The following is a 63,091-nucleotide window of genomic DNA, read 5'->3' on the forward strand; positions in this document are numbered from 1 at the left end:
CTCGTCCATTCACTCCTCTGGTGCTGAGCTTGGCCCCTGGGCTATCACAGGCTACCTTCTCAGCTTATATTACACTAAACCTATGACATTAACTTCGTCCAGAAAAGGGGACTTGCTTGCCTGATGTAGTGTGGTTTATGTGAGTCTTTACCTCCACCTAGACACTTTGATCATCCACGTGCCCACCCATTTGCTACACAGAGCTGTTTGGACGCTGGGAGCGTTTCCTCAAACTGAGTGCAATTTTCAAAAGCACTCCAGGCAGACTAACGATCCATTCTGCTTCTGCTAGTTCTCCACTCTCTGGTTACTCTAACCCGGATCGGGTACATTTGAAAAGAAGAAATACAAACCAGCTTGAGGCAGCACCGCTCAATTTGATCAAAACTAAATGCAACCATCGTGGGTTCGAGTTTGGTGGTCCAAAACCCTGGAATGTTTCACAGACATCTAACATGCAACGCCAATGCTGTTTTATTTGGTTTGGGGTTGACTACCCTTTATGTTAAACAGGAGTTTGGGAAATCTGCACAAAAGACTCACTGTCTATGTCCGCAGTTGCCTCCGTGCTAAGCAGCCGGGGTTGCTGATGAACGAAAGCCCCACACAGGCACGAACACACTGTCGCGTTCCCTACCTCACGAACTCAGAGGAAGCCGAGGGTGAATCACATCTGATCTTTATTTAGCATCCTAGAGAACAAATTCTCCAAGGACTTGGATTTGGAATCTAAGTTGTACAGGAAACAGATCCTCGCCCACAGTGTCCCATGGAGTACCTGTGTCCAGATCTTTTTGCATCAAGATATTTCTCTTTGAAGCTAGTCTAGCAGTTAAATTTGACACCCTTCAGATCTTCTCAAGAAAGAGAGAAGAATTATTTGCTTTCTTGACCTCTGGAGAAATATGAGTAGCATCCAGGAGGAGAGGACATTTAGTTCCAAGTCCAGAAGTGCAAGTTGTACCTTAGCAATTCACTGAGGCATATTCTTCTAATAAACTATTTTTAAATATTTTGTTTGTTTAGCCCATACAGCAAAATACAGTCTCGTCAGTCAAGACAGACTTCAAACTGCCTGAGCCGGTTAGAAACATTTCATTAATAACATGTGTTTACCATTGAGAGGAATGGGCTTCGTGTGCTAAGATTTCGTTCGTCAGTCATTCACTGGAACCCTGCTGTTAATAGCATACAATGGTTTGTGGTTATGCCACAATTTAACCCAGGTTTAAAAATACAAACTAGAGCCCTGGTGGTCTAGAAGGAACAGGGAATAAGTGAAGGTATTGGCTCAACCTGCTTTGTGGGTTGGTGGCTTGGAAAGCTTCACAAACTAATCAAATTTATTGACTATGATCCTGAGAGGGGAAACCCATGCTGAGGCGCGCATCTTGGTTGGACGACAGCTTGGTGAGGTTCTGGGTATCTGAGGGGAAAACAAGGCAACTATTTGGCATTTCTTTTCCTTAAGACAAATTAGAAACAGATATCACAGAAGGAAGGTTTTTTTTTTCTTTCATGCAGCAGTCTAATAAGAAAAAGAGATTTTCTCTTTAGCTCTAATTCCACTGTAGGTTAAGGCTAAACAAGTAACATTGATAATGGCACCAAGCAGAAGAGGCAATGATAATTCTATTAGCACAACAGTCTGAACAGTTCCGGAGGCAGCAGGCAGAGTTGTCTCTGCATAGAATATCAGTTTACCTTCAAATACCTGTATAAAGGGCAGCTGGAGTCAAATGGTTATCCATGAACTAATAGCAACCTAAATAGATATAGTTATGACCAGAGGAAATTTTTTTGAGAAGATTTATACATGAAAATGTTCTTGCAATACAATAAAGCATAGTATCTACAATGATGGGTAGAAAATGGGTTTGTGTTTAATGAGTGCCTCAGTTTTACAGAAACATACCAAACCACAAAGAGTTACTGTAGGATGTGTTTATGAAATCTCAGTCATGGAAATAACACCATGATTCTAAACATTTTTGAAATCATATACTGCATGTACTTAAGACCAATTTTCCAGTTGCTTACAACTTATGCTTTTAAAAATATTTATATCTTAAAATAAAACAGATCAAGTTTAAAGAAAATTTAAGCCATAAAAAAATTACACTGGGCCATCATGAGGTTATCTCCTTATACATTCCTTGAGGGAGATTTCTAGTTTACAACTGCGCCATGAGTCGAGTGTGGTGGCATATGCTTGTGATCCTAACACTTAGAAGGTAAGGGTGGGAGAAAGAGGAGTTCAAGACCAACCTCTGCTACAGAGCATGTTTGAGGCCAGACTACTCTATATGAGACCTTGTCTCAAAGCAAAAAGGCAAACAGCAAAGTTTGTAGTGAATTGATCACATTTTCCACGGGGGAAGAAAGCTGTGCCTGGTTAGAAGAATTTGCTACTAAATTATTCATGTTCTAAGTTCTGAATACTTGGAAATGTACTGTGACAATAAGCTATAGCTCTTAACTTCATATCTTAAAATTTCAAGAAGAGCTGATGTTCACTTATACCCAGAAGTCCTTTTGCATTATCCTACATGAGTCAACTAAGGACAAGGAAGGGAAGAGGGGGAGACAGAGCCACCCCATCTCTAAGATGATTCCAAAGTCCACAGACACAGCAGTAAGGGCTTCAGGGAAACATCAGTATCCAACAGCACAACACAGTGGTGTTTTCATTTTATTCCTGCATGAGGTATTTCTCTTGGTATTTGTGTTTGTTACTGATAGGACTTTGTGCTAATTGGTAATCCCTTGTGATGGGAACACAAACGGGTTCAGGTAGTCTTTAAGGAATTGCACCTTTCTCCAGGAAACAGAGAGACAGCAAATCTTCAGGGAGAAAGGGTGCATCAAGCAACTGACTGATCCTTGATATCCAGGCAGAAGATTTAACTTCCAGAAACCATGTCCTCTGCTTCAACTCTCGCCAGACCACAGCACAGTCAGCTCAAAGCCCAACTCATAGTTGGTCTACTGTAAAGCAACATTTTGAGGTTATAAAACATTTAATTATATGACAAGAATATATTTTGTCTTACGAGGAAAATAATCATTTCAACAAATCAGTCCAGAGCCAAGATTTTAAAAATATCTCTTATTTATGAGACTTCACATGGTAAATTCCAATTCTCTAGAGACTGCGTTCATTCATTTATGTTACTATACAGAGAGTTATAACTTACTGTCTTTTTTGTTTTGTCTAACATAGAATTTGTGCTGGATTGAGTTCTGACATCAAATTTTAGTTGTTTCAATAATATCTCATATCCTTGTCTTTAATGAAAATGTCACTAATTAGACTAGAAGGCCTAAGAAGATCTGGGGACAAGTTTAAATCTGAGAGCATTGCTTTTACTTCTCGGCTGCAGCAAACTGGACGTTGACTTTCTAGTTTGCTCTTCTCAGAAGGCTGACGGTTTGCTGGAGAAGCCTGCGGCTAGCTTGAGTGAGCACTGACAGCTCAGAGGGACCTTTCCTGCTGCAAACATCTTTCCTGAGGAATTAGCATGATTTAAATATTCCCATGGGGATGTCTTGGTGGCGATATTTTTTTAATTAATACTATTCTGGCTAATGAAATAGCTCAGCTGGCAAAGATTCTTGCTGCCAAACATGACAACTCGCCTTCAGTCCCTGGTACCCACGTGGTGAGAGGGGAGCAGCAGCTCTTCCCAGTTGTCCTCCGATGTCCACATGTACACCCGCCCCACACACTCACAGTAAAATGTAAGAGGATTTTTAAATTACTACTGCTATTTCATGACACCAGGAAAACTGTTGATTCTCAAATATTATTATTAGAAAGACAAAGCTGAAAAAAAAAACAAATATAGTCACTGGGTTCTAGAAGTTACATATGCAGTTTAATAGGCTCGGGAATCCCAATATTTATTCCACTCTTTAGACTAGATTGCTTTTATCAGTTATCAGTTATCTTGCCTTGTAGCTTTGCCTAAGTAAAAGAAGCATTTGTTCATGAAAATATTAAGTGAATTATAGAACACCCCCACAAAGTGGGAAGATATTACATGTGTTTATAAACATACATCTCAAAAGATCATTAGCTAAAGAATATAAAGAACTTTAAATCAGCTAGAAAAAATACAGACTGCTCACTAGAAAAATGGATGAAGGGAGCTAAAGGAGACGCCACAAAGATATTTGAGTCATCTTTTGTTTCTGTGACAAAGCACTTTGACCAGAAGCGATCTGTGGAAGACTTTATTTTCATCCATGGTTCCACAGACAGAGTTCACAGTGACCCGACATGGCAGAGGGGAACTAGAGCTGAGAGACCACATCTTAACCACTTAAAGGAAGCAGAGAGCATAAACTATATCTGAGGCAAGGCTGTAAACTCCTGACACCCACCGCAGTTCATCAGTCAAAGCTCCACCTCCTAAAGGTTTCAAAACCTCCCCAAGCAATCCCACCAACAGGGGACCAAGTGTCCAAACACCTGAGCCCATGAGGACATTTCTCATTCAAATCACCACAATATCCAAATGAGCAGCAATATATTTCCATGCTATCAAATTTGTAAGTCATGAAGGAAATGCAAATTTAATTACTATCCCCTAGAGTGGTTAAAACAATAAAGACAAAAAACCCCTAAATGCTGACACAGCAACACCAACTGACTCAACCACCCTGAAAAACATTTTGGTGGTATCTAATATTTTTCTATCTAGGTATTGGCATATGTAGTTATAAGAATACAATTTGACTTTACTAAAAGACTACTAGAGCATGCTTAGCTAAAAGAACCATTTGCAATATCTTCAAAGCACACTGACTACAATCCAAATGTCTATGGGGTAGGGCGTCTGAACAGAGTGTGGTATATTTATTTAATGGAAGCAGTAATAATGAATGGTGTGTCTGTGTGAAGAGGGCAGGGTGGATCCTGTCCACTGAATATTCAGTGTAAGAAATTAGATGCAAATGAATATCCACTATGTGATCCCATTCATACTCATTTTAAGAAGAGAGGAACTAGGGCTAACAAGCTAGAAATCCTAGGAGATTAATCTCATTAGAAAGGGGTGAGGAAATGTAGACAGAGACTACTGTCATTTCCTGGCTGCCCAGACCCAAATAATCACACAGAAACTATATTAATTACAACACTTTTAGGTAGATGGCTCAGGTTTATTCCTAGCTGGCTCTTACATCTTAAATTAACCCATTTCTATTAGTCTATGTGACCACATGGCTGTGGCATTACCTCATTTTCTACATGTCTTGTTTCCTTGGCAGCTGACTGGCATCTGACCTTACGTGGCCTTCTTTTCCTCTGTATCTCTGCTCAGATTTCTCACCTGACTTTACTCTGCTAAGCTATCAGCTGAAACAGGTTTATTCATTAGGTTGTAAAAGCAACACATAAACAGAATGACATCCCATATCATTGAATTTCAGGGGTGTGTGATAGGGTTGCTATCTTGTATGGATATTATAGGTATGTTTTGTTTGCGAAAAAAATCCATCAAGGTTTGAACAGGATAAGTACATCACTATGTATTCCACATCAACAATTTTTAAAATACCTCTATTTCTCCATCTTGCATTGTTTAGGAAAACAGCTATAATATATCTTTTATACTCCAAAGCAATAATTATGAAAGATGAGTTTAATCACTGACTGCTATAGTTTGAAGTTAAAGTGCTCCCTGACAGGCTTGTAAATTTTAACATTTGGTCTCCAGATGGTGGCACTCTTCTGGGAAACCTGGGACCCTTAATGTGGCCTACCTATCAGAACTGGGTCTCTGGTGGCAGGCCTGAAGGTTCTGCCATGAGCATTCTGCTTCCTGGTCAGCCAGGATATGAAAAGCAGTGTTCACGTATTGCCTCTGCCATGAAGCAGCCCCTCTTTATTTCAAGACACTCCTGAAGCCACACCTTTCCCTCTGGATAGGCTGCCTCTCCCTTGAAACCATGAGTCAAATTAAAGGCTGTTCTTTTTTTTTTTTTTTAAAAAAAAAAAAAAGCCTTTAGGACCTTAACACAAGAAGTCTTCCAGCTTAATATGGTCTTTCTTGAAGGTCCTGTTCCATCTGAACAATGGTAAGTGACAAACCACTGTGGGCTAAGTGACATGGCTCTAGTGACGGCGAACCCAGTTATTACTTTACTTAACCTTACTGGAAGGCCCATGGGGGGTCTGGACAGCTCAGTTATATTTCAGAGAAATCCAGCCACAAGTCCTTCGTTGCTGGTCGTATACCACGTACTGACTTGTCCTAGTCAGAAATTTCCTGCTATCTTTCAAAAGTCTACAGCCACAAAATCCTCTCAGTTGGCTCTTTTAAGTCAGGGAGCAGACACCATGCCTGTACTCCCCCACCAATGAAAAGCTAAATTGTAATGATATATTTTTAAAGAATATTTTAAACCTAAAAACTAAAAATTAGAAAAAAAATATAAAGTATCTTTGACAGGTCTTCTGGTTCCAAAAGACTGTAAAACTGAACCGAGATTTCCACCAAATCTTCCAGAATTTCTCACCTATTTTACAAATGTAGATAAAACGAACGTTAAAGCAAATAAATTGTGAAGGTTCATGGCTTATGTTTTACTCATTTAAAATGCTGGTGTTGCACCTAAAAAGAGCAAGTGATTTCCATCCACAGAATGACTCAGAGATCTCAGCGATGTCTTTGGATTGTCTACCCTGAGGCTTCATACCCTGATCTGTAGTTAACTGGAGAAAACCACGGGAAGCTCATCTTATACTTAAACAGTAATCCCTGAAATGATGCACCTGGATCATCATTGCCAAGACCTGATCCTCCATGCAGAAAGACAACCTTGGAAGACATGAGTGAAGGGCCATCACTCTCAGCACCACAGAGCAGGAATGGTGGGTTTAGGTAAACGTATGGCCATCCATGGCAAAACTGTCTTCTTTTAACATTGTAGTGAGTTTGAACATTGGACAGGGGATGAACCAACTAAAGCTTGGCATTTCATAGATACAGTAACAGAGTACAGTGGGCAAAGGCAGAAACTAGAAACCAAGATGAGGCTGATTATATTTTTCTCCTTATTTCAAACCAAGTAGAATATTTATAACAATATATTTATGCATATGGAATAATTAACTGTTTATAGATTACCTCTTGTCTGTTAGGCCCTGATCTAAATTCTACAAAGAAGGAAGAAGAGGAGGAGGAAGAGGAAGGAGAAGAGGTGGATCAATCTCATAGTATCATGTAGCATGAATACTAAACTGAGGGCTAAAAGAAGCTAATACTAAATAGCTCAAAATATTATATAGAAATGGGCACAGTAAGGAAAGTCAGAGATATCAAGGGAAGTTACATGACATGTTTTAATGGGAAGTAAGCCAGGTAAGGCCTGTGGAGGAGGCGGTGAGGTGGTTGTTAGGACAGCTAGGGTGGGAGGTGAGGAGGCCTTCAAAGCATGTTAGATCTTTTGAAGAAATAGCACAGAGTGGCTGACCCCTTGAGCAATGCTATGTGGGCCACTTTATGCAAGACTTAAGGAAGCAAACATTGACTAGTTAAAAAAAAAAATGGTCTCTAAATATAAGGACATGTTTCAGAAAGAGACTTCCACTTACCAATTTTGGTAAATCATGGGTGTATTTGGTCTCTCACTTTTTGTTAACAAAATTGTAGTGCCAACCTCACTGGGTTACTATGAGGTGTACACGAGCTAATGCATACAAGTTCCTAATAGCTACCTGTGTTGTAATTATTCATTAAATGGTATCACCACTCTTGTCGCGCATAGTCCTAGGGTTGTAAATGGAAGAAACTTACCTTGCCTCTTCCCATTCTTCTTCAAGATGGACAACTGCCCCATCCTGTTCATCAGGAGCTTCCTTTTGTCTTTCTCAGAGAACCAGTGATGAAGATGATGGGTGGACGATGAAGATGATGGATGGAAACAACAGTCGGGCTTTCCAAAAGAAGGCTGCACCAAGTCAGGGACGTTGGCATAGCTATGGCTCCTCTGACCGAGCCTGCCTGTGTGTTGTGAGTACGCATTTAGGATTTGATTGGCCAGGAGTTCTTGATCGTGAACAGTTTAAAAGTTGAATTTATAACGTATCACCTCGCTACCTTATTCTGCCTGTGCCCACTAGTCATCCGTTTTATTTAAGCTGTGACATAGTCTTCAACATCTGTGGAACTGTGGGAAAAGATGAAGACAGGGAAGTTCTTGCTGCTCTCAGACTCATCTTTATGGAATCTCTGCCTGCTTTGTGACCAGGATGTTTCTGCATTCTATGGTGCATTTATCCGATCTGCTTTGGTGCAAATACATGTCTAAAAGTCCGACTATACTTCTAAGACTTGGCTTAGCCCACACCCAAGTGTCTGATTTCCTCCTGTGTGTTTCTTTATATATGACTGAGAGACCTGCCCCTACCCTGGGGAATATCTTCACAATCATAGTGTATGAATGAGCTACATATATCTTTTCAGCTTAACCTCTTAACAGCAACATCTTTACTCATCTGTATGTCTCTGGTCCCTGGAACAGACACTGGTGCTTCCATCTGCCAGGAAACCCAACTACTCTAGCACTAATATGCCATAGATTATTAAACATTTTATTGGCATCTATAGTGTGAGCAGCATTGAAAACGCTTCACAGGGGGGCAGTGGTCTTATTATTTGAGTGACATTGTGACAGGCATGTATAGAGCTCTTTGGACTTCATAATAGCTCATCCATACTTACTTGTGGTCACATGACACTTCCTTGTTCTTTGGACCCACTTTTCCCACATCCAGGTATCTGCATCATAGACTACATGAAACATATTAGTGACACTACATCATGGAAACAGATGATCCAAGAGTGTCTTGTCATGGTGGCATTTGGAACTTGAAACTTTAAAAGAGCAAGAGAACATTTTGCCCTTTGATTCAACAGAAACAGAAGTGAAGTCTGCTTCCCGGAGAACAGCTCATGTTTTAGTAGCCAGGCTGTGTTCCCCTGGCTGGCCCTGACAGCTCCCCTCCAGCTCCACCCCTTCTCTCTCAGCATCAATCCATGCAAAGATGCTTTTGGGAACATCTGCATTCTCTCATGCGGGAAGACAAGCAGAGCGGACATCCTGCAGAAGGAAATACCAGGACTGACCTCTGTTGGGTACCAACAGACACTGCGCAGGGTTAACCGTGCAGAATCACAGGCATGTCCCCTCCATGGAGCAAGCAATTGAAGTTGTAAATGCTGCAGAAAACTTCTGTAATGCTTTTCATGTCTCCCAAGGCCAACCTCTGGTGTGCTGGGGCAGGGTCTGGACTTCATGGTGCAAGTAAAAAATAAACATTCGCAGCAACATTTCTTTCCAAAAACACCTTGAAATTCCTCATGAATCTTCGACTGTGTTGCAGTTGGCTGAGAAAGCATTCTGCTTTAAATACTTATGAAGAATTTGGTAAATATCTGATGAAAATCAATGGAGTCTGAAGTTAGAAACTTACCTGAGAGATCACCAAGCCTAGGCACAAAGTATCTTTTGAGAAGGTTAAAATGAAAATTAGCCTCCCAGCCACCAACTGAGAGCCGAGTTATTGTCTTTGAATGCCTATGAAATCCCTGGGCTCAGAGGCATGTGGACCCTTTCAGTCTCTGAATTTAACTCATCTTATTGTGTGATTGCCATACTTCACTGTTTCTGGTCAGGAGTTTGGTTTGAATTGTGTGTGCTCATACTAAATGTAAGATTAATATTGGCTGATCAATGCTTGTACTGGGTTCCTTCAGCATTTATAAAGAATATAATGAACAAATTTGTGGTAATTATAAAATTATTTTTAAATATTTTTATTACTTTTATTTATGTGTATGTGTCTTTGTGGGTATACGTCATGTAAGGGCATGAGCAGACATCAGAAGAGGACTATAGCTCCTCCCTCCAGAACTAGAGGTACAGACCACTGTGAGCCTCCATGCTGGTGCTGGGGACTACTGACCCATCTCTCTGGCACCCTATGCAATTCTTATAAAATTCTTATAAAATCTAAATGGAAGAAAATGAAACCATTGCTTATAATGTAGACAAGCAATGTCTGTTATCTTTATGTTGTCCTTTTTTTATAATAATTAAAGTCTTTTTATATTCTTTATTTTGCTCAGTTAACCTTTCCTTTTTTAGTTATGAGGTAAAGGTACATGTATGTTAGTCGAGGTACCCGGAGGCTAGAAAAGAGCCTCCCGAAGTTGGAGTTACAGGTGGTTGCGTGTCACCTGACATGTGCTGCGAACAGAACTCTGGTCCACCACAAAAGCATTATATACTCTGGATGGCTGAGCCACCTCTCCACTCAGTCAGTGTGTTGTCTTTATCCTTGTCATGCGTGACATGGCTGGAACTCAATTCCAAGTCGTCCTTAAATGATCTCTGCCTCCTCGAATTCTATTCTGATGTGTCCTCCTGTTCATTATCAAGACTGGTGACTCGCAACGCCTATGACAGAAATGACAGGGAGCTGTAACTCCTGAGAGTAACAAAGAAACAACTGCGGCTTCCCTACTGCGTTCTGCCTCTCATCCCTCACTCTGGAGGTACCAAGCTGTTGTGCTGGGAGCACCCTCCTGTGATGGGCCCCATATTTCTGCCATACAGGCTTCTAGCCAGCATCCAGTCTGGGAAGTCTCTCCAGGCCCAGGAGCCCTGAGAGACTGTGACTAGATATGCTCTCAAGGGCTCAGCTAAGGTCCATGTTCCCACAGAGCCCGAGGCCAGAAGCCATCCCGGAGCCCAGAGCTGAGGAACCAGGGAGAGGGTGTGTGCTTGTTATTGCTCCAATGATTTGTTTGCCAAAAAAAAAACCTGAAGAACTCATCAGGAAAACGGATTTAAAGGCTGATTGATTGACTGTGTCTGTGGGCGATGATTTCCAGCCTTCTTGTTGGATGTCCAGTAGGACTTCATCTTTTGGTCCTTTTGCTGCCCTCCTGTGTATCTTATGTACATTGTATACAACAGTGGTTAGTTTCCTGGCCTCTTAATAGTGAAAATATTAAATAAAAATACTAACCTCACAAATCCTTTTGATGTTTACTATTTTATTTCCTCAAATTTATTATAATGAGTAGTCTTTTGTTTTGGTTTTTGGGTTTTCGAGACAGGGTTTCTCTGTGGAACAGTCCTAGTTGTCCTGGAACTAGCTCTTGTAGACCAGGCTGGCCTTGAACTCACAGAGATCCAAGTGCTGGGATTAAAGATGTGCACCACCACCACCTGACTTATAGCGAGTAGTCTTATTTAGTTAAAATTTAATCATGAAAGGCAGGACCATGTCATGGCTAAAATATTTCTGTCTTGATACCTCTGATTTTGATCCCTGTTATTTTAAGCCTCCTTCTAGAAAACACATGTTTCTCCATACCCCGTTGCTTTTTTGTAATATCTAATGTTATGAACCTACATGGTGTTGGTTTGCTTTCTGTCCTCTGTGTGCTGCCTTCCTGATTTCCCCATCTCAGGGAATAATCCTACTACATTCCCGAGCTGCCGGTCTATAAGCCTGGGAGTGAACTGGTCACCTCTGCTGATATCCATCCCTTTCTCTACCCACCCATGCTTTTCAGGCCCACTGTTAGTGCTTACCATGCATGACCAGCAAGCCCTATACTGCCCTCTTCATCTTCTTTCCATGTCTTACCCATGGTTATATTTTGCCATAATGGATCTGTTTTTGGAAGGCCTTGCAATAATTTAATCTTGTCCTATTATAACCATTTACTAATACCTTATACGTCTGTGATTGCTTTACTGAACACTTCATTGAATACTTTGTACAAAAGGCCATAATTGTCTCATGATAAATGACTATAGAACAAATGATGCCTGGTGACAGTGCAGCCCGGCCTTCAGTGAACCTTCAGTGGATGATGTCAGCGAGACATCCGAATTGAAAGTCGAGGTAGTGTCAGAACAAACTACCCAGGGGGACACCCGGTCCACATCTTGTTTGACTTTTCTTTCACATCTTGTCTAGCTGGGTTTGGAAATCTACCCCTTTCTCTGAGGGCGTTCACAGCAGATATGGACAGATGTCAGGACTGGTGATAACTGCACAGGGTGAACCAACAAGGAAAAGCAGCCCGTTAGAGATGGGGAGTCAGGTTCTCACTTCTTTCAGTCATTGCCACGTGTCTAGAAGAAAGATGGCCATCACTGAACAAACAGCAATGTTAGTTGTTTTTTAACTACTATATGTATTTTTCCTGAAGAGAAAATAGATACTGGCTTAAATTAGCTTTTCAGCATCTGATAGAATTATAATATCGTTTCTGGGTCATCAATTTTTTTAACTAGATTTCCCCCAGAAAGAACTAAATGCAAGCAAGTACAGGCATGTATATTTTACAGATACTTACTGGAATTTAACATACTTAACGTAGCAGCCTTAACCAACTAGTTGATAATCAAATTAAGTATATTTTAAAAGGACGCCTCCATCTCGGTGTGGTGGAGCACTCCTCCAATTCCATCACAGCACGTGAGAGATGGGGGAAAGAGGAGCAGAAGTTCAGGGCTGCCCATTCTTGGCAACATAGTGAGTTTGGGGCCAACCCGGACCTTGTAAGACCCTGTCTCGAAAATCAAAATAAATAAATAAAAATACTCTCTCCAAAACTCAAAAAACAGATAGTGTGCTTAAAGTCTCTGGGCACAAAGACAATTTCCAGAGTTCAAACTGAATTGCTAAATCCAGAGGCTGTTTCTTTTTAGTCCAAAATGACTTTCACTTGAAAAACATATCAGAGTCTGATTCTTATTTTGTTTGGCTCTTGTTATCTACGCCCTCAGTTTTCACCCTCCAAGTTAGCATAGAACACTCTTCGAGACAGCTCCGACATTCCTAACATATTTCCACAGAGGCCTTTGATTGAAGCCCCTAACCACACGACAGAACATTTTGTGAGTATTTTATTAAAACTATGATTCATTATCCTAGCTGCCTATTATGTCACAGAACTCATATTTACATACATTTTACATGTCACCCAAAGCTGCCTAATTCCATATGAAGATAATTGAGTTCAGAGAATATATATATATGTGTGTGTGTGTGTGTGTGTGTGTGTGTGTGTATATATGTATGTATATATATATATATATATAACATTTATATACCTTGGTATTTACGTGTGTGTATACACACACACACACAATTTGACCAAGCTCACAAAGCACAATGCAGAAACAGGCTGGCTTTCTAGCAAGTTCTCAAGTTTCAATGCTGTTTCTCCCTGTGGATCATTGTCCACTCACTTGATATCAGGTTGACATATGAGCTTGATTCTTCTATGGTGTCTCCTGAGACTTTGAACAAGTCGTTGTCCATGAGAAGCCTAGTTTATAAAGAAACAGCCTCTCAGAGCTAAGGCAGTTTAGTGAGCCCTGAGTACACCTGCTCTGTGTGTCCTGGACTGCTGAACTTAGCGTCTACAGTTAGTGCCCCACAAGGGTGCACAGGGCTGTTTCTCCCACAGCATTTAAGTCTTTTGGTTGCATCCTATGGTGCCCGCTTTTCCTAGGATGGACCTGTGATCTGTCTGCATGGTTTGAATGTTTTCAGCACAGACAAGGAACTTAAAAAGATATTCTACCATTCCTTAAAAGTGAATCTTCAGCCCAAGACATCAAGTCTTTCTAGGTCTACTTAGTATCTAATTATAGATGTTTGCCCTTCAAAGGAAACTATATGCTAAGACCATTTTCCGTTTTTTTTCTTTTGTTAAAAATAGATTCTTCTGTTATACAGTACATCCCAACCACAGTTTCCCCTTCCTCTATTCCTTCCCCTACTCTCTCCCCTGTTCTCCAGATCCACTCCCTCTCCATTTCCTTTTCAGAAGATAGCAAATCTCCAAGAGATGGCAGCCAAACAGAACAAAAGAAGATACAACAAGACAAAGTGTAAGCTCTCACATTAAGGCTGGCCAAGGCCACCCAATAGGAGGAAAAGGGTCTCAAGAGCAGGCAAAATCGTCAGTGATAAGATTTCCATTCTTTTTTTTTTTTTTTTTTATTTTCGAGACAGGGTTTCTCAGTAGCTTTTGGTTCCTGTCCTGGAACTAGCTCTTTTAGACCAGGCTGGCCTCGAACTCACAGAGATCCACCTGCCTCTGCCTCCCAAGTGCTGGGATTAAAGGCGTGCACCACCACCGCCCGGCTAAGATTTCCATTCTTAAAAGTAATTAAGATCACAGTATCACAGCCTATGCTCAGTCATTATTTCCACTTTTTCTCTCCCACCTCAACCCCAACGCTGTGTCTCTTCTTACCTTCGTGTCCAAAAGAAGAAAAGTAGAAACTTTCCAATGTCAAGTTCAGTTCTTTGCTAATTACTAGTTTTTTTCCCTCGGGGGTAAAGGGCTACTCTCATAAATCTGGCTTTGCATTAACAAGTAGACTTCCTATATCAATTCTAGGCCATCTATTTTGCTCACTAAAGTCTTTTTAATAGAAGAAATACGTGCACCCAGGATATAGATTCAGAATAGCATTAATAACGACTCAATGCTTAACTGTCCTGTGCGGTTTACAGCCAACTTCCATAGAAGGAGACCCGTGAGTGCTTAGCATTAAGATCCCTTCCTGGCTCTGAGCACAGCTCTTCCACATGGGTCCTGTCTCCACTTTAGAAACGAGGAAACTGAGATTCGAAGAGGTTCAGTGGCTTCCCTAGTAGCACAGTTTCAGGATTTCAACTAAAAATCCTGAGACTCGAAGATCAAAGGACCACTTCTGATAAGCTAGCCTGCTAATAGGCTCTCAGTGTTATCTACAGCACACAGTTGTTAAAACCATGCATCTCGCCACCCGGGCGCTGCTACATTTCACTGGGTACAATGTTCACAGAGGAGCGTGAGTGTGCAAACACATGGGTTTTTATCCTGTCACCTCTTTATCTCTGGAGCCTCAGTGTTAGAGATCCCCCAACACTACATTTTCCAGTATAGATAATAAACGTAGCTCCTTCTGGATTTTTTTTTCCCAAATGTCCAAAGGAATCAAAACCGAGTACAGGAATGAGTGTGCCTTAGGACCCAGGGAGATGCTGGTAGCACACATCCTACTCCAGCGCCACAGTTACGAAGCACGCCAATGTCTATACCGCATTACTAGTGAGTCTGTGGTTGACGGGCGCTGACATACCCAAAGAGAACACAGTCCTTCTGGATGGTCTGAAAGACAGCATATGCTTCTACTTCCTTCTGAATAAAGTGGAAATGGCTACATTAACAAACCCCAGGGCAGTCTGCAGGTGATTCCTTCAACAAAAATCTGTACCTACCTTTGCCAGTCTCCTCACTCTTTGGAGAGGAGAATGAAGTCAGTGAAGTGTTGTGAACAGATAAATGAAGCCTGAATGGGCCAGGTTTTTAAATTACTCTTCGCAGATGCAAGTTTCATGCATACATACATACATACATACATGCCGTGTACATGTGTGTATATTTGTATAGGGACACCATCATTCAACCTTCTTAAGGGCAGGAAGAAAATCTTCCCTTGTACCTGGAGCATAATAAGCCAGAATCAATCAATGCTTGAGATGTGAGCATCAACGTGGAAGAGGAGGCATTGGCAGCGACAGCTGGGCATGGTAGCTCAGGTCTATAATCCTGGCATCTAGAAGACTTGGGGAAAGAGAGCTACCATGAGCTCAGGACCAGCCTGGACAACAAAGTGACACCTTGCATCAAAGAAGGAAGGGAGAGAGGGAGGGAGGGCTGGTGAGTTCAAATCGGGCTTGCATGTAGTTAATAGTATCTTATCAATGTTAACTTCAATATGTTGATCACTAAAAGTAAAGACTACACCAGGGCTCTGGTTGGCTTTCTTGTAAGTCTCAAAAAAAAAAAAAAGAGAGAGATGTGAGCATCAATGATTTTATAAATACAAATGCAAATGTTGGATTCTATGAACTTGCATAAGACATCCAGCTTTTACATGTATATTCTCAAATATCAGAATTCTCACACAAATACTTTTATTGTCCACGCTACTTTGTAGTAATAGTTTTTAGTACACTATTAACTACAATCGGTAGTCATCCAATTGAATAAAGTTTTCAGATGAATCATGCAACAGCTTCTCAACAATGTGTCTTCTCCCATGATGCAATGGAAAATGCAACCATCACTTACAATTTAATAAGTAACTTGCTGACATGAAATGCTTTAACTACAGCAATGCACTGAATTAAACAAAATTGTGAAAATGCATAACTGACTGTGTCTAGCTGTTCCCACTTCTTTCAAGGTTTAGATTTTGCTTTGCCTGCCTGTCTAATTTAACTTAAAGGAGAAGTGGAGAGAACTTATGGAAAGTAGGGACCTTGGCCACTTCAAAGTTAACCAAGATCAAAGTCAAATCAAATCCGTTACATAAGGAGGACTAAACTCAAATGCAAAGTATGTCACATTGATGTTGGCTTGAAGGCTCTTGGTTTATGGCTTGTCAGAAAGCTCAACCTTGGACCTGTCTGAGCGTTGGGGGTTCCTACAGAGAGGGGACTTTAGGAAACCGTGCAAACAAAGGCGCACACTCAAGGCCAGGTAAGCAGCTTAGCTGTTGGGAATGCACCACAGGAGAGGCTCACCGCAGCACGTCCTTATCATTTTAACTCCTAACGAATGCACACAATCTACATGGTGTGTCCTGGCTAAACATGACAGCTGCACCTGGGACTTGAATTCTCCTTCTCTGGGATGCCAGTATATTAAGAACATTGACAAACCAACTATGTTTTTTCTAGCTCTATTTGAGCAACCCTGTGAAGGAAGACAGTTCTTTGAATATTTCCAGGACCTAATCTAGTTTTGTGATCATTCGTGCCTCTCCATAATTTTGGGTTAATGTGGAGTTTAAGAGACAAGAAGAGGAAGAAGCATTAATGCATGAAAAGGGAGTGCGGTCTGTTATTCAAAAGATGCACTGGGTGTTCTCAAAAGTTCTGCTTCACTGAAGCCCTCCTACCCCACACACATTACCAGGAAAGGCAGGACGTTTTTTCCTTGAAATGGTCCATACTGTTTCACTTGAAACAGTTTGTGCTGCTGCTGGGCGAGCTGTGGTTCTGTCTCAACAACATTACTCAGAGCTCACATTGAGCTGGTATCAGCCAACAAGCCCTTTGGTATCAGAGGAAAGGATAAATCACTTCTCCAGAAACACCCATCTGTTTTTGAATAGTCCCACGGATAGATGACTGTCTGTTTCAGGGAATATTAATATTACAGGGGGAAAACTAATCCAAACAGTTTACTTTTCTTTATGTTTAAGCAGAAAGAGATATTCCAGTAAATGCTTGAAACTGAAGCAGGAGGCCAGAGACAGCCCTTGACTCAAAACACAGGAAGAAACGAGAAGGGCGATAATCTCCGTGACTTTAGCGACCTCTAGTGAGCAAAGCTGAGGACAAACGCGCTGCATGCATTTTCTTCAGAGAGCTCTCTCCAATCAGATTTCATGCTTGTTTTGTAACTCTACCATTCCCCCCCCCCTCTCTCTCTCTCTCTCTCTCTCTCTCTGTGTGTGTGTGTGTGTGTGTGTGTGTGTGTGTGTGTGTGTGTGTGTGTGTGTGTGTTCTGTATACTCATATATGCAATGACACATTCTATATGGGCACATGCAAAGACCGGAGGAGGGTTTTGGAGGGCCTGTTCCATCACGCTTCACCATGTTCACGGGAGATAGGATCTCTCCCTGAAGCTGGAATTAGGGTGGCTGCTAGGCAGTCCCCGTGATCCTCCTGTGTCTGTTTCTCCACCTTCTCCCCCAAGCGCTGGGGTTACACATGCACTCTGCCATGCCTGCCCCGTTTTTTTTTTTTTTTTTTTTTTTTTTTTTTTTTTTTTTTTTGGTTTTTCGAGACAGGGTTTCTCTGTGGTTTTGGAGCCTGTCCTGGAACTAGCTCTTGTAGACCAGGCTGGTCTCGAACTCACAGAGATCCGCCTGCCTCTGCCTCCCAAGTGCTGGGATTAAAGGCGTGCGCCACCACCGCCCGGCACCTGCCCCGTTTTTTTCACCGGTGAGGGAGATTGGAACTATAGTATTGTTGAATTTTCTCTGTAGTGATAAAATCATAAACAGAAGGAGAACACAGCCTTCACCACTGAGTCTTCATCCCTTTCAGCCTAGTTTCCGTGGATTTCCACTCAGGCTTGCAACAGCACACTGGCACTAGAGAACATGCTAATTTTCAAACTACACTGCTTTAGCGGTGGACATGTTTTTAGCTTCCTATGTCATTGTCTAGGCTTCTAACACATTACCCATGCTGGTTGTTTAATATTTCATCATAATTTGTTCAACCATCTCTACCAGGTATTTAGGGTTTTATTTTTTCCATTGTTTGGAAGGTAAATCTTTGTGCTCTTTCAGCACTGTGACTCTGAGGTTCAGACTTAGAACTGCAATTTATACATAGTGTGTGCATATATTAAAATATCACATGTGCAATTTCTACACAGTGTGTACATATATTAAAATATCACATGTGCAATTTCTACACAGTGTGTGCATATATTAAAATATCACATGTGCAATTTCTACAGTGTGTGCATATATTAAAATATCACATGTGCATTTCTTGTATTTTATATATTCATTTAAAATTTAATTTAATAAGCAAAAAAGACCAAAATCTAGGAATACATACCTGCTATATTAATCTGCTTCAGATAATAAAAATGGAAGTCATTTCTGCAACTGAAAAAAAACTTAAGAAATTATAACTCCTTGTTAAAAATATGAAAAGCATGAGACAAGTGGAATAGTACATACCTGTAATTCCAACACTCATGAAGCTGAGGCAGGAGGATCACAAGTTGAAGACCAATCTCTATCACACAGAGAGACCCTGTCTTGAAAAAAAATTAAAAGTACATCCATGAAGAATGCATTACCAAATTGACAAATAACTGAAAGAGAAATGTTTACCTAGATGTGATCATGATGCCCTTGCCAAGGGAACACGTAACACTCTGCAAATCTACAGAAGCCCCTAAGTAGAGCAGGTACAACCCAGGTGTTCATTACCAGTAGCTGAAGGAAGCAAATATGGTCAGAATTCGGGCTGGGACGATAAGTCTAATCACAGGGTGCTTACTTGACGTATGTGAGGATCTGACTTCAACTCCAGCACTTCAAATAATAATTAATTGATGGTGGTCAGGATTCTGAAATAGAGGCTGGTGGGAATGCGCACCTGTTGCCAAGCCTGAACCTCCAAGTTTGACCCCCAAGATCCACATGGAAGACAAGAACTCAGCTCTTCAAGTTCTCCTCTGATCTACAAACAAGCTTTGTGGTGTACACACACACACACACAAATAAATGCAAATAAATAAATAAATAAGAAAGTAAATAAAAATGGCTGGAGAGACGGCTCAGCAATTAAGCGCTCTCCTTGCTCTTGCAGAGGACTGGAGTTTAGTTCTCAACACCCATGTTCAGCTGGGGATGGGGAAAACTCAGAATCACTTGTAACTTCAGCTTCCAGGGATCGGCTGAAGGTTGCATAGCAATGGTGTTTGCTGAAGACTTTGTTCTTTATTGTTTGGGAATTCATAGGACAAATACAGTTGTCCTTTTCTTGCATGCAAGACAAATAATACCCAGGTAAAGTTTCCAAAGCAGGGCTGATGGGTAAAAGGGTAGCAGGGTGGAGTCTTTGCGTTTATCAGAGGGTGGTCTACTCTCAAGTGTTGTGTATGCATAAAACAGAACCTGGATAAATTGGGTTTCTTTGTACTCAACAATCCTCTGCACCCTGTCTTTCCAGGAGCATATACCCATGAATCATGGGAAATGGGTGGTTTTTAAAAACATATTTACATATGCTTTTTTTTTCTTTAATGCCAATTGCAGAAAGTTAAAAATCAGTCAGATTTCTAGGGTGATTTAAACTGTGTACAGGGGGTAAGTGGGAAGAGCTAAAAAGCTTGGGGTCCATACCTTAGAGCAGTTCGCACGTGGCATGTCTTCAGTAGGGCCCTTTGGTGAGGGGATGGTGTGGGTCAGGCCAACCTGCCCTCCCATCAGACTTCACACACAAGGCACTCCCAGCCTCCCAGTGGCTACAGATAGTCACCTCCTGGATGTTTTCCCAAGACAAAATAGCAACAGCAGGAACCCAGACCACCAAAGGGTGGGGGAAGGGAAAAGGCTACTTAATCTGTCTCCTTGCTCTCCTCCCCACAGCCTGAAAATGATCCGGATACATACCTCTTCCTGGCCAAGATTTTGGCTATCTGATCATCACGACCTCACCTCTGAGATGCTCATCAGAGATGCCGAGTTCCGGTTGTTTCGTTAGTACTGGGTGACAACGTGTGAAATAAATCAGTGTTGCCTAAGAGAGACCAAACACGAGGAAGTAAATAAGAGTACCTTGAAGGATTCAAGAAGTCAGTAAAGGTCACCTGACCAAGGCCTGGTAAGGAAGAAGCAGTTCAAACCACGTTCTATGTTTGAATTCCCCCACTCCACAAACCTCTGGGGCCACCTACAGATTGCCCTTTCAACCCTGATCACTCAAGGGAGAGTCTACCCCCAGCCGAGGTGGATTTTATTTACTGGATGGTGCACAATGCCAGTGGGGGACCTTAATTTTGTTCTCCCCAGGGTGGTATATCAACTACTTGTGCCTAAAGATCATAATTTTTGTGTTTTTTTTTTCTGGGTTCCAGTGTGTTACATTTCTTCATGAGACAGGACATTTTGCAGTATCATTAAACAAATAAACAAAATATAAGCAGATAAATCAGACCGTAAGGTATCATATGACTGCGAATTTCTTTTGTATGGTGTAGTGTTTTCCTATTTATTCTTTAAAACTTTACACAGGTCGTGATACATATATACAGATATATACACACAGAGTTCCTGGCTCAAAAATTTAACTATGTAAGCAAAGAAAGTTTCTAATTTTATATATATATGGACAGCTTCAAGCTTGAAGCACTCCTCATGGTTATTGTACAACTCCTTTTATTAAATTACATTATCTATGAGAGTCTCAATACTATGAGACTAGTAACAAAAGTTTGTCATTCAGAAATGGCTTCTTTGAGTATTTCTCATTCTGAGATCTTTATCTTCCAAAGAAAGACGGAAAGTTATCCCAACAGCCTCTTCCCTTTCCTCTTTCCTATACCCAGGGCAGCAGCTCTCTGTGCTCTCACATTCTATGAAGGGAAAAATATCCAACAGCTCTGGTGCTCTGGCCAAGCCGCCCCTTTCTGCAATGAGACTGCAACAAAGCACAGAAGAGCAAGCTATCCCTTGGCATATTTTTAAGACCAATAAGTAATCGAATCCCTCTACACCCAACAATAACAAAAAAACAAAAGCAAATAGATTAGAAGCAGAGTGAATGAGACAGAGGTGGTACAGCCTCGGTGCTCACTCAGGGCACTGTGTGCAAGCCCAGGGCGAGCATTTAGGAGTTTTCTCAACATCTCTACATGATAGCCACACACAAAGGGCCCCTCTTGTCATTTGAAGCCAAATTATCTTCTGTGGCTTCAGCCAGTGGCATCTCTAAGGTCTTCATTTGTATCCTGGAGTCTGATGATGCCAGTTTTCTTGGTTCCAGGTCAGGTGAGCCCAACCTCCTTGTGTTAATGGTTCTCTAATTAGACACATAAAGCTTGTCCTAATGAAGATACTTTTGGTCTCAAGCATTCCAAACCCACTTCACATCAACTTCTTAGAAAATAGATAGATAGATAGATAGATAGATAGATAGATAGATAGATATGACCAGAAGGATAGCAAGCTACTCATGGGTCACAGGAACAGGAAGGGCAGAAAACTGCAGGCTCCCTTCAAGAGGTTATTGTCGCCATGCATCTGAGAACACACTCATCATCACTGTGGGACTTCTTACTCCCACACACCTCTGTGCTGCCCCGCAGAGAACAAGCAGGCACAGGTTGCATGGGATGCCTGTGTATGTGCTGAGTAGCCAAACTCAGAAGTATTGGTCACCTAATAAACAATGTAACTCCTGGGCATCCCTCACTAAAGAAGAAAGTACTCCCGAGTAAGAAACAAGTGCTTAGCATGGGGCATCTTCTATAAGGCTCCTGCAGAAACCAAGGATTTCTTTGTTGCTGTTACAAAGGCAGTCCCATGCCTTCAGTTCTCATGGTAAGGCTTACAGACCTGCTAAGCCTTGTTTATCAGCGAGGAAACAACTCTTGTTCATGAGAGTAGCAAGCACCCTTGTTCATAACACATGTGGTGACAGGCAATGGCCACATGTCTAACCCAGTCTAGTTTAGTCTCCTAAATACCAAATGCAATAATCCATCTTCCTCTTTTACCCTTCACTAATGTGCTTCAGAGAAACCTCAAATTCTACATGTCAGAAGTAAACTCATGGTCTTTCTCTACAAGTGTGCTTTGCTTCCTGAATTCCTATCTCTATAGTCAGTACCATTCATGCAACCTGGAAAAATTGAACCCAACCTTATCCAGTTAAACACCAGGGCATTCAATATCACATACAGTTGTCTGGTCAGTCCAGCCACCTCTACAAATGCTCCTTTAACTGACACCCCAACCTTCACTCTCCTTTCAGCTCCCCCTAAAGTCATCTTACGCTTTCCTTACCAACAATGTCACCTCTCATAACATGTCCCCTTCATCTTGTGTGGGTCTAGCCTGTCCCACATTACCAGTAGCTTTCCGTTGCTGTGAGATGGACCCTCAATCCTGAATAGTGTAAAGCAGCACTGATCTCATACCACGACACTCATTGTCCATCTGTCTCCAGCCACACTTCTCAGAATGGCCCATCGCTGCCTTTGGCTCCCAGAGAGAAGCTGTTTGTCCTTTTCCTGCATCTCTGGGGAGTGCTAAGTGACTTTTCATTCATGTGGTGTAATGGGCCCCGCTGAACCCCGCCTGGGTTCAAAGCTTCACTCTACCGCATGCCGTGGGAACAGTACATGAAATCATGATGACAGATGACTATCAGCCACAAGATTAAGTAAACGTGGTTAAGAATCAATGTCTTTTCACCAATGTAATGTCCTTGTCAGAAGCAAGAGTGATAGAGTCAACAGAAAACAGCAAATTAAGTACCCGCATTGTAATTAGAAAGTCTTTGGCTCAGCTGCATCTCAGGGCCTGAGCGTGAGCACTTACATTTGCTGCTATAGTAAGCCAAGTTTCTATCCCCTCCCCAAGACTATACTCAATAAAGGTACATCAGAAAGCATTGAAACTATAGTTTGATTATTTAATGAAATGTGTCCAACCCCTTTGGATTGATTTTTAAGAAAACATTTGTCATTCAAAATGACTATCAGCTATTCGCCATCAATCATTTTGACACGTAATAAAACTGCTCCTCTGAAATCGGCACACTGAGGGTACCAATATCTTCTGGAATATTCTTTCATTGGTACCATAGTCATGCCATCCATGTTTGTGTGTGTGTGTGTGTGTGTGTGTGTGTGTGTGTAGCACACACATACTCATAAACACAGAGACAGATAGCTACATGGAGATCTCTTTCTCTAGGGGAACCTAGGTTTGATAATCCTTTTTATGGTACATAAAAAGACTGCACAGGGGATTAATACACACATGAGGTCACAGGATGGGAGGGAAACACTGCCATTTGGAGGGTAACCAGGCTTAGCACGTAAGATTGGGAGCGAGAGGCCCAGCCTCAGACCTATGCTCCCCACAGGCCACACACTGAATTTGAAGGCGGCAGATGAGGCTGAGTGACCAAAGAAAAGCAAATGAAAATCCTACTAATGAGAAGGAGACAGGGTAAGGCAATGAGTCACTTCCTCAATGCATCCTGATGTCTGCATGCAAGGGAAATGCACTGGTTATGCATAAGAGTGGAAAAATATACCAAGTGACCAAGATCGCCAAAGCATCCAACATTGTCAATGTGCTCACTACATTCAAAGACAGACTTCAGAAGGCAAATCGTATTCTATGCACACTCCTCCATAATGAAAGTGAATAAGTAAAACACAAGGTAAACTTCAAATATATAGATAACAAAGTCAATAAAGACTTCAAATAATTTTATGTGGTAAACTCAGGCGACAAGAATAGAAGATACATAAAAAAAAAAAAGTGGAAATAAAGATTCTCAACTTTCACCTAGAGACTGTAGGACCAAATTGCGTCTGGGTTAAAAAAAAAAAAAGTATTAGAATTTAAGAACTCATTACCTGGTGTCTAGCAGTTTTGACACAGTAAATATACTTACTGTGGTTATTAGTAGTCAATGGAACATAATAAAGAAGAAAAGCATGGGGAAATCATCTCAGCACACTTACAAGTCTACTGCTCATGAAATACTGGGGGAGAGGAAGGCAATACATAAAATATTTGAAATGTCACTTTTTAAAAAAAATGGTTAAAATATTAGCATACATATTTATGAAGCTAACAAACCTTGTAGAAAATTACCTGCAGATACATTGCTATCAAACGTCTTAAACTTGAAAGCAAAAATAAATCTTGAAAAGTGACACTAAGCCCACACAGTACAGAAGCTGGGGGCATTGCTCAGTGGTTAAGAACACTTTTTGCTTACAGAAGAGCCAGGTTTGGTTTGCAGCATCCACATCAGGTGGTGCACAACCCCCTGTACCTTTAGTCCCAGAGGCTCCTATGCCTTGTGGCCTCCAAAAACACCTATATGCCTTCTCAGGTTCTGACATAATCTGCTTCCTGTTGCTGTCATAAACACGATGACCAAAGGCCAGTTGGGGGAAAAGTGTTTATTTGGCTTACACATCCCAACTACAGTCCTTCATTGAGGGCAATTGGGGCATGAACTCAAGCAGCAGCAAAGACAGGAACTATGGAGAAAATCTCCTGTTGCCTTGCTCTCCATGGCTCACTCAGCTTGCTTTCATACAGTCTAGGACCAACTTCCCAGGGGTGGCAGCACCGAAAGTGGACTAGGCCCTTGCATATCAATCAAGGGAGTGCCCCAAAGACTTGCCTACAGGTCAATCTGACATAGACATTTTTCTCAGTTGGGATTCCCTCTTCCTAGATGACCACAACTTGTGTCAAGCTGACAAAATCCAAACAAGCACATAAAATAAAAAATAAAGTGAAATAGAAGCATGCAATATCTGTGGTGGAGGAACAGTGAGGCTAAAGACCAACTTTTTAGCAGCAATTATGGAAACCACAATATGAGATATGAACTGAAGTTTCCAAGAAAAAAGTGAATGTATTAAACATTCTACAAGGCCAGATGATCTTGGAGAGCTGGAATGTTACGGGCTGGGAGCCGAAATTATCCCAAACTGTCTTTACCTCTCTATATAGCCATATATTACCTACCTCTGTGTGTGACCTAACATCCTTGTGACTACTGGGTAAACCGTCTGGGAATGCACAAGCAAACACCCAGTTTCCATTGACCCAAAGGTTTAGAATCAAATATAACCGAGGACTATGGTAGATATTCCCCACATGACTGTAACCTACTTATTTCATGTTTCTACCAATGCACTTTACAAAAGTCAATATTTAAGACTTTTTTTAGTTACTACAAAAATGTCACAAAATTGACCAATTTAAACAGGCTTATAACCTCTAGTAAAATAGAAGCAATCATTAAAATCTCCCAACCAAAAACAGTGCAAGGCCACATGGTTTTAGCTCAGAATTCTATCATACTTTCAAGGAAGAGTTAATCGATACTCCTCAAATTAGTCTATAAAATAGAAACAAAAGGAACATTGTTCAATTCATTTTATGAGACCTCAGTTACTCTGATGATTGAACCATGTAAAAACCCAACAAAGTAAGTGAATTATAAACTAATTTCCCTTATGAACATAGATGCAAAAATTATCAATAAGATACTTGTAAAACAAACCCAAGAGCACATCTAAAAGATCATCCACTATGATCAAGTAGGCTTCATCTCAAAGATGCAGGGATGGTTCTACATAGGTAAATCAATATACATAATCTGTCTTATTAACAGACTGGAAGACACAAATCCACATGATCATCACATTAGATACAAAAAAAGGCCTTGAGACAATGGGGATGTTCTATCAGGAACTCACCAAGGCCAGCTGGCCTGGGTCTGAAAAAGCATGGGATAAAACCGGACTCGCTGAACATAGAGGACAATGAGGACTACTGAGAACTCAAGAACAATGGCAATGGGTTTTGATCCTACTGCACGTACTGGCTTTGTGGGAGCCTAGGCAGTTTGGATGCTCACCTTACTAGACCTGGATGGAGGTGGGTGGTCCTTGGACTGCCACAGGGCAGGGAACCCTGATTGCTCTTTGGGCTGACGAGGGAGGGGGACTTGATTGGGGGAAGGGGAGGGAAATGGGAGGCAGTGTCAGGGAGGAAGCAGAAATCTTAAATAAATAAATAAATAAATAATGATAAAAACAAAAAAGGCCTTTGACAAAGTCTAACATCGTTTCATTATAAAAGGAGAGATTAGGGATACAAGGGACATATGTCAACATAATAAAGGCAGCTTACATCAAGCCCGCAGACAACATCAACTTAAGTGGAGAGAAACTTAAAATAATCCCAATAAATTCAAGAACAAGACAAGGCTGTCCAGTCTGTTCATATCTATTCAATATAGTTCTTGAGGTTCTAGCTAGAGTAATAAGACAACTGAAAGAGATCAAGGGGGTATAATTTGAAGAAGTCAAAGTATCTTTATTTGCAGATGATACATAAGTGACCCTAAAAGGTTCTTCTGGGAGCTTCCTACAACTGATAGCCACATTCAACAAAGTAGATGAATACAAAAATAACTCATAAAAATAGAAGACCTCTCTCTCTCTCTCTCTCTCTCTCTCTCTCTCTCTCTCTCACACACACACACACACACACACACACACACACACACACACACACAGCTAAAACAGTCCTGGATAATAAAAGAACTGCAAGAGGTATCACCATCCCCATTTTCAAGTTGTAGTACGCTATTGTAGAAAACAAACAAACAAACAAAAAACAGCATGATATTGGCACAGAAGCAGACATGCTGATCAATGGAATTGACTTGAAGACCCAGATACAAATTCTTATACCTGTGGATGCCTGATTTTTTTAATAAAGAAGCCAGAAATATAACTGTAAAAAATACATCATCTTCAATAAATGGAGCTGTTCAAACTGGATGGCTGAATAGTCTAGAATCCATACTGCATGTCCAATAGGTCCATATTTATCAACCTACACAAAATTCAACTCCAAATAGATCAAAGACTTCAACATAAAACAAAATACACTCCTAGAAGAGAAAGTGGGGAATAGCCTTGAACTCATTGGCCCAGGAAAAGGCTGTCTGATCTGATGATGTAGACACTAAGAACAACATTAGCAAGTGGGACCTCATGAAACTAAGAAGCTTCTATATGTCAAAGGACATCATCATTCTGACCAAGCAAAGTCTACAGAATGAGAAAAACTTATTTTATCAATTACACATACAATAGAGGGCTAATAGCCAAACTAAAAAAACAAACAAAAATCAAAAAAAACTGAATATCAAAAAAAAAACAAATTAAAAATGAGGTACAGATATAAACAAAGAATTCCCAAAGAGGAGACTCAAGCGACTGAGAAACACTTAAAGAAACGTTCAACATCTATAGTCATTAGAAAAAAAAAATCAAAACTACTTTGAGATTTCATCTTACACCTGTCAGAATGGCTAAGATCAATAAGACAAGTGATAGTTCATTCAGATAAAGGTATAGAATTAGGGGACTCCTCTTCCATTGCTGGTGGGAGTGCTGTAACATGAGGGCCTGCTTGTTAGTGTTTCTGTCCTGCCCAGTTCCCACAGTCAGCAAGTCCCAAAGAAAATCACATAGAGGTCTCCATAAGATTATAAACTGATTGGCCCATTAGCTCAGGCTTCTTGCTAACTCTGATAACTTATATCAACCCACTATTCTTATCTATGTTAGCCACATGACTCGGTACCTTTCTCAGTGGGGCAGGTCACATCTTGCTTCTTGGGTGGTCTGTGCAGAACTGTGGGAAGAGCTTCGTTCTTCCCTGAATTCTTCTGTTCTCATCACCTGTCTCTACTTCCTGTCTGGTTGACCCACCTATACTTCCTGCCTGGCCAATCAGCGTTTATTTAAAACATGATTGACAGAATATAGACAATTCTCCTGCACCAGAGTGCAAATGTGTACACTATAGAAATTACTATAGCTGTGCCTCAGAAAGATGAGAATCAATCTACCTAAAGATACAGTTATACCATTCTTGGTCACATCTTACCGTAGAGATTCTTGTCCAACCATGTTCGTTGCTGCTCTATTAGTAATAGTCAGAAATTGGAAATAACCTAGATCTTCCTCAACAAAAGAATGTATAAAGAAAATGTAGTATATTTATACAATGGAGTATTACTTGAAGGTATCTCAGACCCAGAAAGAAAAATATGATGTGTATTCACTTCTATGTAGATATTAGCTGTCAAACCAATGATAACCAAGCTATAATCCAGTGAACCACAGAGGGTGGGTATAGAGCAAGGGACCAAGGTTGGGGAGGCAAATACAACTTGTTAGGAAAGGGAACTAGAATGGATAGTTATGGGTGGATGTGGGGGCCTGAAACTTGAGGACAAAGAGGGGAGGAAGAGAGTAGAGGGGCATGAGGAAAGGAAATCAGGGAGAGACAACTAAAACTAATGACCATTGAGGGGACATAGGGAACCCTAATATAAAACAACTAAGCCTAAGGATACAAAGAAACCTGCCTTTGTAGTCCAGAATTTTCAACTGGTCCATTATACCATGTATGGAAATACAAAAGACAATTTTGTATATTTCTTACTAATTCAGATCATTACAATGAAAACAATTTTTAAAAATAAATAAACAAATAAAGCTAAAAGATGCCTCTTGGTCAGACTCTGTCTTGGGGAGATTGAAGGAACAGGGAAACAAAGGTAGAATGTGAAAACATTTCCTTGCCTTGTAAGAGAAGAATTTAGCAATCTGAGAAATGGGTTGGACTTAAAGTATTCAAAGACTCGCTGAGACAAGCCATCTATGCTGAAAATGATTGACTTTTGCTAGCCAAGGAAGATTGGGTATATGTTTAGAATACATTGTTACAAGGAGCCCACCGGAGATGATCACTCAGATACAGCTTATAGCTAACTCAGAGTCTTGATTCCAGCAGGTCAAGACTACACTCAAGTAATTGGAACCTAAGTGTAGCTCTAAGCATTTAAAGCAAGGAGCTTTTAAAAGCAAAAATCACATCCTGGTATCTTGCTCTGCAGCTGCAGGGGGTATTTTGCACAAGCAAGAAGTCTAACAGAGCTAAGTTAGCCAGAACATCCTGGATTTGGGTTTCTAAAATAGATTTGAATAATTTTCCATGGGATTCTCCATGAAGAAGATCAAATTCTAGTTAAATCTGAAATGGCCTCTAGAATAATAAGGGTGCCACGGGGCTGTGTCCCCAACACCCCAGCCGCCTGCCCGGCTAGCTTATGCCCCGAAATAATTACAGGGACACTGTATTCTTTTAAACACTGCTTGGCCCATTCTCTTCTAGGCTAATTCTCACATATTAATTTAGCCCATTTCTAATCATCTGTGTGTAGCACCCCAAGGTGCGCTTACCGGGAAGATTCTAGCCTAGTCCATCCTGGGTCAGAGCTTCATCCCGGGAGCAGGGCATGGCGTCTCTCTCAGGCGTCTGCTCCCGAGAGGAGAGCTGTCGAGACTGACCTCACTTCCTCTTCCTCCCAGCGTTCTGTTCTGTTTACTCCTCCCACCTATCCTCTAACCAATAAATGGGCCAAGGCAGTTCCTTTATTAGCCAATGACCTTCCTCCATCAGGCCTCAGCAAGAATCCAAGATGGAGAAACCTCTGCATTGCCTTGTCCTGCCATAGTATGAACTTATAAAATCCAAAAGAAAAATACTAAAAGCACCAGTAGCTAATTAACCAAATGAGTCAGTATAAAGCTTTATAAGCAACAAATTAAAAAACGCAATCCTATTCAACTGCACATGGGCCATCTACCAACTGAAACCATATCCTGAAGCATGAGTTACACAGCAAACAACTACAGTGTGATCTAACTCTTTAAAACACAGAGCACATTCATAGGCAACCATGAATATGATTAGAAATGTGTGGGGACCCACGCGTGACTCAGCTTCCATCTGGAGTCATCTCTGACTTAAAGAAGGCATTCGAGTTCAATCTTGCCTACTCTACTTTTTCTTATAACCTTGAGGGCTGTGAGAGACTTCTGATTTAGCCCGTGAACAAAGAACACTCTATCTAGTAGAGTGTATACTGCTGACGACAAACCTCAGTAACATCAAGATAGAAGTGAGGCTGCTTCCGAGCAGCAAGCACGTGTTGGAGAGGAGGCTGCTCACTCAAGGACGGAAGTGGTCTTGAGGTCAGATGCTGACTGGCCGTCTGTGCTGTGCTTTGTTCTGTCTTTGGATATAAGCAAGTTCTGAAATAAACTCTGGGCTGCTTGACTGCTTCGGCATAACCAGACATACCTCCCGATTCTATATTGCCTTCTGTTTCTTCTTACTTTTCTTTGGCCTGGAGGATCCCCTATCCAGGAACCCTAGCTGACCTTGTAGGAGTGGGCTTCTACAGAAATGGTAAAAGCAAGATTGAACAGAAAAATCCCAAATGTTTAACAGTCAACATACTTCTAAATAATTCATGTGTGACTATATAAATAAAATTTATTAATATTTTGAATTGAGATGTAATGAAAGCACAATATGAAATGTGTTGGCATAGATAAAATGTTACTTAATGAAAATTTAAGCTTAAATTAATATTTGAAAAGAAAAAAGTATGCAAATTGATGATTAAACTTCTTTCTTCACAAGCTAGGTAAAAAAACATTAAATTATAGATAGAGCCTGTGGAGGAAATGATAAAGATGAAGTGACTGCAGACGGAGAGTGTGGTGGTCAGAAGGCAACACAGTGAGGCCCAGCGCTGCTTCTCCATAGCTCCTGGGAGAAAACAGCAATGACCAGCATCAGGAATGGAGAACACAGTACAGGAGCAACTTCCAGACAAGAAATGAATCTGGCAACTTAGATATAATGGAAAATGCCTCAAAACTCACACAACAGAAACCCAAAAATTAAAATATATTTTGTTAAAGGAAATTTAATCTGTGGAATACAGGAACATTCATATTTAAGGAAATCAAAACTTTTCTTACAAACAAAACTCAAGGCTTAGATATTTTTAAACAAAATAAAATATATTTGTTTTTATTGGCTAAGGATGTTGAGAAACAAAAGAGCTCAAGAGAAGGCATGGGAATCTGTGACCGACTCATTTGCACACTAAGGAATCCCATAAGAACTCCAAACTGAAAATCCTCTATATTTGCAAAGGACCTGGTACAGACTTGGGCAGGCCCTGGGCTGAGTTCACAAGAGCTTTGCTCAGTTATTTTAGAGGGCCTTGTCCTAGTGACCTCTCCCCTACTGCCCCTACTCCTTCTGCCTCCTCTTCTGCAGGACTCCCTGAGCCTTGAAGGGAGGATTTGAAGGAGACATCTCATTTAGAGCTGTGTGTCCCATGGTCACTCTGCCTGCATAGTGTCTGGCTGTGGGTCTCTGCATTTGTTCCCATCTGATACAGGAGGAAGCAAGTCTCTTTGATGAAGGCTGAATAAGGCACCAATCTAGGAGTAAAGCAAAATATCATTAAGAGTCATTTCATTGTTACAATTTTTTTTTTTGGATTTTCAAGTCATTTTATTAGTCCAACCATATAAAAAAGATTTGTAACCACATCTGCCAACCCCCTTTCTTCCAAAAAGTAGCAGAGGAGCAGGGGGATGGACCCTCCCTCCCCAGGAGCTCTTTACAAACCATGGTCAACACAACATGGAGACAACACAAAAGTAGCAACAGGTAATGGGGCAAAGAGAACCACAACACAACCCTGTTGAGCAGAGGCTGCCACATGTGAAGTTAGGAGTTGGGGGCCACAGAGTAAAAAGCAGGTCCCCCTTCTTCCTCTTCAAAGGCTGTCAACTCCAACAGTGTCTTCTCTTTCTCTCCATGTGCAGGCAACATGAGAAGTGGGGCAGGACATTAGAACTGAGCGCTGGGCACTGAGCTGTCTCCCAAAAGGGCCACAGCCTAGCTTGTTGGCCTCACCCATATGAGGAATGGGCACATGGGCTAACTGGAAAATGGTAAGAGAAGCTAAGGGGGCTCCTGATCAGGCCCCAGGTCCATCACTGGCGGGGAATCCTACAAAAATAAAAAGAAACCAAGCCTAGCTGCTGGATCACCAGGCCCAGATGATATCGCAGGATAAAAAAGAGCAAAGCAGAAAAGTTCAGGTCCTTTTAGCTTTCAGTATCACTGCTGAGGATCCTACCGCCCGCTCCAACCCCCAAAGCCATGGCAGGGCCTCAGTTGGATCGTTTCATCAGGGAAGGAATGAGGTATAAGGGCTTCATGCCCTTCCAAATTTTCCCCTGAGACAAAGGAAACGAGGGCACCAGGAGTTGAAGAACAACACTATCATACTGTGCAGCAGATAGGCAGGGAGGAAGGGGGTACGTCTCCAGTCCAGACTTCCAACACTCTGGGGCCACTCAGACCACATATCCCAACTTCTACAACACAGTCACTGAGAGACAAGCAGAGAAGCTGAGAAAGGAGCTTTCTGGTGAGGAAGAGACCGTCTCAGCATCTTTTATCTACAGTCTTGACCACCCCCCAGACAAGCAATGCCCGAGTCAGAACTCTGCTTCTTCAAGGTATCTGACACTCTGTGGAAAGGAGTTAGGATGGGCCCAGGGAAAGCAAAGGGAAAGACAGAAAGAGAGAGAAATCCTCAGTTGTTTCCAGAACCCATACAAGGGACCAGAAATGAAACCTTGAACACGTGACTCCAAAGGCTGAGCTGGGGCTACATAGGTATCATAGGCACGGGTGTTAGAGTCATCGGTCATCTGCACGCAGGACATCCTTGTCATCCGGAACTTCCTCCAGCCCCTTTCCTCTCTTGCAGCCTCCAGCTGGACTCTAGGAAGGGCTCTGCTTGGCAGGGCTTTAGCTCCCTGGATCTGTGAAGGTCTCAATGCAGCAGTTCCCAGAAAAGCAAGCACTCTGGGCTCCTCTGCCTGCCCGCTCCAGTTCTTCCTCTGCTTCAGGAACTGTATGTTTCTGCTTCATGGGGATGGGAAGCCACGTTATTCCTCTGCAAGAGCATGGTGAGCAATGTGCATTTCCCCAGGCCACTGCACTGGGGTCACCCATCGTTAGCAGCCACCAACTGCCCCATGCCCTCTCGGATGTAGACAGACTGGATTTCCTTGGTCTTGAGGCAGAGATCACAGGCCCAGACAGCAGAGGCCTCGGTGGTTAGCAGCCCGTAGACGCTCTCCGTCATGCCGGTACACTCGCGGTGAAACCACTTCTGGCAGGAGGCCTCGCACAAAATGGCATCCTGGTCGTCGTTCACCTCACTGCGACAGGCACCACATGGGTAGGGTACACCAGGCCCGGGGGAGGCTGGGGCCCTGAGCCTCCACCTGCCTTGCCAGGGGGTGCTAGGCTGTTGGCATCTGGAGTGCCACCACCTAGACCGCTACTGCTGGGCGGGAAGCTAGGCTGGTTCCCGTTAACAGCTGCAGCCGGGAGCCTGAATGGTAGAGCTCCTGGGGAAAAGCAGTGGGGTCAGGTGGATTCAAGGGCTCTCCCCCCCCCCCCCCCCCCCCCCCCCCCCGTCCTCACCACTCGGGCCAGGAAAACCAAGGTCTGGACCAGGGAAGGGACTTGTGTTGGGAGGCAGGCTGGGGAGTCCCTGACCAGGTCTCTGAAGAGAAGGACCAAAAGGTGCTCCTGGCTGGGCGAAGCCTTGGGGGAGAGGAGGAGGACCCAGATCCCCTCTAGGAGGCTGTCCCATGGTGGGCGAGATCATGGGACCGAATCCCCCCACTGGGCCTGGCATCATCTGCCCACCAGGTGGGCTGAAGTTTTGGCCCAGAGACTGGTTGAAGGGTTGACTGGGAAAGTTCATGTTGCCTGGTGGTGGATAGCCAGGGCCCTGAGGAGGCATATTAAAAGACGGGCCCATAGGGTTAGGAGGGAAAGGAGGGGGCTGTTGACGAAAGGAAGTGGCTGGGGACCTTCTCCTCCTCCAGTGCCATAGCCTGGGGGTACCTGGCCTGTCATGCCCCCCTGTACACGAAAGCCTCCAAAGGGCACAGGACTGCCAAGGAATGGAGAGCCTATGCCCCCACCTTAGGGGCTCCGAAGTCATCTGCAAAAGGATTAGAAGCAACCAGGATCCACCGTGGGAGTTGGGGGTGGTGCGAACTCCGTCAGATGTGAGTATGCAGGACCCTGAGTGTTGGACTTTCTTCGTTTCTTTTCGGGGCTCTTCATTTGCAGACCGTGCTGGGCGGCGCGGGGGGCGGTGCGGGGCCACTGCCTCCCTCCAGCTTGTCCGGTGGGGGCGGCGCCGAGGCGGCCATGGATTGGGGGACCCGAGTCAGCGTCGGCGGGAGAAGCAAGCGTCCTCAGGCCGCACCATCGCCCGGAGGAGGGTCAGGGGCAGCGCAGCACCCCCGAGCTGCAGCAAGCCCTAGACGTGCAGCGGGGGAGGCGAAGAGCCAGAGCACAAACTGCACGCCTGCTCCAGACTCACCGCCCGCCTCATTGTTACAATTTTTAGAGCAATATTATTTTGTTTTGTTCTAGGTCCCTCGGCTACCTAGACCCTAGGGGTTTTTGTTTGTTTGTTTTTTTGTTTTTTGTTTTTGTTTTTGTTTTGTTTTGGGTTTTTTTTTTTTTGGTTTTATCATCCAAGCAGTATAATATATGGGTCTATGCTATCGAGTTGGCCTCAAGTCAAATCAGACATTGGTTGGTTACTTCCACAAGCTTTGAGCCACCATTGACTTAGCATATTTTGCAGGTAGGACATACTGTAGGTCAAAGGCTTTGTAGTTGGCTTGGTTCCTTTTCTCTTTTGGTGGCCTTTCTATGTAATAGACACAGCAGCTCTCAACCTGTGGGTTGCAACCCCCACAATGGTCCCATATCAGATATCAAATATTACATTACAATTAGTAACAGTAGCAAAATCAGTTATGAAGTAGTAACAGAAATAATTTTATGTTTGAGGTCACCAAAGCATGAGGAACTGTATTAAAGGGTTGGAGCGTTAGAAAGACTGAGAAACACTGCAGTAGAATATGGGAGTAAAGGTTCTGTGTAGACAGCAGCTGGACCTCTCTATGTTCAATGAGTTGTGTGTGTTGCCTTCAGCAGTGGGGCTTTGCTGTCAGTTGTGGAGAGCAACCTATCCTCTTGTCAACAGCTGGGTTGTTTGGGGATTTTCACGGGACCCCTTTGGCTAACAACTCAGATGGATGAAGCTCTGTCCTGGCGCTGGAAGCTTCATTTGGTGACAATAGATGGGCCTAGATATTTTCATTGCCAAATATTGTACATATTAAGAAGTAATTAGTATTAAGTTTTAGATTTTCTAGGCTTTATTTTATGTGTGGGTGTTTTGCCTGCATGTTTGTCTGAATGTTGTGGATGTACAATGTTCCTGGAGGCCAAAAGAGAGCATTAGATCACCTGTGCAGGGTTCAAGAAGGTTCTGACCAAACCAGGGCCTCTGGAAGAGCAACCAGTACTCTTCACCCTTGAGACATCTCCCCCACCCACAAATATTAATCTTTTTACAAAGTCAGACCATTAAAAAGAATATTTTCTGTTTCACTTTAGGAGCCCACAGTAAACGTTAACAAAACTTGGCAAGACATTATTTGAAAGGAAAACACAGGGTGATGTTTCTCACATAGCTGGATGCAGAGACCCTCACTATATCCTCAAATCTAACCTTATATACAAAACATTAACTCACTTCATATAGGCTGACTTGTTTTACAATTCAAAAAAATGAAAATCTTTAAATTGACAGAGCAATGAAGAAAATGGTATCAATACCAGAACGACAGTAAAAGTGTTTGGTGAAGTGCAAAATAAAACCTCTCAGAAATCAGAGACAGAGTTTCCTTACTGATTGGCACTGTCTACCAGCGGCCTTCATCAAGCATTTAACTGGGGCCCTCCCAAGTTCAGATGGTAAATAAATGCCCGTGGTCATGTGGCTGGATACTCATAGAAGCAAATTGGCAATTTAACAGAATTACGTTAAGTGAATATAAAAAAAGATATTATATTCACCTTAAGTGAATATAAAAAAGATATATATTTAAGCTCTTGGAATTAAAAAGTAAATTCCATCAATATATTTAAGTAGAAAAAAACAAATAAAGGAGGTTTGTGCTTCTTTAGCTGGAATTGTAAAATTAATAAAACTCCCTTATGCTGCATAAATCTGACACTCAATCAGCACTGCACCTGTATGTGGTACTTTTCTCATTGTAACAAAGAACTTAAGGGAAGGGCTTATCAGGGCTCACGGTCTGAAGGTAAAGTCGGTCGACGGAGGAAAAGCCCAGCAGGCCATGCCATGGTCACAGTCAGGAAGTGAAGAGATAAACGCTGGTGCTCAGCTTGCTCTCACCTTTCTATTCAGTAAGGAACTGTCGGAATCCAGGGATGTGGATCTGTCCCACCCTGACCAAAGGTCAGAGAGTTCAGGCCTATTCTTGCTCCTCCATGGTTATGACAGGAGTTTTGACCTATGGGATGCTTGGCCTAAGGTGTGGCCACTGCATGTCCTGCCTAAACAGCAGAATACTCAGCTCAGGATATAGTTACTTGATGTTTCAGGTATTGAAGAGCTAATTGCTCTGTCTATTCTTTGTATCATAGTAAATAAGTCTTTTGCTTTCTTCCCCCCCTTTTGGATTTGGGTATATAAGCATACAGAAAATAAACGTGGGTGAATTCAGTGTTCACTGGGTTGCCCTCCTGATTCTATTCTGTGTCTCTAATTCTTTTGTATCTCTGTTTTTTTCTGCCTAATATTTCTAATCCACATGTCCCTACCCTGGAACATATGAATCCATTGAAGTTGGACCCTGTCATGGGACCCCAGTCCAGGGGATGGTGTTGCCCACATTCAAGGTAGGCATTCCCTACTCTCTGAAATGCTTCTGGAACTCATCTATCTATCATCTATCTACCTACTATCTATCATCTAGCTATCTATCATCTATCTATTATCTATCTATCATCTATTGATCATCTATCTGCCTGTCTGTCTGTCTGTCTAGTGTTGTCATTTCTTATGCTCTTTTCTCTGCCTCCCATGTTCCTTCTTCTCCCTTGCTCTGATCACTCATTCATTACGTATTGTTATTTTCTCTGAGAAAACTGTCCCAAACTGAGCCCCAAGTCTTGGTTTAGCACTCCTGTCCACAACCACAGTGCCCTCTGACCATTGTCAGCATCCAATATTGCAAGTGCCTCTGTGTGTGTCTAATTCACCCTGCAAGTTCCAGAAGGGGACCTAGAGGCAATGAAGGCTGGGTCTCCAACCAGTGAAAATGGCCAGCGAGGAGATGGAGACAGCACAAAGTGCACAAAAAGGTTATTCCACAACATAGTGCAAATGTTAAGTGAGTATGTACAGACATTCCTAATAAAACCATGGCTTAGCCCCAGCCAATGGGGCTTACAGACACCTGCTTAGAAAAACCATAGTTCCTTGTCCCGTTGATGCCAGCTTGCCCATGGTTTGCTTTGGTCAACAGAATACAGGAAGGTGTAATATAATGTTTTTTCCGGTTGTATTTTTCACATTTCTTTTCTATTTTGCAGATCAGCCGCTAGATGTCGCCATATGGCTCCATTTCTGCACTGACGTCCACCTTCCACCCTGAGAAGTCACCGAGTTTAGCATTTCTCTAGTCCGGGTAAGACAGGGCAACAAGAACACCCGAAGGAACGCGACTCTGTTTTAGCTCAAGGTCACTTCCGGCTCCTGAGAGCTGAGGAAAGCTGCCGAGTGCTCCGAAGACTTTCAAAGCATCTTTGCTCTCCTGCGTCCTGATCCCAAGTGGGATTTGTATGGGTCGTGCCCCCCTTCCTGTTAGCAGGGATCTCCTTAGCGGCGCTCACCTTTCCTCCTAACCTGCTTTACAGCAGGCCTTGGGGTTTGCCGGCTTTTGCTTTCTACTGTTTACTTTTGTTATTTGGGTGCATTTAAAAGGAAACTGCTCCTACAGCCGCGTGGACACTGGAGTTGAGTTCGCATTCCAGTTTCCTGAAAGATTTCCCCTGTCTCCTGTTTCTTTCATTGCTGTTTGAACTGTCACAAGTTTGAAAGCTTTTCAGTTCCCAAGGGCATTCAATTCATACACAAGAAGCCTCGTTCTTAATGAGCCAGAAGGTCCTCCCTGTTCCTAGTCTACAACAGTCTAGCGCTGTCCTGGACCTTATCTCTTTGTCCAGCTGAGTGGCTCCCCTGCCTTGCCCACTTCATTTACATAAAGTAAACTTAACTCAGCGGGCAATTCTTTGAAACGAAGATTTTTTTAATTACACACGTCCTGCCTTAGTTAGGCAGCCCTCTGGTTATCTTTATTAACAGACACTAAATAATTTTGCATCATTTAAATGCCCTCCAGTGTGTACCAACTGATAGGGCCCCCGGGGAAGGTGGACCTGAGAGATACTGGCAAGTGGGCAGGGCCAGGGAATAACGTTTAGCCTTTCTGACAGGGAGCTAAGTGACACTCCCAGTATGCAAGAGAACGTGTCCAGTGAGGCACCCACCGCAGGTGAGTAGTTTCGACTTTTTTATTTATGAAACCTGGAATTGTTCCCATTTTTGTTTTCTTACCTAACTGAGCAAATGAATCGAGTGTGTATTAATTTCAGTCTGCTGGGTGGGTTTTCTAGCACTTGGCTGACATGGGAGCTAGGAGCAAGAGTGGTACAAAGCAACCCACTATTTGGGGCTGAATTACAGTCTCCCAGTAGGAGAAATTGGCTTCAACTCTAAGACTAGACAGAATTAAAGAAATTGTATCGAGTATGAGTAATATCTTTATATAAATAAACATGTTACTTCGTTTGGGCTATAAAGAAAATTACTTCCAAACTAACGTTAGTAGTGAAGGTTAGGATAGATTGTGGCCTTTCTTTTTCAAAAGTAATATATGCAGTTTCTCCTGCTGAAAAGAGACAGGCTGTGCGTAAGTGTGAGCTCAGAACCATGAAGGGTTTCTTCTCTTTGTGGAACTGTTACTGAAAACAAAAAATAAAATAAAAAGGGCCCAGAAGGTGGATGAGGAGCAGGCAACTGCGTGAAGTCTGTTTTATCCATAGGTTTAGCTGTGAACTGGGCCTGAGAAAAGTTACGCAGAGCCTTCTGTGAGATGCAGCCATGAGAGTCAGACCCCCCAGCAGATGGAATGAGGCAGGGATTAAAACTACGGGTGCAAGAAACAGCAGAACTGGGTTCAAATCTAAAAGTCCAGAAAACATTGAGGCAAATCATTGTCCCTCTCTTGGCCTCTTCTAAGCAAAATACGTCTGCTTCACAGTGATGTGCAGGAATCCATGTCCCTGCCAAATCTTTATAAGAGTTTCATTTACTCTCAGTCCCCAACACTTGTTAGTTTTTTCTTTTTTTTTTAAGAATACCTATTCCAGCTAGCATGATGGATGACACATGCTTTTAAACCCAGCACTCAGGGCCATAGGCTGATAAATCTCCGTGAGTTCAAGCCAGTCTGGTTTACACCGCACATTGTAAGCCAGTCGGGGTTGTACAGTTTGACCCTGGGAAGCTAGCTCTGTGAGTCAGAACCCTTGTAACTCGTCAAGAGGACCTGAGTTCCCAGCACCCACCTGGCAGCTCACAACTGTCTATAAAGATCCAGTCCTAGGGAATCTGATGCCTCATTTGGCCTCTGTCAGCACAAGGTGTACATACATACATGCTAGAAAACACTCATACGCGTAAACTAACTCTTTTTTGAATAGCTGTCCCAGCTGGAGTGCAATAATAGCGCCTCCACACACCTGTGGTCTCCTTGCGTTTTTCAAGAAGTATCTGTCATTTCTCTAGTTTTAAGGATTTCTTTGTGTTTTTAAGTATAGGAATTTTTTGCGTGTTCTGCCAGATGAATAGTTGACTGATTTTGTGCTGTTCTCGAGGCTGTGGGGAGCACATTTTAAATAACTTGCCTGCCTTTTCCTTACAGGCCATTCTCTTGTAACTGCCCTTCTTAGACCTTCAACGTTAGCTCACAAAGAAGAGCATTCGACATTGTTGCCAGAATTGGGTAGGACCTATGTTTTCGTGTAACACGTTTCCATAGTTAAGAGCACTTGTTGCACTTGTGAATGCCCTGGGTTCCCAGCAGGCACATGGCAGCTCACAAGTGTCTGTAACTCTAGTTCTAAGGGAGTTGGTGCCACTTCTGGCTCCCACAGGCACCAGGTACATAAGGATGTGCATACACACATGCAAGCAAATGTAACTATAAAATAAAAATAAGAAGTGTTTTTAATTACCATTCTAGCTGGGGTGAGATGTCAGTTCTCTGTGGGCTGTGGGAGGCTCATTGTAACTAACTTCTCTGTCTTTTGTTGTAGAATCTCCTAGCCCATCGCCCACTAGCCCATCGCCCATTCACCTGTTAACTTCAACTACACATAACCAACATTATCCAGTATCAGGTAGGTTCTGTGTTTGACTTAATAGGTTTCAAGTCATTGCATCTTATCTGAGCCTCCAGTAAGGCACATCTGCAACATCTGGGTCCAGCAACCCTGACACTAAAACATTGGCCAGAGCATCCCACGGCTCCCTCTGGGGGTGGTCTCCTGAATTTCTTTCTCTTGCCTTTTTACTAAGCAGGAATTTTTCTGCAGAGAGAATCAATTATATCGTGCACTGAAGAAACGCTTAAAGGATTTAGAAAAGCAAACTGAACGAACACAGCCCTGCTTCTTAGGAAGCCTGTGTTAGCCAGCAGTGATTTAAGGTCAATGGAGGAAGACACACGATACTGTGTCCTCTGTTGTGGTTGTTAGAATGTGTTTAAAGGTTTGTGGTGGAACTGGCACTCAGAGGATACAGTGGGGGAAGAGCAAGAAGTCAGAGTGAACGCACGGGGCGAGCCATGGGTAGCAGTTTCCCATCTTAGGGTCTCAGGAGGCTTGTTCCTATTGTGAGGTGGGAATTCTTTCCCAAGTACCAAACAGTCACACTTTCTGTAACTAAGAGTATGAGAAAAGCTGCTATAAATAGGACCTCAGGCCACCCCACTGCTTGAAGACTTCTACCATATCCCTAGAATGAGGTGCTGCTCTGGCCAGTGCCTAATTCTGAGCTGGGAATGGCCCCCGAAGCATTGCCCATCTTTCCCTCCTTTTTCTTGCCCCATGCTCATCAGACAGATTTGAGAAGAGAGTTCCAACCCTCGTCTCCTCCACAGATATCTTCTGAGATGTTCACATCAGGGTCAAATTCAGCAACTGACTGAGCTTCCTCTGAGGTGGTATAGAACAAAGACACTGTTCCATTGAAGCAATGAACCTGACAGAATTCAGAAAACCAACTCCTCACCTCAGGGAAGAAAATTTAGTACTTAGAAATGTGTGTAGATGTATATCAAAGGGGTTCTGTTTGCTGTGTATCTTCCAGGTCAGGCTGAAAGTGAGATCTGCTTTGAGGACCATTTGGCCTTTTTCCTATCCAGGCTCCCACCACCCAGGACCTCACTTTGTCAATATTTCCCAGCAGTTTCCACGCAGCTAGCAATCACGCATGCTCAGTGCTGTTAGGAACCCCTTGGAACTCTGTGTCCAAGGCTACAAAAGCACACAGTCAGTCACAGAGAAAGTAGGGTCTCTACTTCATAAAAACTATCTCAAAAATAGATGGGCTTCTATTGCTTCTGATTGAACAGGGTTATAATATATACTCAAATATTGTGTGTATTTGTTACAAGAAAATGAGACGTCGTAAAGAGTTCTTACTGAAGCCTGACCCAAGCCCAATCTAAACCTTTCACGTGCTTGTCTTATTACTCTACAAGTTCTTTGCAGATGAAAGACACGGGAGTTTAAAATGTTTTCAGAACTTACCTCTAGCCAGTGAGCGGCGAAGTCTGTGTGCAAATCTAGACAATTCGTCTGTAGTATCCTCATGCTCCACCAATATCCCAACCCCCCAAAAAAGTTGCTTCATTTTTACCAGCATGAAATATACTTGGCATAATGTTCACCATTTTTGCCGTCCTAAGTGTTTGGCTTGCCCAGAGTGCTGTATATCCGTCACCGCTGTCTGCCTTCAGAATATCTTCCTTATTCCAAAAAGCCATCTTATGTTGGTTACCAGTCAGCCTCTCCCCCATGCCCACAGTACCATAGCAACTGCTAATTCTCTTTCTTCTGCTATGGATTTGTTTTTCATATTTCAAATAAATAGATTAATACAACAGGTGGCATTCATGAGGCTTGTTTCTCCTAGGATAGTATGTATATATGTGTGTATTGGAACATGAAGTATTTATTCCTTTTTATGGCTGGAAGTTATTCTACTGAATGCATTAATTATCCATTCATTGGTTGGCAGAGATTTAATAGAAATATGTGCATTTGGGCTCTTGTGAATCGGGCTGCTATGATTATTCCTTTGCGACTTTTTTGGGGGGACGCCCATGTCAATAATCACAGAGGTAGAATTATGGAGTCAGATATTGCAATTTTGTTTGCTGAGTTGGCCCCAATACTGTTTATTGTGTGTATGTATGCGTGTGTGTGTGTGTGTATGCATGTATATGTACATCTAGACTGTGAAGGTTCCAGTTTCTCCAGATCTTTGCTCACACTTGTGATTTTCGTCTTGTGACTAGCTGATGGTCCTGTCTTACCCTGCGGTAAGGACCGCATGCTACAGTGAACCTGATACTCTTAAGCTACTAAAGCTCCCAACTTAGGCCAGCCTCTCCTAAGTGTGTTCAGAGTGCTTGTGTTAGCCTACAGTTGGGCAGACCCATCTAAGGAAGGCCTATTTCATGCACAGTGTTGAAGGTCTAGGGTACTATTGAAGGCCTCTGAAGGTGAGAGAAGCCTGGATGCCCATGACCTTTTCCATGTTGATCAACACATGGAAAGTCTTATGCCAGTCCACACTGCTTTGGCTGACCGCCTCGTAGCCATGCTCTCCGGTGTGGCATGGAGTTCACAGTCTTTTTGATTTGCATTTCCCCAGTAACTTTTAGCACAGTTGCTGGCCGTTTTCATTTCATGTATATCTTGGAGGAAAATGTCTATTTAAATGTTTACAATGTCTAAATCTTTCTGTTGTATAGTTATAAAAACTCTGTGTGTATTCTAGATGCTATCTTCTCAGACACATAGCTTGAAGATATTTCCTCCCATACTGGGATCATCCTTTTGCCCTTGGTACTGTCATTTTAATGTATTTTTATAAACTTTATTTTCTATTTTGTTGCTTTGTTTATGTTTTCATATACAAAGAACCATTTTTCCAAATTCAAGGTTATAAAATATATCTCTACTTTTCTTCCAGGAATAGTCTTTTATACATACTGTGTATGTACACAGAGACACACACACACATTCTATATGATATTTCCTATGTATGCACATATACTATATATATTCGATATGATAGTTCCAATGTATAGACACATATTATATATGCATATATATCTTCAATAAATCTTGAGTTAATGTTCTTAGACGACATAAGAAAATTCACTTTACCCTTTTGCATGTGAGTATAGCAGTCATTGAAAATATGACCTTTTCTCATTGACTGTCCTCCACAGTCTTTTGAAAATCAGTTAGTCATAGATATAAATTAACTTCTGGACTCATAGGCTATGGATGCCCTCAGTTTGGTGGCAGTAAAGTATTTAGGGAGGAAACAGTGAAGCAGATCCATCTGAAAACGTATCAGCAACGTTATGGGTCATTAGTGTAGGCATATACTAACTTCTGCATGATGCAATTGTCTCAGGGGATCTAAGAACCCTCATAATTGGGTTCCATAACCAAATATGCTGATTAGACAAATATGGGGCTGAGAAACTATGCATAGCCTGTGGGTTTTGTGCAATCTACAGCTTATGGACTTTATATTTTTAAGAGCTCAGGAAAGCAAAAGAACACATGAATGTCACATGAATTGAGCTTCCGCCCATCAGTCCTAATGAGAGCCCAGCCATATCCTCAGTATGCTTTGTTTCTACACTGTCTCTGCCTGCTTTTGCCCAAAAGCAATTTAAACCGCCAGGTCTCCACTAAGGCAATGTTCAGGAGTGATAAGGACTCCCTGCGAGGAGGAGTGGCTTGTGTGCAAGGGGACTGCTTATCCAGAGTGTTCTTGACTACAAGGAGGGGGTGCCCTCATGCAGCTCCCCAGTCACGCTCTCTTTATCCATTCCACCTGCATGCTACTGACAAGGGTTGTCACCTATCGGAACTGCAGTGTAGGACAACGTCCACATTCACAAGTGGCCCGCATTGTGTGGTACCTGCCGGTCCCTGTAGCCTTTTCCTCCACTGTCAATCTACTTCTCTGTCCCTTTCTTCTCATGAACTATAAAGCACTGGTAGTTCCCCCAATCTGTAATGACGTCTCAAATTCTAGACCAACTGTGATGTTATTGGTTCTGTACCTATATGTCTATGCAGTCTGGTGGTGACTTTCTGCGAGATACCACCAGAGGTATGGTCACTTCAGAGCTGAGAAAACTAGGGCACACCCACCCTGTCTCTGTGTCTCTGTTGCATAGATGTCCTGAAGCTGCCACCAAGGGCATGGGGTGAAATTGTCTTTGGCTGAGTGTTTTACGGAGCACCCAGTCGCTTCATGTTTATGCCCTTTCTCGACTTCTGTTTTACACAGGTATTACCGTCAGAACAAATAATATGTCTTTCAATGAAACGTCTGTCACTCCTGAAGTTCCCAGCACCTCAAGAGGTTTGTTGTGTTCTCACCTACTCACATGGAGTCTGTATAGTGATGGAGATTTCCTCAGTGGGATCCAGCTAGTGACTGTAGGGAAACCGACCAAGAGTGAGAAGTGCAAGCTCTGTATAGTGATGGAGATTTCCTCAGTGGGATCCAGCTGGTGACTGTAGGGAAACTGACCAAGAGTGAAAAGTGCAAGCTAAGGGGCCAGGCTCCTGATGCTCAGGTGCTCTGCTCTTGGAGTAGCTCATAGAAACAACACTGTGAACCAAAGAAACTGCAGCTAGGAAGGTACCCTAATGATAAATCAGACCTGGAATTGTGTGGACCAACGAAAGGACCTAGGAGGGAGGCCTTACAGAGTCTGAAGCAAACCAACTAGCTTACCTGGGCTGGCCTTGTTCCCTACAAACCTTGAATGAATTGCCTTGAGAGACCTCCATGCCATTACTCTTAAAAGGAAGCCAGTCATACTTGCCCCACAGTGTCTCTCCACAGATTAAATGGGAGCTAAGTCAGGGTGCAGGCCCCAATGCCTGCAAACTGATAGCTACAAGATCGGCTGGGTGTTGAGATAAGGGTGAACCTGTGGCCTAGTTGCTTGTGCAATCTCTCTCTCTTTCTCTGTCTCTCTGTCTCTGTCTCTCTCTGTGTGTCTCTGTGTGTGTGTGTGTCTGTCTGTCTGTCTGTCTGTCTAGTTCTCTGAAAGGAAAAAGGTAGAAGGTCTTCTGTGGATGGACTTGGAGAAGGTACTCCACATTTAAAATAGAGTCTCAAAAAGCCTCTGAATGGCTTCAGGGTTGTAAGTGAGTTGGAATTATTGAGAAGTATCTATGGAGAAGAATGGAAGCACTGGATTTCAGAATCCAAGGGAGAAAAATTAGGCTGAGTGCTTAGACTACTTTTTGGGCTCATGGATCTAACTAACAGTCTCACTGATGGTTAACTTCAACATGGAGCCAACATGATAATGTCAACTGGAAAACATGTAGGGCCCATGGTAGACACAGCACTACACGATATAGACTCTATAAAGGACAGCTAAGGTGGTAGGGCATTTTCATGCATCAGAAATTAGAGTCTAACAACAACCTAGAGACATAAAGATTTTAATTTTCTTATCTCTGAAAAAACCTGTAAATCATGGAGAAATTATGTAACCTGCTTAAGAACGCATATACGGCGTCCTGTGTTTGACTCCATAGCATAAAAGTTCAGTCCTGAAGACAGAGATAACAAACTTTGATGAACCTTTATTTTTTGGATATGTTTTGCCACTTTCTAGAATTCTCAGTCCTGAGAGCAGCAAAATATATCTAAATTTTTGGCTGTGTGATATCATATCCCACGAGACATTGTTGGCAATACAAACAGGAGGCTTCAACTGTGGGGGTGTGAGGGCTTCATGGGCAGCAGAGAAAAAATTCTATGGTGTGGACTTGTGGGGGAAGATTGATTCTGTTAGGGCTTTGAGGAAACAGCCAGAAAACTTAACAAATGGGCAGTCTGGTGGAACCGTTGCCAAACTTTCAAATGGGGCACAGTAAGCCTTGGGATTCAGATGCTGCCATGGTATAAACCTAGGCGATGGATAGCCATGTGAGCTTCTTTGGCTGGATTAGGGAATAGGGTGTGTGGACTGTTGGCTGGGCGTCTCTACTGTTCGCACCATTTTCCCGTTTCCATAATGGTGTCCCATCAGGACACCCATCAGGTGTCCCTCTGACATTCCCTTACCCCCCGCCCCTGCCAGTTAAGAAGCTGGTTGGCAAGCTTCTCACCCGTGAATATTTGTTGGATAGTGAAAAAGTCCACACTGAAATTCCTCTAGAAGTAGGAATGGCGTGATTCTTAAGACATTGTGTTATTTTCTGCTGCTAAAACAGCACCAGGACTAAAAACAATTTATGGGAGAGTTCTCTTGGCGTGTGATTCCAGGGGAGAGTCCTAGTGGAGGGGAGCATGGAGAAGTCACACCTGCAACTGCACATACAAAGCAGAGAGAGCCACTGGGAAGGGAGGCAAGGCTGCAGCTTCCACAGCCTGACACCAGCGACATGCTTCTTCCCTCGAGGCTGCGCCTCCCATAGCCTCCGCAGAGACTTCCACTAGCTGAAGAACCAAGTGTTCAAACACGTATTAGAACCAACACAGGCACTTTAGCGTTTGGAAGGTTGGAAAGTGACCAATAACCCCCACACATCCAAAATGGTTAAGAATAAGAAATCCTTTTGGCCCTGGACAACCAATTGGTGAGCTCTTCCCTAGGGAAGGTCATCCCTCCCATTCCCAGCACTCCTAAGCTGCCTGTGGTTTTCTGAAAACATATATACAGGCAGAATTATATAGACTGAACATTTAGCCATGGATATTTGCAAATATGTTTGTATATACATATGTGCACGCAATAACAGTTTGTTTGTTTGTTTTAAGAGACCATGAATTTGAAGGGCGGTGACGAAGGGTCCGTGGGAGATTTTGGAGGGAGAAAAGGGAAAGGAGAAATACAATTCAATTATAAACTCAAAAGGAAAAACGGAAGTCTATAGGCGGAGCTTTTCTGCTTCTCGGCAATCACTCCCAAATATTCACACAGAGACTAATATTAACTATAAATGTTGACCGATAGCTTACACTTGACACTAGCTAGCGCTTACAGTTTGAGCCATCTCTGTTCATCTGTGTTCTGCCCGAGGCTCGTTTCCTCATCTATGAACTTCTCCTGTTGTTTCTTCTGCATCTGGCTCACTACTCCTCTGACTCTGCCCTTCTTCCTCCCAGCATCCTCTCTGCCCTGAAATCCTTCCTAGCCATCAGCCAACCAGCTTCTTATTAACAATAGAGCCACACATTTTCACAGTGTACAGAAGGATTATCCCACAGCAGAAATCCTCGAATTTCAAAACTTTTTTGTGAAGACATATTCTACTTATTATTCTGACTTACTTGGAAAACTTTATTTTTCAGCAAGAATTGAACACCCTTTTAATGAACCAGGTATGTTGTTGTTTTAATGAAATGACAATTATTCCATTTTTAAATTGTAGCGTTATCGTTTCTTATATCTAAGAAGTGACAAGGGTCCATGTTAAAAGAGAAGAATATATGTCATTAGGTTTAGTGACAAAAGCTAATATTTCTGATTTTAAGGGAAGAACTTTTTTTTTTTAAGTTTGGAAGTAGCAATACATGATTGGGTCTTTTGTTTTTCTCAGTTAGATTTTTTTTTTAACCAACTATGGACATTTATAAAAGAAAAAAACTGAGTCTTCCTCTTCCAACTAATTAGTTGGCATCATATCAAAAATAAATGAAGACGATCCATGTCTCAGCCCTAATCTACCTTCAGCCATACCTTTACAACCCCCTTCTAACTGACGTCATGTCTGCTGCCCTTGGAGCTGCTGTGGACTGGCATAGGTCACGAGTGTGCTTCTTCACCACCCTGCAGTTTTCAGCTCTCCCTTACTACTTGGCCAATGATCACATTTCGTGTGGGAGAGAAGGTGATTGGAGAACTTGGCCACACGCTCACAAGTCACAGCTGATCGGTGGAGGAGGCTGCACACAAGTGGATATAAAGGCTACGCTTTTATAAACTATTTTTGCTTTTAAAATTAATAATTTTATTTATTAATAATACAAATAATTGTATTTAAGACATAAGTTAGCCAAATGAGTGAGTATTTTATCTGTATGTCTCGCCCTCAGTTCCGTTTGCTTCTTTGATCAGCACTATAAATAGACTGGACAAATGGGAAGTTCCCCCCAACTTACTAGTTTTAAATTGCTTCCTTCCCAATCTGCAAAAGTTCACAGAAGTATTTGTCATTGCATCCATGAGCATGTAGGATTTGGGCCATAACAAGGCAACGCTTAGAACACAGGTGACCAGTTCTGCTTTACCGTTGTCTGACTGGGTAGCTCAGACTCATTCGACTTGATTTCCTCATTTGTAAGCTGTGATTCTTCCAAACCTGTGATTCTATGATCTATTTTATACCCTTCGATACGTAAGAACTTTGTTTTCTCTCATCATGTTCAAACCATCAGAGAGTTTGTGGATTTTCCCAGTCAATGCTGAATATCAGCAAACTCTTATCTGATATTATGCCTGCAACGAACACTGAACTTAGCTGGCATCAGAACTCGGGGGTGGGGTTAAATGTTAATCCTCTGTGTGGCCAAGTGAGCATAAAGTTCCAGGTTCCCACAAGGTGACTGTTAAAATACAAAGTTTTTAAAGATTATATGTGAGCAAAATTATGAAGTATTAATGCGTTTTCTGTGAGCAGGCAAAGTCATATCACCCTGTTCGGTTTCTCAAATGACACAGCTGCCTTTTCACTTCCTCTCCTCTCCCATAGTGACAATCGCCATTGTTTTGGGAGTGATCGTTGGTATTGTTGGAACTATTCTTCTCATTTATTACTTAATCAGTCTAATAACAAAGGTAAGAGTTCAGCGGTCCAATTTGCTTTAAGTATCAGTGTGAAGAAGTTTGGGTGGCATATTCTCCTGAGTACAGTTGAACACAAAGAGAAGCAAAATTTTGTAGAACTCCATCCTTTTTAACTGGGTACATAAAGACAGGGAATCCTCAACTGAGCTGGTTTTGCACTTGCCAAACTTAAGGCAATGCCCGAATATAAATCCCTTCATCATGTCCCCATTAAAAGGTTGCACAAAGTTCTTGCCAAATATAATTTAGTATATGTTGATGTATATAGACACGCTAGTCAAATTTCTACTTGTATTTAATTTATGAATAAAATACTTAAGACAATATGTCATACTTAGATACATTTAAAACTTCTATTTATTTCCTTTTTTAAGATTTATATTGTAATTTTGTGTGTGTGTGTGTGTGTGTGTGTGTGTGTGTATGCCATGTTTATGCATTGCCTCCAGAGACCAGAAGTGACCAGGTCTCCTGGAACTGGTTGTAAGCAGCCCAGTATGGGTGCTGGGAACTGAACGGGTGTCCTATGCAAGAGCAGTAACTAACTGCTCCTAAACACCGAGCAGTCTCTCCAGTCCCACCTCTCCTTATTTCTATTCTCACTGTTTCTGAAGTAAATTATTCAAAATTCACACCACAATTTTCACCCTGTGAATTTTTAATGATTAAGGCCATTTTTAGAGACATGCACTATAGCGGCATAAAATGAGTTATCCCTACAATGCACAACACTATACTTTCAGGAATTATTTCTATAATTCGTTAAATACATATTCAACAGCTCTCTAGAGTATGCAGTTCTCTACCGGAGACATTTAAGACAGAAACTCTGTGTGAGCATTTACAGTGCTGTCCCGGGATCTGCAAGGCTCTGTCCTGTATCCCGAGCACCGAGTCATGTACGATTGACAGCTCAGAATTTAGGATCTTCTATTTTTAATCTTTCCCCAACTGCTCCACTGTAACCATGATCTGTCTCTGTTGTTTCAATGAAATTGGAGTGGTGACCACACTATGGTAGCAGGGCCATCACATTAAAAATGACAGGAAATCTACACCGTTTCTTTGCTAGAATCTTCAGCTACTTTATAAACAACTCCCATAATCAGCCAGTTCTATCACCGATTCTCATTATTCGATGTAAATGTATCTTTCTTAGCTAATACTTTGTCAACAGAGGTTACACACTTCATTATTTATTAGTTGTTCAGTTATATATTAATTTATGACTGCTTGATATGAGGTGTGCTCGATACGAGATGACGCCTTTGTCTGAAGTCTATACATTGTAGAAAAGTCATTTTCTGAGAAAATATATGAAAATGAAATTCCATCTTAGCTAATGTTCAAACCCTGAAATGTTCAGTTGGCAAAATTCATAGCCTATATTCACTTTATCTACAGAAGAATTGGGTTTGGGCAACATGAGTCTGGAATCGTAATCTCTTCATTTTGATTTTTATTTCCACATTCACTATTTGCTAGAGCAGAGAATATGGGAAAGTCAGTCTACAGGATCATGTGACCTCTGTTGAATTGAAATGCATATATAAATTTAAATTAATGAGCTGGGCATGGTGGCCCCTGCTTTTAAGCCCAACACTCGAAAACAGAGGCAGGTGGATCTCTATCAATTCGAAGCCAACGTGCTTTACAGAGAGAATTCTAAAACAGCCAGAGCTACATAGTGAGGCCTTGTCATAACAAAGCAAAATAGAATTTAAAGCAATGTTCATAGGTATCTATGAAATAGGAACTTTCCCCAGTAGAATTAGACTATATAACTTTCAACCCAAAGTAAAGGAGTTTAGAAAAATGTTTTCTCATTTGAAGCATTTTTATCTTCAAGGTGTCCTTGATTTGAAAAATGGTGGTGATATTTTTTGGGTTTTGCTCCTAGAAAAGCTCAGTTGACATACACCCTCCCAAGGATGAAGACACGGATGTGCCGCTAAGTTCCATTGAGCAGGTTAGTGGTGGTATCTCTACCTTCTTTTGTGTTTGGGGAAAAGGAATGAATTAGTGAATTCCATCTTTCTGAGTCATGCGGAAGCAAACCAACTGAATTCACCAATGCTAATTCCTTTTTAATGTGAAAATTGTTCATAGATTAAAGGGAATCTCTCCTAGGTAGGGAGCTTTTTTTTTTTTTAAGCGAAACAAATTCTATAAATGAAAGAGAAAACAACCTAGTGTGCTCCTTAGTTCACAACCTGCAAATCAATACATGTGGGAGACCCTACAGTGGTTCGGATATGATGCTGTAGTTACGGAGACAGCCAGTTTCCAAACCCACACCCCACCCTTTAGCTGGAAAACCTTGAGAAACTTGCCCTTTACTTCCCCAGCACATGAAAGGTGAGGTGGGCTGATTGTGGACTGGAGGTAGCCTGGGCTATGAAGCAAGAGTCTAATGGAGCGAACATGCCTCTTAGCTGGTGTCAGCTCTTTAGGCGCCTTTCCTAAATGACCTCCTCGTACTGTTGCAGCAAGTCTGGGCCTCTGCTTTCACCTCCCTATGCGGGTGCCAAGTTGGTGCACACATGCAAGACTTCAGGGATGTTTTATTCATTCAGAAGAATATTGCCCCAGGGTCATTGTTTGCTTTAAAGGAAATTTATTGCCAACCTTAAAGGTGGGAAATAAGCCATGCAGAGTGTCGCACGGGAGGGAGAGGCAAGTGAATCTCTGTAAATTCAAGGCCAGCCAAGTCTACATAGTGAATTCCAGGACAGCCAGGTCTATGTAGAGAGACCCTGTCTTAAACAAAAAAACAAAAGCAGAAAGTTCTTACATCTTAGAAACAAGGTGCCAGTATTCTGTCTGTGGGGGAAAACACAGACTTTACCAACACCGGAGATGGGGATAGGAGAGCAGGGGGCTCTATTACCAGTGAGGAGGCAATTCATCATAGCTGGATGCTGAATGGTCCCTCTACAGTGTGTCTACATACAGCCTTGATATCACTTCACCATACAGTTCTCAGGAAACTTTGCCTGGAGCACCAACCTAAGTAGTATGTGCTGGGGGAGAAGTCGTCAAGAACAATGAGCTAGAATGATCAAAATCAATTGTAGCTTTTCCTGTAATTATCAACAGTCATAATGGATGAACCAATTTTAGGCTCACTAATTTTTCATATTCAGGTTATATTTGTGAGTGAAATGAGTTACAGAGTTCAAATGCATCCCTTAAGAGACGTGAGAAAACACAAAATTCATTAAAAATGCTTTGGTCATTATTTTATGAAATACCATTCCAAACTGATGCTGAAGTCCTAAAAGGCCAGGATGCTCTGTGGTCTCCATTGAAACCAGGCATCTTCAGGAGTGGCCAAGGAAGAGAGTGCTGTAGCCTCCTTGTACTTGGTCATGACTTGTGCTTGGTGGGAAATTGAGGAAGTGCATTGGAGTCAGCTGCCCACTGTGGCTTCCTCACGTGACCCTGCCAGCCTGTGTCTCACTGGGAATATCTGAGATCCTGCCCTGTGCTGTCAAACACAGGAAGGCTGGGAAATGCTATCAGGGCAGATGCTCTCACTGTCCCTTTTATATGTCCTCTGAGACCTGACATAACCTTAGTCCAACCTTCCAGTCAAGAAGGTAGGGCTGCAGGTAGGGCTGTGGGGTGCAAGCAGGGAGCTGCCTGAGCCTCCCTCCTAGCAGTCAGAGGAATGTGCTGTAAGCTCCGTGCAGGTTCATCCTAAAGTGCTTTATTCCTAAGAAAGACCTCACAGACTGGGAGCCTTGACCATGTGTATGCAAATCAACTCGCTGTGTTACTGCCTTGGCACTAGGCCCCGCCTCTACCCACCTTCTGTGGTTTCTCACCTCTGGAGAAGGGAGGAGCAGAACTGTGTGTGTTTCTCACCTGAGATTTCCAAAATAGATTTTCAAAAGGAAAAAAACCTGTGCCTTTCTAAAACAAACAGACAAACAAAGCAACCCTCCAAAATAGCTAAACGGAGGTTATTTTATAACAATTATATTCAAAGACTCCTCCAAGAAGGCAGCATCCTGGCATCCATTTGATGCAACGATCTCATGGTGTTGCAAATATAACTGTGCCCTGTTTGACTGTTTTGTACCTGCCCCATCCTTCCACAGAGCGTTATTCAAGAAGAGCATGCCAGTGTCTGAAAGGCCTCAGAGAACACAAGACTACAGTCAATGGAAAAAGTAGTAGAAATCAGACATACCAGTACACTGTGTACCTTCCTGAGCTGTGCATTATAAGAGAAAATGTCACCATTGAAAGCTTCAGTAATTCACGATGGGGGTAGGGGTGGGGCGGGGGGAGCACCTCTGTTCACTAGCAACTGAAGGTGAAGAACACATTTCCTTGTCTGCTTGATTTTGAGTTGGTGTAAATTTTTATAACTACTTGACTAAAAGTTTGCTCCAAAATTTCAACTGAGATCATGTGCTGTCCCTTAAGACTGACTTCTTCGATTCTGTTATATTTTGTTCACAGGGTTATCGTTGAAAGGCTTAAGCGATTCCCTGGGAAATCCAAGCTTCCTTATCATCCTAAAGACTGAATCCAGTTTCATTCTTTTAAATAATTAAAAGGCCAGCAAATCCTACCCCTCTCCTTCCTTGCCAGACAGGCAACACACAGTTCCCTGTTAGTGGTGCAGGTGCTTTTCCCACACTAAGAGAGCTCACACTCAGAAATGCCACATGCAAATATACAAAAGGATACACATCCATTATTAGATGTATAAGACAACACCAAAGTACCTCCTATTTTGAATAGCGAGTTGCATTTTAATTATTCCAAGTAATTGGTCTGACAGTGTTAGACTGACTCCTTCGGAGAGCACACAAAGGTCACAAAGAGATGTTTCTGCAGCCAGAGAGCCCTGAGGAGGAAAATGACGGCAGACCCTTCCTTCAGTGGAAATCAGAAAGAAACTACAGCAGTATGTGCAACTGTGAGCCAATAAACTTCTTCAATCCACCCACTGAGAGCTTCCCTTGTTGATAAAACTTCAGAAAACCAAATAGAGGGCTTTCTAGATGCAAGGGACTGAGGGACTGTGTGACTATATTTGACTCTGACATTTCTTTATAGCAAGCCTTAAAATAATGAATGTTTTTATAAAAGAGGACATAAATTCGGGAGGGGATGGGAGGTAAGGTGGATCTGGAGTCACAGAGGGGGAATAAGAGATGAATATGTCAAAATATATTATATAAAATTCTCAAAGAATTAATAAAAATATTGCTTTTAAAATCAATATAAAAGCAAGACCTGTGACTATCCATTTCCAAGTTGATAAGATTTCAAATGGCTTTACCCTTGCTTTATGATAACTAAATAAATAACCATATGTACATATTGGAGATTATTTTATGCTTGTCACCTATTTAAAATAAAAAATTGAGATAAGAGAATATTTCTTTATGTATATTTTAAGTAGATTTAAGAGTATTATTAAGTTTATTTAATTCAATGATGACCCAAGTGCCAAAATAATTTTAAATGTACTTATTTCGAAAAATATAAAATGTTAGGTGAAGAGAGGGCCTGAGATAACATTATCTCTAAAATAATTTACTGGTCAAAGACAGTAAGAGATTAAAGTAATGTTCTGTCTCAACCAGAGCCCCAGACTGCAGAGGGTAATTAAAGTACAAATTGCTTTAGCCTTCTTGAACTATGGGATGTTTCTCTGTGTGTCTCAATTGGTTTCACATTGAAATTTAGTGTTTGTATGAAGAAGTGACCTTTATTCCCTTTGTAGTTTTTATAATTAAATTGGGGAACAAAAACAAAAAGAACTCTTTCCTGTGAAGACATCAGGACCCCATGCATGACCCTAACTGAAGTTCTTAAAATTGGGGATTGACGTGAGTATGGGTGGTAAAGCTGGTTAGATATCTTGTTATCAGACACTGGTGTTTTTTCTAGAGATGGAAACAGAGCGTCCCAGTGAGGGAGAAGGAGACAGAATGTGACCAAGGAGTGTGAAGAGCCAGGGAAGACTGTGGCAAACCAAGTGATGTTAATATCCAGGGCTGCGTCCATGGCCTTCTCGTGTGTTTTAGGCATTTATTCCACCAAATAGCTATTCTCCCAAAGAAGTTCCTGAAATCCAGTTGCTACTCAAAGAAAAAGATATAAAAAATTCCACCCCACAGCATGAGTGTGCTGTGTCAAATGAGGGCTAGCATGTCATGTCCCCAGTTCTGCTCCCCTGGAAGTCATGTTCTGGTGGCTGCAAAGTCACTTCCAGCTTCTAGAATTAAACACGTCTTCTGTTAGCAGTTTAAAACTTTCAAGAATGACAGCAAAGGGTAGAATATTCAGGGAAGGGCTTTATCTCCAACTGCACCCGTCAGCCCAAGGATACCAGATCATTCTGGAGTACTCTGGGTCAGAAGTCTCTGAAGGATTCCAGGAAACTCACATTCCCCCAAAGGAAAGGTAAGCTCAAAGACCCAGTGTTCCCACGTGTAGCACCCACTCTGCTTTCTCACACACCGACCTGCTCTGTCTTGCCCACAAGTGGGCATACTTTGCCTCTCTTATCCTAAAGTGGAGGCATAACAGGTCTCCCATCCTCACAAGAGACAGTGGCAGATCTACTGTTTTTAATATAGTGTAAATATCAAAGCAAGTATTACTCTGAATTCTTCAGAGGCACACTCACATAGTAATCAGATAAATTATATAGAAAGGTTTAATCTTAAAGGTAAATCTAAAGTGCCTGGTAAAATAAAGATTTCACAGGGTCCTGTGTCCTAGACTTCAGAACACCAGAACCTGGAGGACTGAATGCTACAGATAAAACAAACAATACTGCGAAATACTTTACATGACATTATTTTTGTTGTTTTGATGATCAGTGCCACCATTGTCCCATAAGACTTCCCAGCACTGGATCCCTACTCCAGGAAGGAATTAAAACATATGCGGTTTACGTTCCTTTTTCGAAGGAAACGTGAAGGTGGCTGAATGGCTAGAACAGCATTCTGGCAGAGGGATGACTGTCTCTTTCTTCTGCTGTGACTTAAGCTTCTATTCCTTGTCGGATAAGGAGAGAACTGAGTGTCTGTAAAGATTTATCAGAGTTTGCAGCATTAGAACCCCTGAATGCAAAGACATTACCATGCCTCATCTTAGTTTGTATCAGCCCCCGAGAGTCCTCCAAGTATAAGGATTCAACTTCACAGCAGCTGGATCACGGACAAGTCTGTGACACTGAGGGTTCTTGAGCCCAAGGGTGGCTTTAGGATGACGGTCAAGCTCTGGTGTGTCTGGCACACATCTGGCCAATACCCACACTGCTATAACAACTTTATCAGAAGAACTAGCATCAGAAATGCAGGATGAGCATGGGGGTGTTCTGATAGACTGCAGAGCCTTCTAGAGGCTCCACTTCAGAAACTAAGAGAACAGTCCTTCCCGTGACACCCAGAAATGACTCTCAGCATCTTCTCTAAAATATTCAGTGATGCATGCTCCCCCCCACCATGGAATGTTGATTCCAAGTAAACTCAGTGAGTTTGCTGATGGCCTCACAGTGTAAGAAACTTTAGTGGTTAAAATGTGCCCCCACTTTCTTAGCTTCTCTCGACTCCTGAAGGCATCCTGATTCTCATCCACACCTCTTTTGAAAATGGCTGTGGTTTCAAATCACCTGACTCATTCCTGGGTCATCCTAAGGACAATTCCCATGTCTGTGATTAGCACAGAGTAGCCTCACTGAAACACAACATAATGATAGCAGCTGACTATCAGTGATCCCTCTGCTGAGGACCTTGAGAAGACAGTGCCACAAGCAGCCGCTCTGGTCATCCACACAGAAGAACTTCCTTTTCAGAGCAGGGGCTGAGTCTGAGCAGCTCCCTAGGCCCACTGGAAGACCCTAGACATCTGAAAAGAAAGATGCCTTTAATTGTATCATTTGTTTTTGAACCCCAGTAACCTGAAGGAGTTCTAACCTACCCGTCCCCACTCACAGTTTGTATTGTTTCTGTGCCCAGCCGGGCTTCTCCTAATGAATCATTTAAACAGCAATTCTTGCTGTGGCTCACAGCTTGCTCCCACCATGCTTTGGTACTTTCTACTCCTTTCTTTCTTTCTTTCTTTCTTTCTTTTTTCTTTCTTTTTTTTTCTTTCTTTCTTTCAGGTGGATATTTGTGATTGGTTTCAATTGAATTAAATTAGACTATATTGAATAGAGTTTATAACCACCCATCAGTTGGAATTTAATTTTTTTCTTGTTCCCTGTGGCTGATTTATTCTTCCTGAATAGATTCCAGAGAGAAAAGAGGATGACTAGAGATGGGATCCACAGTTTGGGGAGTCCAAGCCTGCATAGGAGACTGAGCCGCTGGCATTGATACCCCGCTGGAGAAAGCTGCTGGGGTCAGCCTTCCTGCTGGGTTCCTGCATGGTTGATTGTCCAGTTCCCTGGCTTTCTAGGAAACTTCACACACTAAAGAATCCTTCTCTGTAGACACAAAAGTTTCTAAGACGGAAATTTTCCTTTTACTTATTTTTTTTGCCTTTGTCTGCTCTCTTCCTGTTTCAGATGAAAATTTCATAACCAAAAGTAAGAATTATAAAATACCTCAATATATTAGGTCAGATTTTTAAGAATTAACAATTAATAACAAGTAAGCTTTTTTTAAAGCACCTCCCCATCTGTGGAGACAGACACACAGAGAAAGCACCAAAACCTGTTGAGAAGGAAAACTATGCCTGTGTTGCTAACAAGCTGCCACAAAAGTAACAAAGCCAGGAATTTGGCCAGCAAGTGAAATGGTGAGCAAAGATTAGCTGTCTGGTGTTATCCGCTGAAAATTAGAAGAACTAATCCAAGTCCCTCCCACACGTGGCACGGGTCTGTCCCGGCCTGATAGCCACAACCCTAAAAAAGCTGTATGTGTGCCTTGCTCAATTCTGAGAACTCTGGCGTGCTACAACTGGACAGGCACAGTGGTGAGGTTCCTGCTTGCTCAGCTCTACACGAGCACACAGGAGTCCTGGGAGTCTGTGAGAGACAAGGTTTGTGCCTTGCTAGTTGCTGAGAAGTGGGAGCTTGCATGACACTGGTGTGGCTTTGGTGCACGGCCTATAAAGGCCATCATGTTTGTCTGGGATAGTCTGGTTATGAGCAGAACAGAGAGACTTTAGGGGAAAAAAAAACTGACACCGGGTGATGGTGGCACATGCCTTTAATCCCAGCACTTGGGAGGGGGAGGCAGGCGAATCTCTGTGAGTTTGAGGCCATACTGGTCTATAGAGAGAGTTCTAGGGTAGTCAGAACTGTTTCACAGGGAAACCTTGTCTCAGAAAAAAAAAATCTAATAATTATTTTACATTTGGGGCTTGGGGTGAGGTGGATCCCCACTACCACCACTACTGATATGATAAAATTAAAGCCCTGTTATCTAGAATGTGAACTTGGAGATAAGATCCTGGCAGACCAGGTAAAGATACATTGGGGTTGGATTGGTCCCTGCTTCAATAGAACTGGTATTTCTATTGAAAGAAACTTTAACAGATAGACAGACACACAGAGAAAGAAATGGGGGAGAGGGAGAGACAGAGACAAAGAATCATGTGTGACAGAAAAGGCAGATGTCAGGGAAAGCAGCAGAAGCCAAGGGAAGTCAGCTTTGTTGGGTGCTTGAGACTGAACGGTTTCTACCTCACACCTCTGCCAGCCCCCGAGCAGCAGATTTTTAACCCAAGATTGTGGGGGGCTGTCCTGCAAAACATTGTTCCCGAGTCCACCCCGGCTTGTATAGGGCTGTCCTGAAGAACAATCTTTCCAAGTCCACCCCGGCTTAGAGCCCTTTCTTTCTCTTTCCCTCCCTCAGCTTGCTCACGTCTCTGGTGTTATGACTTGCTGTCGTATACAGCTTATGTATTTGGGATTGTGGGGAGAAGAACTCTTCTACACCAGCGGTCAGTCAAATTTCCCAGTGTCATTTGTAGGTGTCAAGGCCATTTCCTGCAAATAACTGTAACGACAGTGTGATCACCTATGTAACCATTTTCTGATCTCTTGAACATTTTATTTCCATTTTCTTACAAAACTAGGTTGAAGGTAGCTGATTGGCTTTTCAATTGCACTAAGTCTTTCGTGTTTTGTAGTTTAAAAAAATCCTGAAAATGTAAACCAGTTCCTGGAAGTGATTTTAGTAAAGCTCCTGTTTCTACATTCGCAGCCAGCCACTCTTACCCTCTGTAACAGGGCCCAATTATTTTCACTCCTTTCATGAGATGGTTCCAGGTGCTGATGACACACATTCTCATGACAACTTCGCAGACTGCATTTTTCACTGTGTGAAAACCATCCTGGCAAGAAAGGAAGCACTTCCTTGATATTTTCTTGAAAGTAGTGACTGCAGAAGCCTGGTCCCAGCTGTCCTGTGGTTTTAACCTTACACCAAACCCCTACCAGCAACAAAGCAAACAAAAATAAACTTCTCTCATTCCCAGGAAGGACACTTTTAGAGGATAACACAGCCCAGGGCCAGCACCCCCATTAAGCTTACAGTCTACCAAGGCTGCCAGGGGAGCAGCTGGGGGGCAAGGAGGTGATGTGGATGGTGAGCAGGGACAGCCCCAGGAAAACTTACCTCATGCCTGTTTCATCTTCTACATCTGGCTTCACCTTTATCACTTGGGGGGAGGGTCAGAAATGCAGAGAATTCCTCTGTTTCTATCACATGGGGTAGCTGAGGGTGTTGGTGTCAATGTCTTCTCAACACCAGTGGGAGAAAGCCTTCTCTAGACTGTTTCCTGGAATCCCTCCTCAAAACAGCTTCTACAGAAGCTGCCAGAACTGAAGCTCTGAAACATCAGTGCCTCCCCCAAATCCACTTCTCCTTTACAATTCAGACAAACTGTGGAGATGACAGAATCTCCACTCTATGCCCCACCTGTCCCTCCACCCTGTGAAGGATGCTCCACCACAGCATCCAGACTCCAAGACAGAGGCCACCCCCAGGAATTCCTAATTGTCTAGATGTCACATCCATTGGGCTCATAGTAACCATATATAGCACAGCAGAGATCCTTCCTACCCCTCGGTTTCTGCCCTCTTTTCTATAAAATGGGCATCCATATCCTGTGCTTTCCTCAGCTGCTGGTGTACTGTGGGGCAATCACCGAGCATAAAACAGCAAACACTTGACTGACGCTTGTATAATTAATAAACCCTGGTACTTTCTCTCTCGTGTGCAATGCCCACACTTGAAGGCCAGAGCTATGAAGCATGTTGCATTTATTTGTCTCCAAGACTTACTGAAGTCAGTGTTGAAAGAATTGCAATCAGCTTCCCTAGGAGAGCATAATCCTCACACTGTAGAAGATGCTTGCAGGGATCCTCTAGGACGAAGCCAATTAGTTTGCCCTTTTTTCCATTTTTCTTCTAGTTCTCAGGTTGTTCATAAAAACTACCATTTTCTGAGCTTTCTGAAGACAGTGTCTAGATGAAGAAGCCTTGGGAAGGGACCGTGACGTCACTGATGGAAAGCACAAGACAGATAGCAATAATCTTTTTTTTTTCTTTTCTATTCTTTCTACATGAATCTTCAAACTTCTGCTTGTTTATCACAGTAACCATTCTGTCAATAAAATGAACTTTTAGATAACCAGAATGCATTCTTCATCCTTAAAAATACAAATGTAATAAAAATGGCAACTGAGCTCTTTTTTTATTCATAGCAATTCACATGTGAATTGACTGTTTTTATATTCAAATATTTGCCCATCACTCACCCTGCAAACTTTTCATTAACACACACAGATGTTACACACCACACAGTCGTGACCCAGGTTAACACATACAGATGTTACACACTGCACAGTAGTGACCCAGGTTAACACACAGGTGTTACACACCACACAGTAGTGACCCAGGCTAACAGAATAGCAGTGCCCACATATCCATCACTCACCTTGCAAGCTTCAAGCCCTGAGACACCCACGGCTGAGTTCAGTGACTGAAGGAGGCTCCGAGGAAGAGAGCTCACTGCACCCTGTACCTGAGTTGAGACCACGTGATTGGACATGAGCTTCCATAATCAGCAAACTAACTCAACCTTGCATCCCATCATCCATCTGGGCCTTCTAATTGGCCCTCATGCTCCCATTCAACTCTAGCATCCTTTCACTGTGTTACTTCTGCCAACTTGTCTAGGTTCTAACTTCTTTTAAATCTGAATCTTCTTCAAAGGGGTCAAATGGACCACTATTTGTTGCCCCATCAGGAAAAAACATCACGTTGTACAGGAGAGCACAGAGGTTTGCCCACCCCTAGTTCAAAGTGTTCCTGCAAAGGAAATAATGTGTTATTTGACAGTAAGGGTCCTTCTATATTTCATAAAAATTCAGGGGAAAAAAAAACCTTACAACAATGTTGGAGCCAAACTGTAGTTTAAGAATGTTACAGCTGAAATAAACAATCTTGATGGGCAGAGATCCAATTTTTAATCTGAAATGACTCTTCTTAATTTTATTTTCCCAATATTTAGTCTAATTTGAAAAGTAACGAAACTAGACCATCTGATGGGCTTCAACTTTAAAATACAATTCCCAATAGTTAAACCTCACAGCTCCGCTATAAGCCAGAACGCTGAACGTTTTCAATATCATTGAAGCTGTATTGGAGTTCTAGGAGACATATTCTTTCATTATCCCCATCCCCACACTCATCAGTTATGGGAGGGTGCACCAGCACTGAATATAACGTTTTATTAAGCCCTTCAGAAGCACATCTCTCCTACTCAGATCAGAGCACACAGTACCCAGCCCGAATGCTTGATTCTCAGGGCCCATATTGCAGCCATTTCTCTCTCCTTGATGACTATGCCCTAACTCCATAAAGCGACTCTAAGGTTCAAAGTCGTAGAACAAGAGAACTCATTTCCTTTGCAAACACACCTACTATTTGAGTGGGTGCCTGTCAAGCAAAGCAAAACTATGTGAAGACTGATTGAGGTGCATCCCAGGCTAACGATCTGCTGAGTGATTAACTGCTATTAGTCCAGATGTTCTTCAAGCCACAGGCCAGCGTGCACCACATGAAACCGAGGTTAAATCTGTGTCCCCTATCAAAGATGTGACACGAAATCTTCACAATGAGCCTGGGCTTATGTCTATAGTCAATGATGCTGGAAGTCATATGGGACACTCAAAATGGGATAAGGACCTGGGAAGGAAGAAAATGGCATGCAAAAGGAAGCATCTGCATTAGAATTATATTGCTATATTTTTGTTTGTGGTAATGAATCATAACTGAGTTGAAGAGTTTGACTTGGGGGTCTGGAGAGTTTGGTCAGCAGTTAATAGCACCTGGTGCTCCTGCAGAAGACCTGGGTTCACTTCCCAGCACCCACATGGTGGTCACAACCATCCATAACTCCAGTTCCAGGGGATCCAATGTGCTCTTCTGACTTCTACCAGGTACCAGGTACATGCACAGACAAGCACTCCTGCACATAAATATAATCAAATGAAAAAGAACTTCAGTTGGGAAATAGGTGGGAAAAGTGCTTGCTACACTTAGTTCAAATCCCCAGAGCCCAAATAAAAGCTCATGTCTATAATTTCAGTGTTCCCATGGTAAGATGGGAGGTGAAGGCAGGAGAGTCCCCCAAAGCTTAGGGTCAGCTAGCCTGGTGTGGGCA

At 42.4% G+C, this 63,091-nt stretch overlaps 1 protein-coding gene and 1 pseudogene across 1 annotated transcript; one reads left to right on the forward strand and one right to left on the reverse strand.

Annotated features, from left to right (window-relative positions):
- Positions 1 to 33,328: 33,328 nt before the first annotated feature.
- Positions 33,329 to 34,556, reverse strand: LOC121455991 (annotated as a pseudogene).
- Positions 34,557 to 38,752: 4,196 nt separating this feature from the next.
- Positions 38,753 to 53,696, forward strand: Gypa (glycophorin A (MNS blood group)). The gene is made up of 7 exons (XM_041663331.1): positions 38,753 to 38,789; positions 40,615 to 40,698; positions 44,906 to 44,980; positions 47,939 to 47,968; positions 49,339 to 49,424; positions 51,334 to 51,402; positions 53,540 to 53,696. Exons 1-7 carry the CDS (start codon positions 38,753 to 38,755, stop codon positions 53,570 to 53,572), a joined length of 414 nt encoding a protein of 137 aa, XP_041519265.1. The 3' UTR covers positions 53,573 to 53,696.
- Positions 53,697 to 63,091: the final 9,395 nt, after the last annotated feature.

The sequence above is a fragment of the Microtus oregoni genome, unplaced genomic scaffold (assembly GCF_018167655.1).
Source record: "Microtus oregoni isolate MIOR12 unplaced genomic scaffold, Mior012 000014F_ref0000157, whole genome shotgun sequence".
In the NCBI taxonomy this organism is placed as follows: domain Eukaryota; kingdom Metazoa; phylum Chordata; class Mammalia; order Rodentia; family Cricetidae; genus Microtus; species Microtus oregoni.

Bases quoted from the DNA above. Each gene is read 5' to 3' on its own strand.
- Gypa (XM_041663331.1), top strand. From the start codon at position 38,753: ATGCAAGAGAACGTGTCCAGTGAGGCACCCACCGCAG. The intron at 47,969-49,338 runs GTATGTTGTTGT...CCTCTCCCATAG, and splicing joins ACACCCTTTTAATGAACCAG to TGACAATCGCCATTGTTTTG. The intron at 51,403-53,539 runs GTTAGTGGTGGT...ATCCTTCCACAG, and splicing joins CGCTAAGTTCCATTGAGCAG to AGCGTTATTCAAGAAGAGCA.